This window comes from Tachypleus tridentatus, chromosome 10 (genome assembly GCF_004210375.1).
Source record: "Tachypleus tridentatus isolate NWPU-2018 chromosome 10, ASM421037v1, whole genome shotgun sequence".
Classification (NCBI taxonomy): Eukaryota; Metazoa; Arthropoda; class Merostomata; order Xiphosura; family Limulidae; genus Tachypleus; species Tachypleus tridentatus.
In genome coordinates this window covers 72,548,271-72,620,359 of record NC_134834.1, presented here as the reverse complement: position 1 = coordinate 72,620,359, position 72,089 = coordinate 72,548,271, and the positions used below count along the sequence as shown (strand labels likewise).

The window sequence follows — 72,089 nt, the reverse complement described above, 5'->3', positions numbered from 1 at the left end:
AAAGTTACCTCGTATCTCGTGAATCATCCTCGCCATTTTGGATCCACAGTGTATAAATATAGTTTGATACGAGAGCCTCGGTGTACATTATCATGTATAAAGTTTTTGTTTAATAAAATCTCAGTATTTTAAGTACTAAAAGTGTTTTTATTTCTTTTTATTATTTCTTCTATTTATCTTGATATTAGTTTTCTTCGTACTGGCACAGTTCCATTGTAAATCATTACATGCTTCAATGGTTTATAAACAGCAAGTCTAAAATATGGGAGTTTCTATCTGTGTAACTTATAATTACAATATCCCACTATAAACAGATAGGACGGGTTTTTGGTTTAAAAATGATTTTGAAGTTTCTTCATATTTTTCAGTATTTAATCTGAATCATTGTGGTTCATAGGGCGTTTTATGCTTTTTCTGTTAATAATCATTACTTAACCCAATTTTCGCTAAATCAGATTTGCAGCAGTATGTAACACCCGAGGTTACACGTGGTGTTATTTTGGGTTAACCAACATTTTTTCTTCAACAAGTTTATTCTGAAATGTTCGAAAATTTAAAATACTTTTGTGTTGGTGATGGAATCAAAGTAAGAAATGTTGAGATTATACTTATAATCGTACTTACTATTACAGAATACCTAAAAATTATTTAGAATTGATTTAGACTCTGTCATTTGAATTTCAGATCAAATTAGTTTTTACATATTTCAGCTGAATGATGAAGTAACAAAATAACGCGTCCATTTCTTGACACTTACAAATTGTACCAGAATAAAGATGTATTAGCTGAGACTCTAAGACCTTTTGACAACCAATTCTGCATATCGAACTATTTACAGTCGTTTTGACATAAGGTTTTTTTAGATAAAAAAACCCAAAAGTAATAAACTTGAATCCACATATTTCTTTGTGACACAGGAGAAAAATAACATTTTTGCTTCTAACTGCTATTTGTATTGTTTTTTTCATATTAAGACAGTTGAACAAAATGTTAGTACTTCAACCAGTTTTCTTGTGATATCAGTCTCTATTCGTTTTAAGTATATATGCAACAGCTATGTTACTGATCTATGTTTTAATTCTACTTGCTGCTATACTCATATCTTGATTGTTGCGATAATCAGTTATGACAAAAATTCTGTTGAAGTTACTTGAAATTCTCGTAAAAGAATTAGTGGACTATCTGCTCTAGTCGTTTCTAATCTAGTAGAGTAAGACAAGGAGGAAGGCAGATAGTCATCACCACCCACCGTCAACTTTTGGGCTACTTTTTTACCAACGAGTAGTGGGATTGATCGTAACATTATAACACCCCATAGCTGAAAGGGCGAGCATGTTTGTTGTGACAAGTATTTGAACCCGCCTTAACCACCAGGCCATGCCGGGCCAACCTAAAAGGAAAGAACTAATACAATCCGTTTTAAGGTTTTCAAGTTGTAGGCTCTTATGAATCTGCCCTATCAGCTATTTTGAATAAAATATAATAATTTTACTTTAAAAATACACACTGCACTCCGAGCGAACTTTTTTATTTGTAGCAGTGATTTATTTTGCTAAGAATCTTTTACAGTAATATGAATTAATGTTTAATGAGTAGATATACATTTAATTTTTTATTTATTTTACACTTACAATTAACTTGCAGTAATATAACATGCTAACTGACTTACGTAATTTATAGTGAAACAAAAGTTTGTTTGGGATTTTGCGCAAACTATACTAGGGATATCTGCGCTAGCCGTCCTTAATTTAGCACTGTAAGACTAGACGAAAAGCAGTTAGTCATCACAACCCACTGCCAACTCTTAGGATACTCTTTTAGGAACTAATAGTGAAATTGGCCATCATTATATAACGCTCCCAACGGCTAAAAAGGCATGCCTATTTAGTGTGGCGAGAATTCGAACCCACGATCCTCAGATGACGAGTTAAGCACTCTAACCAGCTGGCCATGCCGACTCTTAAGTGTGAAGCTACATAATGGACTAGCCATGCTATGCTCACCATGGATGTCAAAATCCAGTTTATAGCGTTAAGAGCCTTAAGACGTGTTGCTGAACCACTTAATGGGAATTCTTATTAGGGAATAAAACGTTAAAAAGCTATGTCACACTAATGAAGGATAAAAAATGAAAGACTGAGGATTGGGACATATACGTCTGAAACACACGAGCTTTGTCTATCACATTTTTTTTCTTGTTAACTTGAAAATTTTACATATTGCAAACGAGAGCCTTTTGACAGATGATCTATCTTTGATTCTACACAAGCCAGTTAATCTCTTCGTTCGAGCTTGTTTTTCTGCTGACAGTGACTACAGTAAGACTCGTATTTGGTTGTTTTTTAATTGTTCTTGGTTTGGTTTGTTTTGTATTTCGCTCAAAGCTACACAAGGGCTATTTGTGCTAGTCGTCCCTAATTTAGCAGTGTAAGGCAAGATGGAAAGCAGTTAGTCATCACCACCCACCGCCAACTCTTGGACCACTCTTTCAACTAATTGAACGTTACATTATAACGCCCCACAGCTGAAATAACGAGCATGTTTGGTGCGACCGGGATTCGAACCTGCGACTTTCAGATCACGAGTAGTGTGCCTTAAGCCCCTGGCCATGCTGGGCCTAATTGTTCTTGAAAGATGTAATTGGTTTAACCCTAAAGATGTTTCTATACACGAATAGACAATACGTATTAGGTAAAAAAACAAATTTATATATTGTTGTATATTTAGAAAAAAAGACTATTATTCTGTCTATTATAACATGAAAGCTGAACAACAAATCACGGTTTTATGTGTCAGCAGTACGTTTAACTGTACATCGAAAACTTGCACTTAAATGAGGTTCTATAGCAGCAAAATCATCGATTTGTCTTAAGACTGGCTTACTAAATGCTATACAAATAAATTTAGTGTATCAACTCGAGACGTGGGCTAATATGATTATATAATAAGTCTTTTCCAATGTCAGCTACATTCTCGTTGTCGATGTAACACAATTTAATATTGCATACATCTAACGAAACTGACCCGAGAAAGGTTAATAACAGTTGTTGCTCGTAAAGTATGCTGGTTCATGATCTACATGGTTCTTCTGATAACAGCATGATGCAATCCATTAGCAGAAATGGAAAGTTTTGGAAAGAGACAAATTAAGAAAATTAACTAAGAATCGCCTCAGTAATCGCTGTAGAACTCGAAACTTTACTACAAATTATATTCTTCAGTGTATAGCTCACGTTATCCATTTACTGGTTGTCAGAGTGATGTGCAAAACCATCTCTCTTTGCCACAGGCAGCGCTAGTCTACTCGTAAACAATCAGTCAGCTTAACAAATATTACGCCTGTTTTAGCACTGTTTAACATTCTAGGTTGGTTTGTTTAAATATTATCTATTTATCTATCTAATCTAGGTTTTAATTAATTAGCAGGATAAGAGATTCTATGAATAAGTTATTGTGCAAATTTTTGTATCATGAAATACTCAAGTGTCAATGAAAAAAGAAAATTAAAATACACAAGTGTATTTTTTATCCACTGCTCTTCATCAACTTTACTATATTTTGTTATATTTCTGCGATTCTTTATTTTTAAACAGTACAATACGCAGAGGTTTTCAGACATAATTTTAAGCTAGCTGAAAAGAAAAATAATGTAATGGAATATATTTTCTAATTTGTTAACAGTTTGGAGATCACCCTGCACCTGGTGTTAATAACGGGCTTCTAGTTTTACATTCACTTTCAACAGGAAATTTGTAATATCATAGTAAATGCTGATAAAAGGCTTGTAGCTCTTTATTTAAAGTTAACAAAGAACAAGCTTTACATTAATAATAGGTTTCTAACCCACTAATTATGTAAGAAATAACCTTCTCAATCTATGATTAATGCTAAAAGTATGCTTCTATAGATTTATTAACTGTTAAAAGCAGTTTTCTAATATTGTTACTGAAATTAACAGTTGACTTCCGATACATAAAAAATTCTAACAAAAGAGTTTTATGCTTAAATTCAGTGTTCGCAACTTTCTTTTACTCGATAACCAACGTTATAAGTATGATTATAACGCGATGCTAGCAGTATGGTTCTTACCCTAGGTTGTCAAAACAGTTTCTATATACCTGTAACTAATGCTAAAAATCAGGACTCTAAAGCAACATTAACAGCAGGATTCTAACCAACCCACTGATACAGAAACAAAACCCAGTGAAGAAGAAATGATCGTTTCTATCGAATTCAAATTAAGAAGATGCAAAGATACAAAAGATAGCATACGTAGTCACTGTGCAACCTTTTAATTAAACAATTATGACAGTTATTAATCGACTAGGAAAAACAACAGAAAAACCAACACTAAAAAATATACATAAGCGTCCTAAAAGAATTAAGTAAAAGCAAAGACATAAAAATACGTAAATCCGATAAAGATAATTTTAAGTGTAGTTGTAAACTTCAAGCATCATGAGGATGACATCTTAGAATTATTGACAGATAAAACACAATGAACTAAAGAAAGACACATCGCAATGTATACTAGAAAACGGTAAGTCCAACCCAATTTAACGTTTTCATCAGACCAGGGAAAAAAGGAATGTTAATCGTAGTAACTGCAATACAGCCAGGATGTATGCTGTACCTAAAGTACACAAACCTAATGTACCATAAGACTTAATGTAAGTAGTTTAAATTCTGCTACACACGCTTTAGCGAAGTTGTTAGTTAAAAAAACCGTCTGATTTAAATATCGACACACTGTTAGAAACTCTATTGACTTTGTGAAAGATGTTATTTCCTTGTTTATAGATAATCTAATAAGACAAAGCTGGAGGTACTGAAATATCACAAATACATAATTAATCTTACCAAACTTTGTGTGTAAAATCGCGTATTCTGAATTGATAACAAGATTTACCAACAAGCCAAAGGTTTCCCTTTATCCCCTGTTTTGAGTGACATATTTATGGTTAAGACAGCAAGTCAGAGGAAGCTGTGATAAAACCTATAAGGTAGAAGATATGTAGATGACACCTTCATGATATGAAGAAACAAAACTGAAACCCTGAAAACCTTTATGAACCACATGAACGACAATTACAGAGGAATTAAATTTACCATGGAGTCCAATCAACATGAACTATTTTTCAGAGATATTACAACAAATTAAAATGTAGTATATTTTGCAAGCAGCAAACACAACATTATACTCTAAACACCCTTTTAATCAGAAACCAAGTACAGTCTATACATATTTCCAGCGTGCCCTCAATATATGTTCCGACATCACTGAAATAAATAACGAAAAAAATGTACATAAGAGCAGTAATTGTAGATAGAGGTTACGACCCTATAATCATTAACAGAGTCACCTATAAACTGAAAGAAAAACGACTACAGGTGAAATACTTAAAACTAACTCAATTATAGCTGTCAGAAAATAAGTTTATTAGTATACTATTTTAAAGATTATTTCTGAAAAAATTGCGAAAGCATTCCGATTAAAGGATTATATTTCTCAAAATGAAATTGCTAACTAGTTACAAACACTCAAGGATACGTGAAAGACTGAAAATAAGGGTAGAATAAATCAACTTAGTTACAGTAAAATGTACATAGGACTAATAAGAAGGAAATAACACCTGTTTCATATAAAATAACATGATGTCTTCTGTTGTAGCCAAACACTTCTGGAACTGTGACGGTAATTATGACTGGAATAATGTAAAAATCTTAAGGTATGCACAAACTAACATAGAAAAACATCAATGGAAGTATTTGTAATAATTAAAACCAGACCCCTATGTATAAACTGAGATGATGGGCCAATCAGCACGTCCTATTGGAACATCTATTTATTTTTAATATTCTAGTACGTTTGACTTTCCTCCATCTTTGTTTTTCAAACATGAATTCTCTCAGTAACAGTTGGAACTAAATACTTACTTAATAGACACTGTAAATTTTGCCCTGATGACAGTAACATGTTTACCAAACTAATTAGCTGTAAGTTATAAAAAATAATTTTAGTTATTATTGCGCTAAAATACGTCGTATTCTATAATTGTTATTCTTAATGTAAACCAGTCTTTTACTATTTCTTTAAAAGTAACAAAAGTGTAATGATAGTCTGTAGTTTCTGGTACTACAGATCTTAATTTTCTCTAAAGTATAAAGATAACACTATGTAACACAAATGTTGTTCCTGGATAGTATGTGTTATTTCTTAACTGCTTATGTTGTAAAAGTACAGAAAATGGCCATTATTCCCTTCAAACTTAGGTCTTTTCCATTTACTTTAGGCATAAGCAGTTGGGAAACAACACTTTCTGCCCAGGAACAAGAAAAAATAAAAATTTTGTTACATAGTGTAATATAAGGGTTAAAGCTTTACTGATTTATACAAAAACAATTTTATATTAATACTTACAGAGCCCTTGATGAGTATATAGTTAGAAATAAAACCATTTAAAGAAAGGAATAATGATCGACTGTTTGTTCTTAAATACAGTAGCAATTTCAAAAACATTATTCGAGATTGTTAACAAGCGTTGGTAAAGGAAAAGAATATATTGTAGTCGAAAGCTTGTTATAAAATAGCATAAAGGTATGTACATGAACAAAGTTATTTTTAATTACTTTGTTGGACGTATTCTGTTTGTACCGTATTATTGAGAAAGTTAAGTAGTACTGTATATGAATCAGAAGTCTCTGTTCGTGTATAAGGTGCTTCAATGTCTTCGTAGGTGTTTAAAAGTATAAAGCAAGATGTAGCTATATTTACTGTAGCTATTTACGTTTAATTCTGCTAAATCTTTTGTAAGTTTCTTTTTTCAGTCATGATAAGATTATGTTCAAAACCCAAAAGTGATTATAGAGATTATCCAATAAAGCCAGTACTTAGATGTCCTCGTTCAGAAAGGCCAGACTACGAGGACAGTTTTAGTGTTGAGGCCACTAGACTGTATAAGAAGATAGTTCAAGATATCGAGATGACTTTGAGTGAACTTTTGTAACCTCGGTATTTCTAGTTCTCCTCGAAGGTGCCGAATTCTGATCCATGTTACTTGTAAACTCACCCACATATAGTGTTGGGACAAGCCTGACTGTTTAAATACGAAACGACTTGAAGCTATAGGGATTGTTGATGAGCCAGCTGCTGTCAGCCTAAAACCTCTTTGCTTTCGATTACACAAAATTAAATTCCAACGCTTTTTCTTGCAGACAACTTAAGACTAATTGGAAAGAGGATGTTTAGTCTCAGTCCTCCTGAACCAGTTCATCGGTCAACTTCTCTGAGCAATCCTTTTAATGGCTCGTCAACATTTTCGATGCCATAGGAAAAAGAAAAGAAAGAATAACTTTTTCGTACATTAATGGTTCTTTTATTTATTAATTTTCACACAAAGTACTTCCTTACTTTTATGTTATTCTTTCGGTTAAAGAATTTTGGGATTAGTTTAGGGATCTAACTAAAAAAAAAGAAGCTTTTGAAAACTAAATTCTTCACTATTTCAAAAACAAAATAAACATCATCCATATATCTCATATGAGAGTGATTCAATATTATAGTTTTTATCAGTATCCATTAAAAATTCAGGTTTCAATTTATTGTTCATCAGTTAGGAGTTGCAACCGTGTAAGTATGTAACTATAACAAAATTAAGTTCTTAAAGAAACTACAAATAATATGCTGATATGTTTTTGTCCTTTTGATAATGTTACTATCTTCACCTGAATGAATATCAACTTTGTGGTGTGCTTTCATCCTGGTCAAACTCATAAGTTGTACTCTTTGCACTAAGAAAAAAAAAAAAGTTTGAGCTGAAATCTGAACTCAAAACTTCTTTACTTCTCGATGTCACCAGTTTTAATACAAAAACCCATTAGCTGTTATTAGTTCCACCACAATCATATAATAATATACGAACACTAAATTTACTCCAAATAATATTTCACAACTGGAATAACGTAAGCTCAGTTGGGTGATTTAAGTTAAAGTTATCACTGGTTTAACTGGATTTATATCACTTGAATCTTCAGTTCTCATTACGTAACCTTGAGTAATACATTATATCTGCGATTGTATTAAGTTATTAAAGAGTACTTAAATACAGAGACGCAGCGTTCAGAATCATCTTGATCTTTGAAAAAGTGACAATAAAGGTTTTCATATGTCCTTTTTACCGTACTGCTGGTGGCACTTATTATTATGAGATTAAGAATTAAGTGCTTTAGAAATAGGTAAAAGTGTTGATACGCTTCCTTAACACTTAAAGAGTATTGAAGAACAAGGAATATTGGTGAAGATATTTTGATTATAATTAGGTAGATTTCTACCTGTAACGGTGAATGGTTTAATATCTTACATGTTTTATATTAGAATTATTTTTGCCATGTGGAACATTTCTTGTCTGTTGTTTTCCGTTTATTTCTCGTTCTTTTATGGACTTTTTATAAAGAATGACAATCACAGCTTAGAACACCTTAAAACACACCAATTAAACTATTTACGATTTCCTTTGTTGAGCAGGATTTATTTATATGTGGCGAATTGGAAAGTTTTTGTTCTACAGGTCCTAAATTTTCATCATTTGGCGACATTCAAAATCTTATTAGAGCTTCTTTTAGTTTAGTTTTATGTTTATTTTGTGTTTTAGCGAGTAACAGTGATAGGCTTACCAAGATGTCCTTTTGTTTAAATGGTTTCTTTTATATCAATTTTCATCATTATAGCTACCATTAAGTTTGTAGATAGATTAGCGTGTTCGTGGGAGTGATACAGCGCCTATTAATTTGATTTGAAAACCATGAAACTGACAAAGACTATTTAGGCTTAATATCCGTTAAGTTCTCAGGATAGTTCATTCAGAACAAACACGTGCCGTGAAAAATGTTGCCCATACCTGATTTTCTTTGCATAGAATAAATAGAGACAAATTGGTTATTCTTTAGGATTGATGGTTAAAAGCAGACGATTCGAGGGAAGAAAGGGACGCGTTTTGAATGTTGGATTTGGTGTAAGTGCATTAATTCAGTATAGAGTTCAGTCTTATTTTATTACAAAACTTCAGGATCCCTTACATACATGGTTCAGTGAAATGGGTTGGTTATTGTTTGAATAGGAGTGGGACCCAAACAAAGCATTACGTTGACGATTCTCCCACAGGTCTCCCATTCAAGCAATGGTCGAATGACTAAACTGACGCTTGCACGCTTACGTGATTTGCTTATGTTGAAGCGTTTATCTGTATATAGTGAAAAACTATTGGTTCGCTTATTTTGAAATGTGCTGTGTGTATGTATAGTGAAACTATTAGTTTGCTTATTTTGTTTGAAGTGTGTAGAAACTATTAGTTCGCTTATTTTGAAATGTGCTGTGTGTATGTATAGTGAAACTATTGGTTTGCTTATTTTGTTTGAAGTGTGTTGTTTGTGTGTAGTGAAAACTATTAGTTCGCTTATTTTGAAATGTGCTGTGTGTATGTATAGTGAAACTATTGGTTTGCTTATTTTGTTTGAAGTGTGTTGTCAAAATTGTCTTTAAAACTGAGATCAGCAAGTAAGGAAGGAGCTACTCTGTTTATAATGCATGATCTATGTAGCATATCAGTTGACACTAGAGGATATTAGGTAAACGATCTTATGCATTTAGATGCAACTTAAGAACTGTGATCAACAAAATATTTATTTTATGAAAACATGTAGCTATTATTTTGTGAACAGTAATACTAAATAATATATATCTTAAAACTCACTTTACATTTTAAGTTCATTCTTATTATTTTTGCAGCATGAAGAAAACAACAGAAAATAAAGTATAGAAAAAAAGACTACAAAACAGCTACCCTATCAGGTTGTTTTCTGGATAAACTCTATAGGAGGCTGTATCACTAACCACATCATGCCTCAGTCTGGCGACCCTTTTTAGGGTCCATAACGCTACCAGCAGGAGGCAAGTAGGCGAAGAAGTGGCTTTAGCAGAGGGGGACGTAATTTTAACATTCTCAACCTGTGCTGTGCTATTACACATAAATTCCCCACCGATTCAAATCTCATCATAACGCCATATGCACTACAACCTCGCTGACACTATGGTTAGTTAACATAAGTGTTTTCCTCCAGTGACTAAAACGAGCTGGATTTACAACCATCTGCCACGTTTTAGAAGTGACTTGCGCCAGATTGTATTGTTCAGGAAATATGTCATTTTATTAAACTCTTCCTATTTATAAAAAAAGATGGAGAAATGGTATCATATTAATACTATTTTTTAGTCTTTTAAACACACCTTATTCTCCTTAGTTTAATATCCGATTTTACCCATTTATTGAAGTTTCAAGTTATGATCAGTAATCAATCTCTCGACAACATTTATAATCTAGTTTATCATTTGACTCAAGCTTTCCGCTAACTGTTGGAGAAATGTGTTTTTTTTGTATTACCAATAGAACATAAATAGTTTTTAGACATTTACAAATATAATGTAATTGTTCATTACACACTTTAGTACAAAGAAAGGATATTTATCTTATCTCATTTTTCAGTTTGGACTAACCTAAAGAATACAATTATCTTATTTCGAAGCATTGTGTTCCGTACCTTTCTATTATAGTGTCATTTGATATATTATACGTTTACAATGAAATTTTACCCTTCAAAGCTTCAAAAATACTTCAAAAGAACCGATGTATAAAAGCTGATCCTTCTCTTCTGGTAATTTATACACTGTGCAAAAGCTGAAAGCTGATTACTAAACATCAGTTGTACTGAAGTCAACAGTACTCTTCATAGACTTTGGAGTTGTGTTTTACCTTAATATTATAATAGATGCAATCGCGTTTATTTGTGACAGTCAGTTGAACTACATAACTATATATCATAAATAATAAAATACATATTGTTATAAAAAGCATTAATCAGGCTACATAATTTTTATGTTTTAAAGACTTCGATGATTTGGGTAGCACATAGATATAGAAATACGATAGGACAATAAGCTAGATTTGGACGCAAACTATATCAAAATGTTCATAAACGTATTATATCAGGTCATCCCTTAAGTAATGTCCAGTTTTAGGTTCATAAAAAAGATAAAGTATTTTAAATGCTTTTTAATGTTATGTAATCAATAGTGTATGTTCCATTATTGTTAATTAGTTCCTTCCAACGATTCACAAGCTTCTGAATGCTACTTCTATAAAACTCTTGGGGCTTGGAGGAAAAGAATGTATAGAGATTAGTTTTGACATCTTCATGTGTTCCAAGCTCTTTTTCACCAAGATAGTTCTGCAAACTTCGGAATAAATTATAATCAGATGGGGCAAGGTCTGGAGAATAAGAAGGAAGATTTTCCCAGTTTAGCTCTTCAATCTTTGCAGAGGTGATTTTTGTTGTATGGGACCGTGCATTATCCTGTTGTAACACAACACCTTTATCACTGATCAAAACAGGCCTCTTTTCTTTCAGTGTAACATTCAAGCGCTCTAACTGCTGACAATAGAAGTCTGATGTAATCGTTGCATTGAGTGGTAGCAACTTAAAGTGGATCACACCAACAATATCCCACCAAACGCTTAACAAGACTTTCCAAGGGTAGAGGTCCATTTTGGGCTGTGCTTTAGTCAGTGTACCTGCACTGAGCCATTGTCTGCAGTGCTTAACATTTTTATAATATATCAATTTTTCATTTCCAGTCACAAACCTGTCCAGAAAAGGTGAATTACGTTCACGAGAGTGCAGAAAGTGCAAATGTTCACTTTTGTTCTAAGGTTGGCTTCTGTCAAATCATGTGGGACTCATTTTCCAAGTTTTGACACCTTTCATAACTGTTGCAGATAACGGTGAACTGTTGAATGGGTTGAATTAAGCTTCTGTCCCAGTTCTCCAACTGTTACAGCACAATCTTCATCAAGTACAGCCAGCAGCAAGTCATCATTAAACTCAACAGGACGACCTGAACGTGGCGCATCACTTAAGCTATAGTCACCTGATCTGAACTTTTGAAACCACCTTGGACATTTTCTTTCATTGAATGATTCCGCACCATAAATATCAATGTTTCGTGTAGTTTCTGTTGCACTATTGTTTTTTTAAAACTTATAAAGCATTACATGTCAAATATGCTCTTCAGACACATCCATCTTCATAAAGTTTTATTTGATTAATGATCTAAAAAAGTGGAGTTGGGTTAGTTACTTTTATTTGTCTGAACAGTTTTATACACGTTCGACTACATATTTTAATGGCCCGGTTAAGGCACTCGACTCGTAATCCGAGAGTCGCGCGTTCGAATTCTCGTTCCACCAAACAATCTCGCCTTTTTAGCCGTGAAGGCATTATTATGTGGAGGTCAATCCCACTAGTCATTGGTAAAGAGTAGCCCAAGAGTTGGCGATGGGTGAGGATAACTAGTTGCCTTCCCTCTAGTCTTACAGTGCTAAATTAGGGACGGCTAGCGCAGATAGCCCTTGTGTAGCTTTGCGCGAAATTTAAACCAAACCAAACCATTAGATTTTATATTTGTTAACAAGGGACCTCCGACTTATTGCAGCTGTTACATTTTACGACATGCTTGCCAAACTGTATGTAAGACAAAAGATAACCAAGCAAGACATTACAACCAAACGAGGATATGGATTGAAAACATTACTAACAACTTCAGAACCTTAGAAGACCCCTGGATCGAATATTTAAAGCTGACTTTTATTTTTTTTTTGTCAGTCATGGTCAGACTCAAGCATATTTGACTTTAAATAAAGTTGTGGTGCGTTTAGTAGAGCTGAATGTTTCGAGGCTTGTTACTATTACTTTTTGTATTTTTGTATCTGAAACTGCTCGTTGACAGTCCATCTGTCTTATAAACTGAAGATGAGTTGCAAGGCGAGAAACCAAATATGTCATAAAAATTGAAGATGATTTGTAAGACGAAAACCAACTGTGCTATAAAGCCTGAATACGACTTGCAATGTGAGAAACCAACTGTGTTATGAAAACTGAAGATCACTTGTTCACTCTGGTGTATTTTGTTTTGTTTCTAAAGTAATTTTACCAATCAGAAACATCAGTTACTCTGAAAAACTATGTAAGAAGTATGATATTATAATAGCTTTGAGTTATATTAAAGAAGAGTATACAACTAATCATATATCAATCACGTGATGTCTAGAGGCATCCTGATTCATTGGTTACGTGCTTTGGACTCATAGTCTGATGGTTGCGTCATGCTGTATGTGGAGATTAACCAGAGATTAATGTGTGTGTGTGTGTGGGAGGGGTTTCAACATTCTCATCTGCCTATGCAACTTGGAACTGAAGTTTGAAAGCACGCACTCTACGTTTCTTAAAAAATCACGGGCATTATCAGATTTGTTAACCTGATATCTACCTATATACTGTACCGATGAGACCTTTCATATAATACCATGAATCTTAAATTTGGCTGGAATACAGCAAAAGAGAGAGAGAGACAGTACTTGATAAATAAGTGCTTCGGTGTCAGTTGAAATAATTTGGTGAAGTGAATTGTAAATACTGTTTTTATTTAAGTTACTACACCTTAGAATTAGGGTAAGGACTTTTAAGACTATATTAGTTTGTTATTTAACATCAGTTGTTTACTGTCATTATTTTTTGTGACTTGTTGTTCATTGAGAAGAATTGACGAACAACCAAGATTATCTTCTTGGTCCCCGAGCGACTACAGCGTCAACGGGAAAAAGCTATAACAGTAATTATCAGATTTTTTTAACCAATAGTGTTAGTCTTATGTTGATGGCTAAATTGTGAGTATAGTTTTTATTTGGCAGGAAGTTTCGCTAGTGTTGCGAGTTGTACTCGAAAAGTCTCTGAGTGACATCGGCATATTCTATTCATGATGAATAAATGGCTGGCCAGGCATAGCCAGGTGGTTAAGGCACTCGACTCGTAATCTGAGGGTCGCGGGCTCGAATCTCCGTCACACCAAACATGCTCGCCCATTAAGCCGTGGGGGCGTTATTATGTAACGGTCAATCCCACTATTCGTCGGTAAAAGAATAACTCAAAAGTGGGCGGTAGGCGGTGATGACTATCTGCCTTCCCTCTAGTCTTACACTGCTAAATCAGGGACGGCTAGCGCAGATAGCCCTCGAGTAGTTTTGCGCGAAATTCAAAACAAACCAAATAAACCAACCAATAAATGACTACGCCAGAACATTTCATTAATAACAAAAGTACAATTACCCTAGAGTTACAAAAACGTATCTTATTTGTTTTAACTATAGAATTAAATCATAAAATAGAGTATTACATCTCGATGTTTAATTAGAAAAGTTGTATGTGTACTGAACGTTTAGAATAAAATTCAATAGTTTTAACCACATGAAATGAAAACGTAAGTCAAAAAATCAGGTTCATAAAGTGAATAAAACGTGTTAAAATAAGTGCTATTTGTCAAACGTTTCGGGTGATTAAGTGCCTTTCTTTTTAATGTAAAATTTGTTTTTCGTTACAATGTTACGTTGTTAGGTAAATAAGCATAAGTAAAACGTTCAATTGAAACGTGAAAAAACGAAGAATAGTGATAAATTCACAAGAAGACACTCATTTATTGTGACAATAGGTAAGTTAGAAGGAATAGCCATATTTTATAGTAAGTGAAATCGAATAAAGCATTTGCTCTTTATGATAGCAAAGGAAGTTAAGAGGAAACTTCTGGCTTCAAATTAAAAATACTTTTAGGAATGAAAAAATAAATTTCTACTTGATTGCCTTTCCTTGATTATATTTCAAGTAATATTCGTGAAAATTAATTTCACTTATGTACGAAATTACCCTTCAATCAGTAGGAATTGTTCAAATTTTGAAAATTAGTTTCACTTATCAATAGTATATATTTGGCCTATAGGAATTTTTCAGTTTTTGAAATTAGTTTGATTGCCATTGTTTTACCGGTAAGAGTTGTTCAGATTTTCAAAATTTGTTTGGCTTATCGTTTTGTGGTAGGTAGGAGTTATTCAGTGTTTGCAAGACTTCTTATTAGTTGATCTGTAGGAACTGTTTATATTTAAGAACTTTGTTTTTGAATTTCGCACAAAGCTACTCGAAGGCTATCTGTGCTAGTCGTCCATAATTTAGCAGTGTAAAACTAGAGGGAAGGCAGCTGGTCATCTCCGCCCACCGCCAACTCTAGGGCTACTCTTTTACCAACGAATAATGGGATTGACCGTCACATTATAACACCCCCACGGCTTAAAGGATGAGCAGGTTTGGTGCGACCGGGATTCAAACCCGCGCCCCTCAGATTACGAAACGAACGCCTTAACCCACTTGGCCATGTCTGGCCGGATTTAAAAACTAGTTTGACTTATAATTGCTGGGATTGTTTGGTCTTTTTAAAATAAATTTGATTATCATTATTTGGTATTTGTTTATTGCTACTTGTAAATACGTAGAATATCTGCTTTTCCTTCTTGTAAATACGTAAACCCGACAAAAACGTTCGATTCTTTCCTGCTTATAAACATGTAGAAGTGATGATACTTAAAGTATCTCAATCTTTTCTTCTTACAGATATATAGAACTGAACAAAATATTTTCGTTTACGTAATTAAGTATATATACATGTATAAGTGATTAGTTATTTCAAACTATCCTATGTCTACATAGAACTTGTGCAAATGTCTTATGCTCTTTTATTTTATATGTAAAAATACCTAAATCTGTCGTACTTATAATCGTATAGAATTGATAAAAATGTCGTAGTCATTTGTGCTTTTGATCATGTGGAACTGATAAGAGGTTCTCAGTCTTTTCTATATGTATATATATATATATGTAGAACTGATTAAAATATTTCAACCTTTTCTTCTTATAAGCAGATACACAACTGATAGAAATGTCTCAATCTTTAATACGTATAAATATGTAAAACTGATGGAAATGCTTTAATATTCCCTGCTTATGCACATGTGCAAATTATGTTAATATTAACGTTTTTCTTAATTAAAATCACATATAAAAATATTGAATGTCTTTCAGTTTTTCTTACCTATAAAATGTCAAAGAAATTAACTCTTAACACTTTGAAACGTTTAATTGATATTAAAGAAAAATCTGTAAAATACGTCATTTATTTGACCACGCATTCTTTTAAAGTTTTTAAAGGACAAAACTATTAAAACTGCTTTTTCTTTTGATAGTCAATGCTTATTATTAAGCACAAACATACACAAAGGGCTATATGGGCTCTGCAGACCACCGGTATCGAACCCAATTTCTAGCAGAATAAGTCTGCAGACATACCTCTGTGTCACAAGGGAAAGCCTTTCAGTAATTTTTTTGTATTTATTTAAAGTTGTGTTTGATATGCTTCAGTTTCGTTTTATGACATTTGCTGAAAGTTTTTGGTTTCTTTTAAGATCCATATGCTAAAATTAATGTCTGATTCCTACTGGGAGTCATGCTGACATGTGCTTGACATAGACGTGTTTTAACATGTAACAAATTGTACAGATTTTAAACAGAGTTTCTTCCTTAATTGAAAGTCACATGCAACGATTCGTTTTGTAAACACACGCTTCTAAAACGACAGATTTTCGCTTTGGGAATCGAGAAAGTCTGCAGTAATCAAACAATATAATACAGAAATCAAGAATATTTGTACACTTATCAAACTTCTGTTTATACCTCATTGTTGAACTGTCTTTTCTATGGACTCTGGAGGGCATTTGTTATAACTCAAGCAATGAAACAGTCTGTTAGGAGACATTAGAAATGTCATCTTTTCCCCAATATCTTTAATTTTTGTCTAGACTCTATGGTCGCTGTGGAATAACTCGATGCTGGAAGCTGAATGTTAGACGAGCATGGAAAAATGTTTTTCCTGTCATTTTCAAGTCTCTTGGCCCCTGATCAAATTAATCTCGCGTAAACAACAAACGCCTCCAGACAAATAGCAGCCAAGAGGACCGCAGTAGACAGATTATAGCTATCAGAAACTTTAGCCCGTTTGACTGCATCATCAAACTGATCTGTCCAAACTCGCCTATGACCGTCATTGTCATTACTATAGTTAAGAACTGCCATAGGAAGGAAAAATAGAAATAAATATTACACGCATACGCACACGCGCATTTAAGATTACATTGTTTTATTGATAGTGTTTGGAGAATTCAGTTTTACGTATTTATAATATCGAGACTCCAAAATGGAATGTTAATAACTAACTACCTTGTGTTGAGTGTAGAAATGGTCATTTATTAAGAACAACTAAATGAAAATAAACTTTTCTATAAACCTTAGACACATGCTTGTGTCTTATTGGATGAAATTATCTGATTTTAATATGAAGTGATAACTGAACGAAGAATGCATCAGAGCTCCATGTAGTATAAAGAAAGAAACATGATGACAGACCGCAAGAATAATCATCAAATGTTTGTTTTCTATGGTGAAAAGACTTTGCTGCTAGGATAGTCGTGGTCAGAATAAATATATTCTTCTTTGTCTTCTGGGGTCTAGAGATGAGTGGACACCATTTCATGATCACAGCGGATTCGTTACGCCTGGACTTGCAAGAGAGTTAAGTGTCATGATTTTAACATGACGCCTGTTATGATTCTTACTTGTCTTATTAAGCAACGGACGCTGGTCGTGATTCTTACATGTCTTATTAATCAATGTACAACAATTGTGATTCTTACCTGCCTTATTAATCAATTGACGTTTGTTAAGATTCTTACGTGTCTTATTAATCAATGGATGCTGATCAAGACTTTGGATAACGAAGAAAGTATGCTATCATAGGTACAACATATCACAAATTAATCATATGTTACTATAATACACAAAGCACATTGTTAGAACATACAGTAATAGAGGAATGTCCAAACTCAAGAGAGAATTTATGAGATAAGGAACATGTACTATTAGACGACAGAAGAATAGTAAAACAGAATCTTATGGAATGAGGATTGAAAGTTTTTCTAAGTTAGTGTATATGAATCCACGTATCTTACGTAACAAATGTATAAGTATCAACACAGACAACGGAAAAGATTTAAATTAGTGGGGAAACAGCGACTTTCCTTGATAATTATACAGAAGTTAATCCGCCTATGAAGATGAATAAATTATTGAAATAAGTCGGCTCTTTCAATTCATCAGGAAATAACAATTTCAAATATTGTATTGTTATGTAAAAAAAGAAAAAGCGTTGTTGTTAAAAGTTTGACCCGTTTTTGATTATATACACACAACGACAGACGGTGTGAGGATGTCCACATACGTTTTCTGGCATTTGATATAAAAAATATAAGTAGTAAGATCTCTTTCGTTGAAGCTTTACACAGGGCGTCAAGAAACGCCTGAAACCATAGGCACTTCAATGAATTTTACAGAATGTAATCCACGTTTAATTCGAAACAAGTCTAGAGACGGTATCTCCATTCTTTTTAAAAAGTACGAATCATATTCGTGTCATTATGAATGGTGCACACTGTCAGTTTCTTATATTTAACTCGCAACTTTCAATGAGCACTGTGTTTGATGTCTTTCTCTCTCTCTGGATAACGTGCTTTAAATTCGGCAGCAACCTACCCCTGTAATCAACCTTCTTTGCAGTACAGAAGGATCAACTCGACCTCATAATTTGACATGGCCATAATCAGTTATTAATTTGAAATTGAAAAACACTACAAATAACCTATGGTTCAAGAGTTTTCGGACATTCTGTATATACTCATCTAACTCTCATGTCTCAATCTTTAGTTGAAATGCTGAGGTAAAAATTCTAAAAACTGCAGTTTCTTTTCAGATGGTTCTGTAATACCTCCTGAACTTATGGCACGTTAAATGTCATACGGAAATTTTTCGTATGTTAAACATGAGCAAAGAATTGCACAAATGTTTGTTTTAGATAGTGTACAATATCTAGTTGCACGTTAAACACTAATGATTTAGCAATATCGTTAACTATTTAAAGCAACTATATTAAAAGTGCACATTTCACCAATTATGATAATAATATTTGGGATTTTCTTGAAGGTCACCGTATTTTCTTTAAAAATAAGTTTCAAGAAGAACTAGTCCTAACTTTTATGATAACAACTACGTAAAATGCAGTTTTCCTTCCACATTTCTCTTGATTTGTATATTTTGGATTCCACATACAACTGATTTAGAATATAATGTGTTACAAATAAGAGAAATGTGAAACAAATTGCACTTCACGTAATTTTTTATGAAAATATTAGGTCTATTGGTTTTAGTTGGTCAATATTAAGTCGCCTACGGCGAATGGAAACCCGTGTTCTTTAAAATACGCAACTTTTGTGAATTAGTTTTGAGGTAATGCAGTGGCTTAGCTTTTATGTATAATGTTTTCAACATTTGGTTATGATTATTTACATCTTGACAATAGATATGTCTGGTTCGCATGTCGCGCAAAGCTTCAGTGGGTTATCTGGGTTAGCCCTTCTTAATTTAATAGTGAAAAACTGCAAGGAAATCAGCTAGTCATCACCACCAACTGCTATCTCTTGGGCTTGCCCGTCACATGATAAAGCACCCATGGCTGAAAGGGCGAGCATGTCAGGTGGGAGGGGTATTCGAACCCGTGACTCAAATTACGAGTCAAGCGCCCTAACCACCTGGCCAATAGATAAATACAACACATTACTATAAAACAAATGAGTAAATAATAAAGATAAATAAGTCAACAAACAACTATTTTTTTTCATAGGTGATTCGACGTTAACCTTTTCTAATGTTTCATCAACTTTTGGTGTTTTAAACTTTAATTTCAAGAAGAAAATATAATTAGCTTTGAATTCTATTTTCGAAAAAATGAGGAAAAAAGATCATGCAATGAAATTTAGAAAAGTATTCAATTGAAAATTGCTGTTTAAATATTTATGTTGTTTAAAATAAAATCTAGAGTACTAGTTTTGACGATAATTTATTTGTAGCCAGGAGTGGTTTTTGTGGTCTTCACCAAAAGAAGTTATAATTAAACAATCGTAACATTCTTAGTTTTGCCAGGTCTTCCCAGAGAAAGAATATTTCTGCCTACAGAAGAGAACAACGCATGTGTAACAGAGATCAAAATGGCAGACAGCGAAGAAACATAAAAGAAACAGCGAAGACGTTCTTGTTCGTAGTTAAGTACAAAGAGATATTTGTGCTCTGCCCACCATGGGCATCTAGCAATACAATTAAACAGGCATCCCGTTGTAACACTAACAGAGAATTTTAGTGGATTATTTATTTCTTCGTAGCTGGGTCCCCCGCTGGTAGAGCGGTAAGTCTTTGGATTTACAACGCTAAAATCAGGGGTTCGATTCCCTTGGGTGGACTCAGCAGATAGTCCATTGTGGCTTTGCTAGAAGAAAACACACATACACACACTCTTCGCAGCTGGTAAATGTTACCCATTCTACTAAATTGTTGCAATAATCAACAAAGCTTCGTATTTGATTGACCACAGCAATACATAAAGGATCTAAGATCTTCCAGTTACATTTTTACTATTCAATCGATGTTTATTTAGGCATTATTTTGTCAACAATAATAGTTAGTACATAGTAAACATAGTAATTTTTCTTTCACATTTATCACATTGGTACGCGACAGTCACCACAATTCTTCTTTTACTTAAAGCTATGTTCATTCATTTGTTTATATACGGACTCACTTTACCTTTAACCCACTTTCACTGGGTTGGGATTTGCAACTCCATAAATATCTATGCTTATATATATAATAAGCTTTAGGACACTGCTACCACCTATCGGCCTATTTGAAAAGGACCTTACTAAAAATATTCTTTTATGTGATCAAGGAACATCTATTAACTGTTGGAAGAAATCCACACCAGAATGAATCACAATAGTTTTTTTCTTTTATTAAGACTTGTTACAATGCAACCATAAAAACACAAATATTTACATTACTTTCAAATAAAACAAAGTCCATGTAAAGTTTAGGATGCCTTAAACAATTAACAAAACGGCAACAGACTGTTAATAATGGTTTCTGATTTCCTTAAGAAAATCTTAATTTGAATTTTCAGCACTCTTAAATTAAAAATGTGAATGGTAATATACAGCTTCTCATTTATTATAAATTAAAGATAAACAAATACATTTGGTAAGCAACATGACTTAAAAACTTGTCTAAAATTCCAACTTCTGTAGTCATCAACTCTAAAACTACAGGCACAAAAATTAATTTCCAGTATAGGTGAGTAACACCTTTCAAGTTTAAATAAACCATTAATCCTTTCTTTAAGTTTTATCATTCTAGAAATAATACGCAACAGTTTCATACGGGTCGAGGTAGAGATACACAGTTTTGCATTTCTCAGAAATGAAGTTTTTTATATATATCAGTATGCGCGTTATGTTTCAAGTGTGGTAAGTGTCAGCTGAGATGATCATTCTCAGCGATATTGTTTTTTATTGGTTAAACATTGGACTTTAACTGTTCAAGTTTTGAATTACAGAGAAACCTAGCACGTGCCTTAATTGTAAAGCGCCATCTAGTTGCAAATTTACGCAACAGAGTGCAGCTAAACGTTTAAAAAATAATAACAACAAAAACATAAGATGAATCTTAGTAAAATTTTTTATTTTATTGGCGCTTGATCTAATCTGAAAACAGCATCAGTTTTGCGGAAACTTTAAAAAATTATGAACTCTAAACTTTTGATATTAAAGAACTGCAAATTTCAAGTAGTACTTCATGATCGGATTTAACATGAATAAATCAAGATTTATCAAATAAAACCAGATAGTAAATTCGAATAATCAAAGATTGCATGAATATTTTGACTTCTAGAGCGCTGATATTATCACAGTCACTACTTTAATAACACAAAAAGTTTTATTTTTAATATCATCAACTTAAGGCAAACTTATTAGTTGGCAATTTTTTGCAATAATGTTGGTAGAGGTAAAGAGATTGATAAACTGTATTAATAATGGCGACTAAGTTTCTGCCATGACGTTAACAACATGACTGCTTACCAAGCTTTATTAGAAATGTGACGTCGATAGTTCATAACACACTGTCTTAACAGTTTAAAATACTCTTACACAACTGGTGCTCAAAGTTACACTATAAATGTGACGTTAATAATCTACAGCCCTCTGCTTGAATTGTTACTTAAAATCTAAAATACTTTAACACTTTACAAAGCTCTATAATAATTGTGATCCCGACAGTGTAGAACACTGCTAGAAATGTTACTTTGACAATCTAAAATATTCTAATACAAATGTGACTTTAATAATCTACAAATTAATCCAAAAATACATACTAAGCTATCGAACATACCCTTGTCAAAGTATTATATCAAAATTTAAAGGATAGCGTGGAATTAGTATTTCAGCTACAGTGCTCTACTGGAAACACTACTCCAGTGATGTAAAACGAATTACTAGAATTTAAACGATTCACGTCGATCAAAGAAAGACTGGCGTCGCACAAGATGCAACGTTTTGCAATAAATACGTCTTCAACAGTCTACAAAGCTCTTCTTAAAATACGACTTAACTATTATTAATACTTTAATTTTCATAAGACTTCAGTATTACACCTGTTAAAGTATTCGCGTTACATGTCTTTAAACAAGTCCCTTAGGGTTTAGAGGTTTTGTTTTGTTTTTCAAAAAGAAAGAGTGGATAATAGTATTTCAACTACACTATCAGCCATAGCCGTTGCCAATGACGGATTTCACTAAAGACAGGATCATCAGGCCATTGGAATACAACAAACACAGTAATAGTCTAAACACTATTATATGAATCATTTGCTAAAACGACAGTTGGAACAGTGTGAATGTCTTTTCTAAGCTAGCGAATAATCATATGTCATTGGCTAGGAATAGGCGTTTACACCGCTCAATAATATTATTATCTTACTAATTCTTCAGAAATTAAAGGATAGAGTAGAAAATATCATGAGTCTGAAAGATTGCATATTCATCAGTGAATAGCAAACAATGATTCGGCTTTAACCTCTATTAACGTATAAAAACCAATAAGCCTGTTTTAGCCTTCATTAGTGTAGAGAAAACCTTAAACATGTTTTAAGACTCTGTTAGTGAATAGAAAACAATAACCCTACTTTAGTCTCTACTGGTGTAAAGAAACACAAAACGTAATTTAGACTTTGTTAATGTATGAAAAACAATAATTTTTTCTTTAGACTCCATTAGCGTAGATAAAGTAATAGGCTTATCATTAGAATCTGTTAGGGTTCAGAAGACGGTAAGCCTGCTTTACACTTTGTTAGTGTGCATAAAATAATAGGCTTAATTGTAAATTACGTTAGTGTATAAAAACAATAATGTAATTTCAAAACTCGGGAAAAAACACTTATGTTTTAGGTGGTATAGAGTATAACAAATTTTAGTTTTGGAAGTTGCTGTGTAGTTAATACATGTATATATTTATCAGTTTGTATTTCGGTACGCATTGTGAACAAATGGTATTCATGTTTAGGGAATCCTAGAAATAGATACTCATGAACTGTGCAGGTTAGTCAACGGTTTTTACATAAACACTGATATAAGTTAACCTTTCACTCTTGTAAGTTTTTCTATCTATTGAAGTTTGACTACAGCTTTCTGACCTTGTAGTAATTCTTTAATTTTTCTAAGAAAGTGGCGGAAATGAACAGCTGAAGGTACCTATGACAATATAAGAAAAAAAGCGTTATTAGTCTTAGCATGAGCTTACTCAAATCAGAACAGATGTAAATATAATAGATTCACATAAACGAGGTTCAAGAATTACGAACAACTGATTGATTAGTGTAGATTAATTACTCCTAGTAAGACGTAATTACATGAATCAGGATTCTAAGCACATTTCTATCGTTTAGTTGGGCGCAGCAATCGTATTTTCAATCCCATAGGAAATACTAGATAGTGTTCAATAAATTACATACAACGTATTATTAACATTGTTAAGTAGGCATTACCTTGGCATTGTTTAATTGGACTTTCAGCTAATATTGGGTATTGTCTTGTTGCATATGACATTGCTTATTAAAACTCTCAGCTAAGATTATCATTGATATTGTTGAGATAAAACTCTAAGTTAAGAATTACACATGATATTCGTCAGTAACAACTTGTAGTGAAATATTACGTGATATTGTTAAAACTCTCAGCTATTATTAAAAAAGTTGATATTGTTGAGATAAGCTCTTAATTGAGAATTATACACGATATTATTCAATAAGTACTCTTAGGTAAATATTGTATGCTAATGTTCATTTGGAATCTTTGTATATTGGCATGACATTGATCATTTGAAAAGTCAGGTGTTGTATGTGATAATGTTTAGTTAGGGCTTCAAGTAAATTATAAAAAGTCGTGATATATTTTAGTTAACACTCTTGCTAAATTTACATACGACAGTGTCCTGTTAGCTCTCTGAAGTAAGTACACATATAATAAATTATATCGACACAATATTTATAAACCTATACTATGTACTTCACATCAAAATATTGTGTGCCCACTTGATTATAAATATCTTTCTTAAACTCCATGCTGCCAAGGTTCAACAAAATTCATTTGAGTGATATACATTTTAGTATAGTCTTAAAGATAAACCTACTAATAACAAAAAAAATAAGACCACTGAAATCTTAAGACTTACTTGGAAGCACAACTGTATATTTACCCGGTTTGATTTCTAACCTAAACTTTGCATCTCTTTCTTTAGGGAAATGAAATAGTAGATATTTTATCCTATAATACATACACTGTGAACAATGTGCAAAACACTTGACATTCCAACAGATGACGCTACAATCAACGACAGGCACAATTTTGCACTGACATGTTCGGGTAGTTTTTTAACACTACATTGTCGTCTTCATCAAAGTAAAGAAGAGTGACTGAAGAAAGGGAGTCGGGGACACAACAGGGTGCAGGAACACCTGGATTCAGCCCGATAGCGTTCACAATACTCTGGATCGTAGCGTGATTTGACGGCCGAAATTCCTGGAAGAAATATTGAAAAGTATTTTCTATTTGATTCATTAGATAAACTTTGTATTGCTCTTCCTAGTGCCTTTATAATTTGTCTTCATTTAAGTTTTACTGTTATTTGGTTCATAATGCTAAAATTTATACGAATAATGCATCAAAAATGAACCCTCTTGATGACGAGAAACCCACTTGAAATACAAATGTATCTCGGAACGGCTGGTATTGGTATTAACTTTTTTATTGATAAGGAGAGAGCAAAGTTTCGACCTTCCTTAACCTGAAGATGACCTAGGAAGGTCGAAACGTTGTTCTTTCCTTATCAATAAAAGTGTTAATACCCATACCAACCGTTCTGAGATATAAAAAATGAAACTTGTGGCTCAGCTGCAAACTTGAAGGTTTAAAACGCTTCAAATCGATGCCCAATACCCATGCTGATCAGAGTACATATTTCCAATTGTACAGCTAGGCGTCTAAGAAACAACAAAAAGAAAGGAAAACAAAACATTAAAAATGATATAATGTATACCAGTTTGGGGAAAGGACAACAAAAGGTTATACAAAATTAAGATGTTAAAGAACAAAATTTTGTTATAAGTGTCACGAAATTTTGTTGTTGATGGAATACTTCGCATGCTATGAAATAATCTTTGTCACGTGTAGTAACTGTAAGAATACGGTGTTTGTAAACGTAAAGGTATTTTTCCTTCGTTCGATAGTTAAAAGCCGTTATGTTTTTTGAGCACTGTAAGAATTACCGTTAACTGTATGTGTCGGACAGTCATAGAATAGTTCATGTGATAACAACACGAAGAGAGGGATTGTGAAATTATGATTGGTTAGAAAGTAAACGGAATATGCGAATTTTGTAGAAAAGAGGGAGCTAGTGATGTTGGCGGGAAGAGAGAAAGATGAATTTTAAAGAAGATAGACTGTTTTAGTTTCCGTTATGTGTAGAAGAGAAGAGTCTAGTGATAGACCTAATGAGGTAATAGTAGGGCTAATTATTTGCAGGAAATTACAAATAACAGTTTTATAATTAACTGTGACGGGACGAAAAAGATAGAACCATTTTCCTTATAGCTACCATGTAACAACACCAGAAATTAAACATGGTGAATTTCCTTGCTAAGCTGATTATGTACCCTTTGTACTCGGAGCGTTTGAACAAGAACTGTGAAGTCGTTTTGCCATTTTTTTTTTATTCCTGGGTTGTGGCGAGTCTGTAGACGTCTCGCATTATTAAGAAGTAGGATATGGTCATGAATGAAGAGCGGAAAACAGGAATGTAACAAAAGGTACTTATTGTATGATGTTTCTAGCGTCGCTTTTTCGTGTGTCTAAAAACAAGATGAAACAAATAAATTTTAAGAAAATAAAGAAATAATTACTAATTTAATTTAGCTTTGTCATGTTTCAGCTGTTTTTATAAACTGACAGTGTACAACATTAAGAAAGATCATCAACTGATGCTGGTTGTAGAAAGGAAAGACGGATTAACCTGTCAGTGTTTCGGCGGATTAACTTGTCAGCGTTCTGGTACATTACTCTGTTAACGCGGGTGTTTCCATATAAAACTTAACGTTTTAATCACGACCATATGGTTGAAATTAATATTTATTAAATTGCTTAAGATACATTTTAGAAAGCAATGTCTAATCTTTCTCTTCTTTTTGCTTAGCTGTAGAACTAAATAATTTTACACGTATTTTGTTCTGTAGGTCATAACCTCCAAGAAGCTGATGACGTCATAGGATGGGAAAAGGAACCAACAGTAAGGAGTGAGCTTGTTATTAATTGGCGGATCTTAAGAGTGCCCCTTTTTAAGAAGCCACTAATTTAATTTCTATTATTAATCACAAAACACACAAGTTAAAAAAATTCTCTGTATGATAATTTCCTATTGTAACAATGTTTATTCAAGTTTAGCATACACCCAATGAACGTCAATATTCTGAATGTGTATATCATATTCATACTTCAGTAACAATAACAACAAAATAATTAAAGTCTATGGTATCTTAGGCAACTTCAAGAAATCTTTCTTTTTCTTACGTCACCTACTTTCTATTTCTTCACCTTAAAATGTTATGAAATCGCCAGTAAACTGCTAGACTGAACATTTTGAGCATCAGGATAAGACAAGAAACACAAGATTCATTTTACCAAGTTTAACAAAATCTCCAACGAACTTTCAACATCTTACCGAAACAAATAAAATTTAGCCGTTTTTTCAGTGTTTTATTTGAAAATAATATATAATTCTAATGTTTTGTTTTCAAACAAAGAAACACCATCCATGTAAGTAAGACATTCTCGAGTAATAATTCCATAGTACTTAAATTCTTTGATGCAATTCGTAATTCTAGTGAAAGGACTTATTACTTTGATAAATGTATTTGGAAAGCTACTGTAGAAGTACTGTATAACTTATGTAAAAAGCTAGTGTGTGTCACGTCAAGTCACACTTGATTTCTCAAAATAGAAAAAGTCATAAAGAAGTCAAAATTAATTTATCCAGATAGAATAGTTTAATTACTGTTTGCCCATTACGATTTTAGTGACGGGAGTGCAAGAGGGCCATGAGGGTGTGTGCCATGAAACCTTATATGTGTAGTGAGTGTTGTTGTAATAAGCCTAATGTAAAGGAATAGTGTGGGATCACCAAGCTTACATTTTGTTTGTTCATTATTAAGCACAAAGCTGCACATAGACTTATCTGTGCTCTGCCCACCACAGATATCGAAACCCGGTTTCTAGTAGCATAAGTCCGCAGAAATACCACTGTACCGTTTGGGGGTCTTAGTCTAGGGTCAAGTGCATAAAACTATCATGAAGTAATAATATCAATTCTGTTTCTGAATTAAGCTATTTTCTGTTAGATAACCAACGTGTTTTAACAAAAAACAAACCTCTGTAATCAACGGAGACCTGAAGATGACCTAAGAGGGTCGAAACGTTATTCTCTGCTATATTTTGGTATAAAGTGCCCATACCAGCCGCCCTGAGATACAAATACTTTCCAGTTTTACTGTGTATATATTTTATTTTACACTTTCAGCACATAGCTAAAAACAGTATTAAGTTATACTTTGCTGCTAGGCAATATGATATAAACGCCATTGTTGAAACGTAGTTTTACCAAAACGCATTGACTTTTCTATATATTCGAAGTTATTAATTTAACTGATTTTTGCCAATAATAATTTTATGAATGCGTCACGAATTCATTTTACGAACGATCTTAAGTTTGATTGGCTCATAAAGGAATTTAACGACTTTTGATTACCTCGACTGCTCTTTTCTGTGTCTTTGTTGGCCAAACTTTATTTTGTAAAATTTATTTATTTCAATGTGAGGTTAAGGTATATTAGGGATGGGGTAGTAGTAACTTGTTCGTCACTTTTAACAGGCTACACGCTAGTGTATTACTAACAAGAATAGATTACTTCTAACAAACAACTGACGATTTTTTTGAAGTACAAGATTACAATATGATGTTTTTCCCCATTTTATCTTAAAATAAATTAAGATTTGTTAATCACAAAGAATTAATAGCTTGATAGGGATAAACAGTGTCCTCTTTAAATATTTACAGTATTAGCACTTTCAATGATAAATTTAACAAATGAAAGACAATAACACTAAATAGTAAATACTATCATTACCAACTTACACTGAAGCAAACTAAGACTGCAAAACATAATTTTCAAACAAACTCTTTTGTTAAAAACTCAACGAAATTTAAATATTGCCATCAAAAACTGCACTAGTTCTTTCAGTGAAAAACTTTGTAATACCAGTCACTTGAACCAACATTTGTATTGACTGTGTGCTACGATAAAAGACAACATTTTTCTGTATTATGACAGTACATAACAGACAGAGTCAGACAAGTCTTCATTCTGTATGACGAACTTTTGTGACAATACATAATTAACAGAGTCAAACAAGTCCTCACTCTGTATAACAAACTCTTGTAACAATACGAAATTGAAAGAGTCAAGCACGTCTTCATTCTATATAACAAACTCTGTGACAGTACATGTTTGATACTCACCCGATTTACCCTAAGGCCAAATCTGCCTGCAATGTCCAAGCCTCATTAAACTCTTGATGGATGCAACAGCCAGTTAGATCAACTTAAGGACGATTATCGTAAAGTAATGGATGTATTAACCAATTAAGCGGCATAAGATTAATTACCTGGTCGTGAGAAAATCTTAAGATGAATACTTATCTAATAAATATCTTACCTTCGTTAGAGGAAATGGACAATGTCCAGAACAAAAGTGGACCTCCAGCGAGGTTGGGGCAATAATCCATCTACCCCAGCCAATATCAGCAAAGTTTACTCTTAGCTTTCTTCGTCGACATAAGTCTGTAAAAGTTCCATACTCGTTATGAATAGAAGCATCATTTTCATGAATTTGTTCACCTTTGGGATGGAGGAAATGGGGCAGTTTTCTATTTTTTCTTCTGCGTTTTTTCTGTTTCTTCGTTTGAAACCCTTCGATTTTCCAAATGACTTCCAGTAATTGGTTTCATCTGGGTAAGGGATAAGACTTGGGTCACGTTTTGGGGTTTCTGCGTGAGAATGAAAAACATTAACATTTGGGTCTGGAATTTGGTTTGTTTGTATTGGGTCAGTAGGAAGTTCATTGTTCCATGTAGATCGTTTTGAACGATTGAGCAACTGCTCTTTCGTTTCCTGGTAAGAAACAGACATCAGATTAGTTTTTTCCAAGCGTTTATAAAATAAAAATCTTTCCTCTAAGTCTTCAATTGTTTCGTTCCTTGTGTCATCCTCAGAAAATATTATTAGAAATGGTTTGGATGTTTTGCGTATAATCCTCCATATGCTCACAGTCTTGTATTTGCCACTATCTAGACGAACTTCCAGTTTCATAGCAAACAGATTCCCATACATTTTTTTCTCATGACACGCTGTTATTGCTTTTGTGACATCATAACTTTTCCAACCCTGTTCTTGATGATCCACAGCGAGCTTCTCGAGAACGGTAGCTGTTGTCTTGCTGTAATCTATTAGCACTAAATGGAACCCAATGGAATCTTGTGTTTGGTGTTTACCATATTTTATTTTCCGTCTTCTTGGTATATGAAGCTCTCCATTAAATATGCGTTCAGTGGGATAGATTCCACTTAAGTTGAATATGAGAATATGTTTTCCCTCCAACTTTCCTATCAGACAGAAGATGAAGTATTTAACTAACTGTATGAAAAGAAATATATAGATAAGGAAGAAATCTGGTAAAATTAAGCGTAGATATTTTATCAAAACATATAATTTAGTGTGAAATAACAGTTATTTTTCTCTCTATCCATCCATTACAAAACATAAGTAGAATGTCAAATTAATGGAAAATCTTAATTTTTAATGTGTACAACACAGAAAGGTCTCCTAGTGTTGCAGCGGTATGTTATGAACTTACAATGCTAGAAACCGGGTTTCGATACCCATGGTGAGAAGAACATAGATAACCCATTGTGTAGCTTGTACTTAACTATAAACAAACAAACAAGACAAAATCTAATCCCACTGTTGGTTCAATACGCTAAATAATAAGTCATTGAGGTTACTTTTAATAAAATATATATATAATATAACTGATTAAAATAAAATCAGAATAATGATAGAGAAAAAGCTATAGTAGTCACTGACCTTGAAAATACTGAGAGTTAAGCAAGTTATATCAAAATATTTTGAATATGTGGATCAGAAAGTCACGTGACAATCACAGCCGACTTAAATTTGCGGTAGAATGGGATGTATCAGAAATACATTTTGAATTTGGCGCGGCGCACTTTGTTACCACAGGAAGTCGATCGCTTTTTGGAAAAGTATGTAAGAGTTATTTCCGACACAAAATATTTATACATTTAGATCGTTTGTTTATTTGTTTGTTTTTTGAATTTTGCACAAAGCTACTCGAGGGCTATCTGTGCTAGCCATCCCTAATTTAGCAGTGTAAGACTAGAGGGAAGGCAGCTAGTCATCACCACCTACCGCTAACTCTTGGGCTACTCTTTTCCCAACGAATAGTGGGATTGACCGTCACATTATAACGCCCCCACGGCTGAAAGGGCGAGCATGTTTGGCGCGACGGGGATGCGAACCCGCGACCCTCAGATTACGAGTCGCACGCCTTAAAACGCTTGGCCATGCCGGGCCCATTTAGATCGTAAAGATGTGCTTAGTTCAGGATTCATGACCTTCAAGGTGAGAATATTCATTGAAGTTAATTTAAATGGAAAACAAAAAAATAAGGATCAATTTGGGGTACCAAGATCAATCATCCAGAAAGAGATTTACCACAAGCCAGACTCCAAGCGTGGTAAAAAAAAAAAAGTGAAGCGTCTACGAATACAAATGTTAGTGGCTAAAGTCGGCCGTACTTTGGTTTTGTTTCTATACATGCAGAAAGCTACTGTTTTAAGCCAGAAGATATTTATTGAGAAAGTTATTGTTTGCAGCGAAAAACATGCGTGGATATAAATATATATACTTGCGTAATGTTACAAAAACTAGAGATCTAACGATTAGTCATCTCTGACATAAAACTTTAAATATCATATTAACTTATATATTATGAATGACTGATATAAAGAGCGCTTCGATGCCTTGTGTGTTGCATACCCATCAGTCTTGATGAACTCTGGTAACAAGCGAAAGGCCTTGTTGGCAGAGACGTTCAGCACACGAGGTGTGTGATCGAGTTATCATGTTCTTTTTAGTAAAAATCTGTAATAAAGGACTAGTCCAAAAAGTTTTCTTAGACGATATTGTCAGATTTATTGTCATATAATATTATATCATACAGACCACCGATTTATATATCACGCTTCGTCTGCATGACAAAGAACTATTGGTAGGTGTTGAGTCCGGCTAAGCAAGCTTATTTTATGTCGAGATAAATATCGTGAGATTTGAAGATAATCGTTTTGTGACAAAATCTTTTTGTTATTCTCTTTGTCACAAACAATAATGATTAAACTGAACTTTTTGCGGACTTCAGTTGATGTCAAAGGGCTTTTAAAGAGGAGCCAATAATTTTACTGCTTGGAAGATAGCAGGCTACATATATGGTGAAAATAATATGAAAGTGCTTCACGAAATGTATGGACTTAGGAAATTATTATTATATATAAAAATGTTCATCATTTCTCATAATGCTCTTTTACCTTCTAGTATTCCGTTATCAGTTTTACTATACGTTTTAATTGCTTTAAAATAATTATCATACACATATAGATTGGATATTAGTTCTGCTGACACTATTATAACGACACAGATTGGTTAATACCTGAGCTGAATCTGTTATGACGACACAGACTGGTATACATCTGAAGAACTGAATATGTTATCGCAAGGATGGGTTAACTTTTTCTTTGCTCTGAAACTGTAATATAATTACAGTTTATATAATTCATTAAACGAAACTACTGCTTTGGATAAAAATGATATATTTATTGAAGTATAGCTGCTAGTATAGAACCGTATCAAGTTTTACTTTGAATTTAGAATAATTCTGGCTTGTAAATACGTATAAATATATTTGTTTATTCCGACTTGTTGCTAAAAATATCACAAAACCTGATTACACAGTGAAAAGATTCAAGTTAGGAAAATAAATAATCTTGAAGTATTTCTCGTGATTCTCAATAGTTTCAGATATTGTTAACAGGAGTTCATTATTGAAGGTTCTTCTAGCTTTTCTCATTCGTATTTTTGCTTACAACAACGGCTTATGATGGCCTCATCTCACACACAACACTGTAAACGCACATTCTTGTCCATATATGTTTGACAAAGTAATTTATTTTTGCATGTTTTAAACGCAATCTTGCACAATAGACTATCTGATTATGCCAACCGTGTGGATATAACCACAAATTTTAGCCTAATAAGCCTCCATGATTACTGTTGATATAACGGGTTTTTCGGCAGAGTAATATAGCTAATGAGGGTTTATATTCGGACGAAGAAAGTAACAATGAAAAGCTGTTCACACATAAACCGTACAGGAGATCCTCACTTCTCAGAATATGTTCACACTGGGTGATTTGAGGACTAATTTTATAAACTACTATTTACTGTCTATTAGGGATTTCAGGATATTTTTATGAGCTTGGAATAATTTGATGAAGTATTTTTTCAGGCTGCTCTATACTTACTGAGAGAGTAAGTTGAGGTTTGATTTTCAGGCGTTTGTTCACTGATTGTGAATGATATGAAGTCTGCTTTTATGAGGATGCTATTTCTTAACTCAAATATCTTGATGTAGGTTAGCGTTCTCAATGAAGTCGGAGATAAAAACAAACAAACCACAAACACGTTAAAAGACATTTCCGTTAGTTTCAGAGACTCTCTCTGCTAGATGCCAAAGCGTTTTAAGGATTACTTACTAATTTAGAATGAGATAATGTAATTTAGCCGTGGGGGCGTTATAATGTGACGGTCAATCCCACTATTCTTTGGTAAAAAAGAAGCCCAAGAGTTGGCGGTGGGTAGTGATGACTAGCTGCCTTCCCTCTAGTCTTACACTGCTAAATCAGGGACGGCTAGCGCAGATAGCTCTCGTGTAGCTTTGCGCGAAATTCTACATAAAAAGCGCCAAACAACGAGTGTCATTTAGAAATAATTATAAATAATGATAACCCTAATATAACGTATTTTTATACACAACAGTTTATATTCGTGGTATGATTCTACAAACGTACCAGCCAAATTTTCTGAAACGCTTTCGGGTATACATGGCGTACTCATAATTTGTCCCACATCAAACCATTCTTTACATTCTATGTACTATTTGTCTATATAACGTTTCTCAACAATTTTTATATTCTCATTACGAAAATGTTATTGTATGTACATACGCAGTTAGAAGACAACACAGTCACAATAATTAGTTCTAGCGTTGAGGGTTAAATGTTTGGGACTACTCGGAAAATTAAATCGAATGAACTATATTCTTAAACCTGTGAATGTTCCTCACATATTGATGTTATCTGAATACAATGACTTCCAGCTAAAAAAATCGTATAAAAGATCATAGAATTTTTGGCAAATCATTGTAATTATAGTGAAGAGCACGTGACTTTGCGAACCTGCAAATGGCAAAACCGTGTTTTTGTTGAATCCAGTTAGAAGTAAACTGTAGCAAAGGAGCAGAAAAAGACACACTAACTATAGGTTAGAAAATGATAAAAGAAACATTCGTGCGTGACGACGTAAAAGAACTAATAAACTAAGGTAAGGTAATGAGTTTCTAAGGTTTCTCTAGTGGCCAAATCTGATTAAAGAATGAGTGAAGTTTTTGAGTTATAATAAAAACTAACATTTATAACTTCAGAATAAACACGAACACACTATTAACCTATTCAGTTTTTCTTAAATGTCAGTTTCTAGAAGGGCTATGAAGGAACTAATTCATTGTTAGTGCCTTAGGGGTGTACAAGCGTCAAAACTGTACAAATAATCTGAGTATGATTATCACCAGTGATAATCCGTTCGTACCATTACAACTCTACACATCCAACTGACTTCAGTGAAATCTCAAAATGTATGTTGTAGCGAATTTACTATTATATATTTATTTTAATATCGATGTTTGTTTTGGTTAAATATATATATTGAAATGCGTGTAGTTTAAATATGTTAAATATGTGTTGCGAAAGTCCCGCCTTCTCTAAATTTGTAGAAGATTCTCGAGTTTAAGAATCAACTATGTACGATGTGTCTGTATAAAATACTAGATAGAGATTGCCAGTATTATTACCAATTCAACTTAGATAATATTGTCTTAAAGTTTATAAATCCCAATACGCGGAGAATTTGTTTGTTTTGAATTTTCGCGCAAAACTACATGAGGGCTATCTGCGAAAGCCGTTCCTAGTTTAGCAGTGTAAGACTAGAAGGAAGACAGCTTGTTATCACCACCCACCGCCAACTCTTAGGCTCCTCTTTTACCAACGAATAGTGGATTGATCGTCACATTATAACATCCCCAAGGCTGAAAGGTTAAACATGTTTGGTGTAACGGAAATTCGAACCAGCGACTCTCAGGTGACGAGTCGAGTACCTTAACCACCTGACCGTCTCGGGCCCACGTGGAGAGACAGTTATAATATTGTTTTAGGATATTATAAACCTTGGAACTATAACAGTGATAAACGCTTATTAATCGGGAAGCTATAGATATTTGACCACGAACGCTTAAATATTTCGAAAATTACAAACTGTTTAACTTCAGCGAATTATCTTCGAACGTTTGTATTTTTACAAGGACATTAATTCGTCAGATAAAAGTCAGCTTGTGCACGGTGTGAGGTTTGCCATTAAGGGAATTGTAGACTCATTATTGTTTGTTTACAAGTCTATAAAACATTTGTTTATAAATCAGTACATGTAATAGCTATTTGTAATAACCGTTATTATAAATTCTATCGCTGCTTGTATATTAAGCTATATTTGTGTTAAGAAAAAAATGTGTGTATCAATCTTGTGGGCAAATATCATAAATATGTTACATTTCAACATTCGATTAACTTCTAAATTAAAATTAAAATTTTCGCCTATTTGAAATTCTAATACGTAACATAATAAATCGAAGACTCGTTTGAGATAAATTATAATACGTAACAATGTATAACAAAAAATGAAGTTTAAACCGGAACATATCTCCTCTCGGATTCGCTTATTATTACAAAGAATACTGTTTCTAGTAAATCCACTTTTGTCGTTGCACGTGACACTAAAGACGTTCAAAACGGTAAACTTAGCTTCTATCGTATTATTCAAACTCAAAACGCTGACAATTAATACATCGTCTAATATTCGTACATACACAGTGGGGTCAATAACGTTACTTACAAAGGAGAACATAAGAAAAACACCTAACTTTTGATATATAACATTTGTGCAGTTAAACAATGCTGGCTAGAGCTACAATATACACAGGCTAAGGCTACTGGTTTAAGTTACAAGTAACTATGATTATTGGTGAAAACTATACACAACAGCCCTTTTCAGAAATACACTACCTTGACTAAGCTACTGTCAGCACTGCTATATGCATTAGTCAGGCCACTGATTACAGATCTCACATGAAACAGTCATGCTTTTGATAAGATCTCACTTTTCGTAATATGTGTGTTTAATCACAAAGTTACACAATGGACCACCTGAACTGTTTTTACTGCAAGTATCAAACTACATTTTATCTAAAATTAGACTTTTTAAGATACAACATTTGATAATAATTGCTTTGAAGCAAACTTACTGTGTTAAACAGATACAGTATCGTCTGCTTGAGTCCCCATTCTTCCTCCCTCTATTGTAAAATATAAGAATATTCGGAGTTTTTTTAGCAGTTCCAGCGAGCATTAAATATTTTCCTTTTGTAGCAGTGTCTACAGGAATATTTCGTCTGTAAAGGTCTTTATTACCTATGGTTAAGTGAGAGGCATAAGAATTCGTTTATGTATTACACAGACCTGCGATGGTTTTACTGTCTTGAAGTTGTTACATGCTTCACAGTAATTTATGTATACTGAATCCGGAAATGATATAAATCTTTATCCATCATGTATATGTATTCTTTTCACAAAATGTCACATAAACTTTTACAAAAATGAATCATTTCCATTGTCATCGGGCCACATTTTCTTATGCTAAATGTTGACAACCACTAGCCATAGACTTCTCTAGACCACTCGCGACGTGAGAGTCTTATCGATCGTTCTAGAACCTACACATAACAAACATTATAATAAGAAATGATCATTATGGTAAATGATATAATAATTTGACCTAAGTTGGGTTTCTTATTCCTGATTTGTAAAAAAAAAACCTTTCGCGATAGACAAAAAATGAATATTGTTTTAATTTTGAAAATTAAACTATTGTTTAGTTACTTTACAAATTTAACTTTTGATGTGTGGAGCTTATTTGGAAAGTAAGTATTGTTAAATGTTTTGACATGCTAGGGAAAAAAAAAGAAAATATATAGAAAACAAAACAACATTATAAACATTTTCGAACTCTAAACTATATGTTAAAACATAAATAAACAGCGATATCCACTATCTGGTGGCACCACAGTCGCATAGTTTTTAATAACAAGTTCTTGCACATTCCAATTAGTAAACAAATATTTTAAATAAAATCTGTTTCGAAAGATAAGAATCTGTGGAACTTGTGAAATGTTTTAGTTCTAAAATATAGAAATAAAAATCCATGAAAATATTTGCAAAATCTTGTCCATAAACATGAAACAAAAAGAAATTTCCATATAAACCGATCATAAAGTAATATGGTAAGACATCATGACTACTGAAGCGTAGAGACATGATAATAAAGCATATTTTAATCCTAAAATCTAGGTACAAACACGCACTGACATAACGTAAAGAATTTTCATAATTTGACAACGAGATTCCTGATACGTGTAGAAACAATTGTGAACCAGCATTCCAAATTTTAATCCTAGAATTGAATAACATTCTGACGATCCGTTAAGGAATTTTTATTTATAGCTAAACTGTTTCTTTAAGTATATCGTTTTACCGTGCCGAAAACAATGAAAAAAAACAGCCTTGCTGTCTATCAGAAAAAAAATGCATGTAGGGTCTTTGACATATCAAAACGTTCGTTACAGGAACCAACAGAATAACAATAACGTTCAAATGTTGAAATTGTATTTGAAAATTTTTACCTCACCTGTAGATTATGGGCACGTGGATTACGCAGCTAGCTCAGAAACTTTGGGTCCAGCATGGCCAAGCGTGTTAAAGCGTTCAACTCGTCATCCGAATGTCGTGGGTTCGAATCCCGGTCGCACCAAACATGCTCGTCCTTTCAGCCGTGGGGGGTTATAATGTGACGAGCATCCCACTCTTCGTTGGTAAAATAGTAGCCCAAGAGTTGGCGGTGGGTGGTGATGACTAGCCGTCTTTCCTCTAGTCTTACACTGCTAAGTTAAGAATGGTTAGCGCAGATAGCTCTCGAGTAGCTTTGCTCGAAATTCAAAACAAAAAAAAAGAAATCTCTAGCGTTCAATTACAGCAGCCCATAAATTTTAAACTACTTAATAGAAAAAGATAGCCAGCAGTACTCGCTGCCAGTGGAGTTTGTTTGGGTTTTTAAACCGAATAACGAGATCAGCTGTTACTTTTATAACATACCTACAGCGAAAGTATGGAAGGTGTTCAGCAACAGAGAACTTCGAACCGTAAAGTTTATACTTGCTGCCCAAACCTTTAAACACCAGACCTCTCTCTGAACAGCCTACAAATGTTGGAAACAAGTACATTTCAAATATATAGCACGTGATGATTCTAGTTATATAATTCACTTTCTTTACTAAACTTAAGTGATATTCGATTACTTATCGAGAACGTTAGCTGTTGTCTTGCTGTTGTCTGTTAGCACTTAATGGAACCCAATGGAGTCTTGATTTTGGTGTTTACCATATTTTATTTTCCGTCTTCTGGGTATATGAAGCTTTCCATTAAATATGCGTTCAGTGGGATGGATTCCACTTAAGTTGAATATGGAAATATGTTTTCCTTCCAACTTTCCTATCACACAGAAGATAAAGTATTTAACTAACTGTACGAATACATATATATATAGATAAGAGAGAAATTTAATAAAAATTAAGCGTGGATATTTTATCAAAACATATAATTTAGTGTGAAATAACAGTTATTGTTATCTCTCTACATCCATTACAAAACATAAGTAGAATGTCAAATTAATGGAAAATCTTAACTTTTAATGTGTACAAGACAGAAAGGTCTCCTAGTGTTACAGTGGTATCTCTGGGACTTACAATTCTAGAATCCGGGTATTCATACCCATGGTGAGCAGAGCACGGGTAACCCATTGTGTAGCTTTGTATTTAACTTCAAACAAACAAAATATTTGCTCTGTCCGGCGCTAGACAAAGCCTTTCACTCAGTAAGAGAATTCTATAGAACAGATGGGGTTTGATAAAAAAGAACTAAGTAAGTAAATAATTAATTCTTTATATCTCTCCAGTCAAGATACTGCTGGACCAGGAGAGGATTACTTGCTTTCAATGGCCAGGTAATGTGAAGTGTAGAATTGATGACTGACCCTAATGGATGTGTAGGAGATGAAATTCCATAAGCTATAAGAGTGGACAATTCAGATTTTTTTTTAACAGAGAAGAAAGAAGGTTTTTGAACCAACAGTAGAAAGATTATGTTAGGATGGGTGGAGGCAGTAAGAGTTTTATCGGATGGCAAACAGGTCGAAAAAGAAAATTTCTAAAGATAATTTTACACGTCTGGAAACAGTGGTTAATATACCGAAGTTGAAGATCCCTTAGATGTGACAGAATCTGTTGACAAAAGATACGGTCATGAAATTCTTGTACTAAACTGAATGGTTGCATGCCGAAAGATACATACTCTTCTGAATCTGTAATCTGTGATAAAACAGCAGAGACGAAGAGCTCCATGAAGTGCAGCTATCAGTCAGGATGACAGAACAATATAATACAAAATGTACCGGAAGCTTGGTAGGTTTTAAGAAGAGTAAAATAGATTGATATCTTCCAAGCAAAAGGCAAGAAAAAGTGTGTGTAGTTGTAAAACATCACTGGGAGAACAAGAAAACCTCACTGAGGCACGCCGAAGATGGAAGCATGTTTTACCATCTGGATTATGGGCAGTGTTGTTTTTCTTTTGCTGGGAGAAAGTTGAACGTTATGAACAGTAATGGGTATAGATAGATAACAATTGATCTTCCTTAGCTGGGTTGAATGCATGAAGAAATGGTTAAGTTTGACGAAGGGCGTTTGTGATATCTTTACGATCCAGCGGATGCTTATCTGGACCATGACAATGCAGGTCTAGAAGGAATGCAAAGGTATTTTGAGGAAACACGTACAACACCATCTATAAGAACGTGATATTATACTTGAGCTTGTTTGGCCTGTTAGCTTGATGTAATACTAATGCACGTTACTGATTATGGTAAAAAGTAGCATTCTAGAAAGTAGAGACAAATTATTGAACTCATGTAGTGCATATTAACAATCTTTAGGTTAAAAACTACATTAAGAAAGAACTACGACGAAGATAAGTGCATCTTCTAATTCCGCTGTTTATTTCATAAGGTTGATTGATTAATTGTTTAGAATTAAACAGGAAGTTATACAATGGACTGTCTGAGGTCTGCCAACCACAGGTACCGAAAGCCGGTTTGTAGCTTTCTGAGTCCGCAGACGTACCGCTGTGCCACTGGGAGGCGTTTCATGAGGAAGTTAAATATTGTGCTACAAAAGAAGATATACACTTAAATGATGAATTGTGATAGCTATAATAGCTCTCGTTCTGTTGGTTTCGCACAAATTTTTCAAGTTTAGAACTGTAGAGATATTTATTTTTACTGCAACGAAGTTAAAAATAAAGGTTTTTGATGCAAAGTAACAATTTCTTGCTTGAGGAAAAACATACTGAATTTTTGTTTCGGAACCAACATTTTTACTAGATGAACGAATATATGTTAGAGTGATACACACTCATGTATATATATATATAAGCTTCACTGCTCGAACGCAGTTACAAATTGACTACTATGTCTATAGAAGAATGAGGTTCAAAGAACCATGAAAATCGAGAAGAAGCACTGTGGATACAGTGTATGACAATTTCTGTAACGTAAAGTCAGGTAGAATGGCAGAGGTAATAAGAGGCTCGAATGCGACAACCAGTGTATTGGCATAATCAGAAAGTGAATAGACTTAAGTTTAAGAATGGAAGTTTCCAGGCAATGTAAGATTAAAAGGTGACCAATCAGCATTATGAAATTCCAATAAAAATCCATTTGTTTTAGAATATTCAGACCATAACGGCTATTGAATCGAACCTTTACAGTAGGGTTATCAGTTCTTACAAGATATAAGATGCTGCTGTAATGAAGAAAAGTGGAATTGGTCAAAGTTTAAACAACATCTAGAGTAGAACTAAAACATACGACCTCGGAATTAGAAAAAAAACATCATAACAAACACTTAACGTAACAAAAGTGAATAACTTTAGTTGGAAAGTAGAATAAACTAGAATATGTTCAAGATAAGTGTTTGAGGTAGGAAATGAAGACGACTGTATGTAGCCACCCTACCAAATGAATGATTCCAGCAATGAAATAAGTATCCAGACAAACTCACTGCTTGCAAGAGTTTGAGAAAAATCTTTAGCAATGTGCAGTCGTAGATAACTTGTCAAACAAATGGAACATACATGAAACATGATGGTCACAAAAGTTTAACACTCTTTCTCGGTACATTCCAGGTCTTGTGGTTTCTACAGACGACAAAATTAATCTGTGAACTAAGAGTGGAATAGTTGGCTTGCTATTGGAGCTTAAATACTGCCATATCAACGTAGTTAATACCTTCCTGGAAAAAACATTTTGATACAGATGGATATTCTGATGACACATTGGATGAAAACTTGATCTTCCAGGAATTTATTTTTCAGTAATATTTAGGCCACCTCTCGGAAAACCTAAGGAAGCAAAAGAAACTTCCTGATGAGTTGTTAAAAATTTGAAACCTTAAAAAATGTTACTTTTGCCATTTCTGAAAGGTGTTAAAACAAATGTTTACTTATTTCAGTTCTTTTATTTGTTTGTGTATAGTTAATCACAAAGTGACAAAATAAGCTATTTGTGGTGTGCCCACCCGGATATCTAATCAGCGTTTAAGCTTCGTGAGCCAACAGATTTATTGGTGAGTCACTGGGGGCTGTTTCGGTTCTACATCTTTTAAAAGGAAGTAGTGATTATTACCGGTAAATAAAACTGAAATGCACCAAAATCATTTAAGAATCTAAGAGTCAAAATGTTTATGTTTTGATAGTAGCTTAAACTGATTATATAAAATGAAATTTTCACCGGCTGCTTACGTCTTCATTTATCTTAGAGAAAAGATGACTTTCCATTGGACAAAATAGTAGCTAGGCTATTACTGTAGCCAATGACCATTCGAAGAAACACTGCCTGACTAATAGTAATAGACAGAAAACTTTCATGATTGCAACAAGTGGACTGAGAAAGTGAAATGATGTTCATAAAACATTGAAGGAAAGATACAGTTTCAGGAAGTGGCACAAAAATATTCATATCGCACGACACAAAATTTTAAAAACTGGTATTTCATCTCTACTACCATGTACTATCGACCCTACTTCTCTACATGTATGAAATATTTGATAATATGAACATATGCATGGTAAAAAGTTTCTGATTTAACTAAATATTATTCACGTCAATACAAAACCTTTTATTATGGAAACGAATTTTGATAGCGTAAAAATTAATTTCAAATTCATTGTCTTTAAATTGTTTAATTTAAGAAAGAATTGAAAAAAATTCTGTACATTTCAGTTCAGTAAGGGTGATTTATTAAAGAAGTATATTTTGAAAGATGTAGAGCATTTAGTACAAAGAGAAGAAAGAAAACAACGCAGCTGTTTTCAATTTATGAAGTACTGATAATGTACAAGTTATTATTTTGTCGGGTGAAACCATTTAAACCTCAAACACAGAAGATGAAAATCTTAGAAAATGTGATTTACAAGGAAGACTATCTTTTTCCATCACAACACAATCACGGCTCCCCCTACCTGTCAAGAACAGAGGCAATTAAAGGTAGAAGAGCTTGGGGAATTGTACCAGCAATAATAGGCTTGGTGTGTTAGACAAGTTAGGTTTGGGCATCTTCTGCCTATGATAGCTGTAATAACCTTCGTTCTGCAGTTTTCCCAGAGACGTTTCAAGTATAGAACCGTGGAGTTCTTTATTTTGTGGCATCGAAGTTACAAACTTATGGTGCAAAAGAGGAATTCTATGCTTGAGATAAAACGTACTGAATTTCTATTTCGGTATCAACATTTGTTGTTAGATGAATGAACATATGTTAGAGTGACACACACATACATACACATATATATGTATGTGTATTTGAGTAAAAATTAACTAGTTATTTAAAATATACAATATAAGACAGATATCTAGGAAGAGACTATATTGACAACTAGAATATATCCTACAGTATCTGCGGAGATTTTATCACTTGCGCCTTAGAATTTGTTTTCATGTTGTTGTTTTTTATTTTTCATATTTATAGCAAAGCTGCTAAGACTGTCTGCCACCATCATTAATTCCGAGGGAAGGCAGTCAGTCAGTGGCATCCTACCATCCACCAATGAAGCTAAAGAATTGACTGTCACTCTTATAACGTACCCACAACTTAAAGTGCAGAGCCAATTTTTCTGGTATAGTACAGATATGAATTTGGCTAGACAGTTTTGAAATATCAGCTCATCCCATAAGTAATGTCAGAATATTTAATACAGAAAGTACATCATCATTTCTGTCTTTGTAGAAGGCATTAATGACTAAAATATGTAGTAGGACATGTATAAAAATGTTCAGACAAATAAAAGAAACTAACCCAACTCTACTTTTTCAGATCATTAATCACATTAACCCTTGTGAAGCTGGATGTGTCTGAGGAGCACATTAGGCATATAATGCTTTATGAGTTTAAAAAAGGCAATAATGCAGCAGAAACTACACAAAATATTCAAGGTGTTTATGGTGCGGAGTCTCTCAATGAAAGAAAATGTCGAAGGTGGTTTCAAAAGTTCATATCAGGTGACTACAGCTGATTTGACAGAAGCCAACATTAGAACAAAAGTAAACATTTGCACTTCTCTGCACTCTCGTGAACGTAATTCACCTTTTCTGGACAGGTTAGTGGCTGGAGATGAAAAATTGATATATTATAAAAATGTTAAGTGCTGCAGACAATGGCTCAGTGGAGGTACACTGGCTAAAGCACAGCCCAAAATGTACCTCCACCATAGGAAAGTCTTGTTAAGCGTTTGGTGGGATATTGTTTGTATGATCCACTTTGAGTTGCTGCCACTCAATGTAACGATTACATCAGACTTCTATTGTCAATAGTTAGAGCGCTTGAATGTTACACTGAAAGAAAAGAGGCCTGCTTTGATCAGTGATAAAGGTGTTGTGTTACACCAGGATAATGCACGGCCCCATACAGCAAGGTTCATATCCACAAAGACCGAAGAGCTAAACCGGGAAAAACTTCCAGATCCTCCTTATTCTCCATACCTTGCCCCATCTGGTTATCATCTATTCTGAAGTTTGCAGAACTATCTACATTCTTTTCCTCCAAACCCCAAGAATTTTATAGAAGTGGAATTCAGAAGCTTGTGAATCGTTGGCTGGAAACAATTAATAACAATGTAACATAATGTTGACTAGATAACATTAAAAGCGTTTGAAATTATTCATATTTTTCTGAACCTAAAATTAGGCATTACTTAAAGGATGATCTGATACAAAAATCTGTCGTAGTTTCAACTTACACTCTGCAATTAAAGAAAGTTTGTAATTTCTTCTATTATAAGTTGGAATATAATGACAAGAAAACACAATTTGCACCTCAGGAATGTGTTCGAGTCAATCTGAGATCTCACACACAAATACAGATAAACCATAAGAAAACTGTAGGAAGAAATCTTCCATTCTCTTTAGTCAAATATCCTTTATATATGAATAACGTCACTTAAAGGAGACACTATTTTATTTTATAGTTTTTTTAGCCCCAATGAAAAGAGTAAAACAGTTTTTTTTCAAGTTGGAGGAACGAATCATTTAAACACAAATTTATTTATTGTTCATTTGCTCATATATATATATATACACACATTTTAAAGTCGCTATTTATAAAAAAATTAAATTACATGGTTAACCTTACTTTCATATTTACTGTTTGTATGTTTTTGAATTTCGTAAAAAGCTACACGAGGGTATCTGCGCTAGCCGCCTCTAATTTAGCAGTATAAGGCCAGAGAGAAGGCAGCTAGTCATCACCACCCACCGCCAACTCTTAGCCTACTCTTTTACCAACGAAGACTGGATTGACCGTCACATTATAACGCCCCCACGGCATATGTGGTGTGACGGGGATTCGAGCCCACGACCCTCAGATTACGAATTGAGCGCCTTAACCGACCGGTCATGCTTGGCCCATGTTTACTCCTACCTCAAGGGCCTGGCATGGCCTAGCGCATTAAGGCGTGCGCTTCGTAATCTGAGGGTCGCGGGTTCGCGCCCGAGTCGCGCTAAACATGCTCGCCCTCCCAGCCGTGGGGGCGTTATAATGTTACGGTCAATCCCACTTTTCGTTGGTAAAAGAGTAGCCCAAGAGTTGGCGGTGGATGGTGATGACTAGCTGCCTTCTCTCTAGTCTTACACTGCTAAATTAGGGACGGCTAGCACAGATAGCCCTTGAGTAGCTTTGTGCGAAATTTCAAAACAAACAAACAAACAAACTCCTACCTCAACTTAAAAATGTGCGTATACATGCCTATGCACTGTAGAAATTTGTACTATTTCAAATTTAAAAACTGGTAACAGAACGTGAATTAAACTATCCTCTTTTGTCGTTTATGTTTCTTTTTCTCATTTAGGATGTTTGTCAGCGTGTCAGCAGTAAGCTAAAATCCGAGGTTTGTTTCCTCTCGGTGGACAAAATGCAGATAATTTGTTGTACATTTTTACACTCAGAAAACAACATTCAGGATGTCTCATTAGGATATGTTTCCAATTTTTATTGCTGTTTCTTAGCAGAATATTATTTCTTAATATTTCTTAACCAAATATTATTCTTTTTCTTTATTTTTCTCAGTAGATTACTGTGTGGTACTTATTAACTTCTGTTCAATATTATTTTGAAAAACACTTGGAGGTGTGCGTGTGTTTGCGTTTTTTTTAGCAAAGCACATACAGTCATCTGCTGTGTCAACTAAGGAGAACCTAACCCCTGATTTTAGCGTTGCAAATCTGTAAACTTACCGCTGTCTCCCCGGGGGACAAAAAGAAGTAGAAAAACCTCTTTTGTTTTTTGTTGTTAAGCACAAAAGTATACAGTGAGATACGTATTCTGTGCTCACCACGCGTAATGAAACCGGTTTTTAGGTGAGACACTGGGAGTGGGGTTGGAAAGGGTTTGGTTTGTTTTGAATTTCGCGCAAAACTACTCGAGGGCTATCCGAGCTAGCCGTCCCTAATTTAGCAGTGTAAGACTAGAGGAAAAGCAGCTAGTCATCATGACTCACCGCCAACTCTTGGGCTGCTATTTTACCAACGAGTAGTTATAACGTCTCACATTATAACGTCTCCACAGATGGAAGGGCGAACGTGTTTGGTGTGACAGGGATTCGAGCCGGCGACCTTCGGATTATGAGTCGAGTGTCTTAACCACCTGGCTATGCCAGCAGTCGGAAAGGGAAGAAAAGATCATTCATTTACTATTTTCGTATTTAGCTCTTGCTTTAAAGCACGATTGAGATAGCAATTCCAAAACATGGAAATTTTATTTTTTCAACAAATCTTCAACACTAAATAAATAACCATTTATATAACGATCACATGATTTTGATCTATTAAATATCCATTCATATCCATGAGTTCCCTGCATTATTCTTTCATTTTGTGAAGAGTTTTTTTTGTTATTAAGAGAATGGTTAATCTAATTGTATTCACAATCACACCTTCTCTCTCTAATTTCTTCGACGTTAAAAGTACTTTGTTTAATCTTAAAAATTACACAGCTTTGAATCATTCCTAATATATAAACCATCGTGAAAGGTTGACTAAATTAATTGCTTGTAGATTTACGAGGTGGAACCCAAACTTATGTATCTTAATTCGTATCTCTGTCGTTGAGTTCACGTTCTAGCTGTTATTTGAAATTATATCTTTCGGAAGTTAATTATGGGCTAGTTAGGAAGCTGTTAGCATGACACAAGGTTTGTGGTCAACCAAACCAATAGTGATGTTTTATTTTTACAAGGCACATATATTTTTAAGCTATTAAACGAAAGGACTAAAACGTCAAACTTAAATCATTTAGATGATATTTAATATTTTGTTTTGTTGAAACAGAGTTCAGTGTTGTTTCTATTGTATTTCGTTTTGTTGAAACAGAGTTCAGTGTTGTTTCTATTGTATTTCGTTTTGTTGAAACAGAGTTCAGTGTTGTTTCTATTGTATTTTGTCCCCACTGGTGCGGCGGTAAATCTAAAGCTAGATTCCCCTCGGTGGACTCAGCAGATAGTCCAATATGGCTTTGTCGGCTCGATTCCCCTCGATGGACTCAGCAGATAGTCCAATATGGCTTTGTTATAAGAAATACACACACACACTTTCGCATTTCGGTGCTAGTTATTTGGTTTATTTAATAAAATTGTGTCCAGCTTTCTACTGGAAAGAGCTATGACTTAAATCATAATGCGCTACAGCGTGATAAAACATTAGTGTTTAGTATAAAACACAAACAGTTTTTGTTAACATTGGTTAATCTGTAAGAAATGGCTAACGCATTTTAAATTCCAGAGTTAACCACGCAATACAAAAAATCAAAAGTTACAGGTTTTATAACATGAAAAGTACTCAATGTTACTTTAATGCAAAGCGCACCTAATGTTTCATGGAATAATTCATTAACGTGTTTAATCTTCACGTCAATACTGTCGTTTAAATTCTCACTTATTCACATCACACTTCGCCTTATAATTTGGCTTTTTTTTATATTTAATGCTAAATCTAAATGTGGCTGAATATTTTGTGACGTACGAGAGGGCGACACTTTTATTTGGTAGAATTTATTTAATTTCGGTAGTGGTTCGAGTTTGTATATTTTTAACTAGGGTTTAAAACTGTCTTTCATTATAGAAATTCAAAGTCAGACATGAAGAGAACAGTTAAAAAATTAAGTTACATTGTCAATCTTACTTTCACATTTACTGTTTGTTTGCTTTTGAATTTCGTGCAAAGCTACACGAGGGCTACCTGCGCTAGCCGACCCTAATTTGGCAGTGTAAGACTAGAGGGAAGACAGCTAGTCATCACCACCCACCGCCAACTCTTGAGCTACTCTTTTATCAACGAATAATGGGATTGACCGTCACATTATAACGCCCCCACGCTTGAAAGGGCGAGCATATTTAGTGCGACGGGAACTCGAACCCGCCACCCTCAGTTTAGGAGTCGAGTACCTTAACCACCTGGTCATGCCGGGCCTTGAAGGGAGTGCCTCAAAGTTATTTATTTGCTTAAGAATTGCAAGACTGAAAATGAAGACGGAACAATTTTAAACTCTATGGAAGTTTACATCGCATCTTCATGTTTCATTGAAAATTGAGGAAAAATAACACATGAAGATAGGTTTCACAGAGCTAGTTGTGTCAAGCTGATAATGATAATTATAACCGAAAATAGCTCTGGTGGAAAGATTTGCTTTATAATAAAGATTTATTGAAAGTAAACTTCAACCGCTTGTTGAGTTGATAACTATCTGTATTTTAAACATATTTAAATAAATAAAAGAGCCTTTAGAAGAACAACATCAACAGATGGCTGCTGTAGAGAAAAACAAGAAAAGCAAACGAGGGATAGAGGTTTGCTTTGATGACATACAGGGTAGGGATTTCTTCAATAGCATATATTTTTGTCAACGCTGAGATACTTGTCTCATCTGTCTGTCACTTCTTTGTCGTGACTAGTTTGAATTCATGTGGTTGAGTGGCGTAACACAGCTGAAGGAACAAAAGACAGTGCACTCTGTGACGACCAGGAACTCTTTAAGTAAAAACGTGACAGTTTTGAATAAATAATATCAAAGATGAAACTGCTAGAAACGTAACGACTACATAAATGTAAAGGATATATACGAAGTGCAGAATAAAATTTTCAACACTCAGTAAACATACCACACAAACAGCTAAACATTTCCCCTATTATATATATATAAGGTGAACAAAAAAACATTTTAAACTCCGGAAAACTTATGACTTGCAATTTAAACACATATAAATGTGTAAACCATACAAATGTAAAATATATAGAGAATACATGATGAACATTTTAAAGTCTGGGCAAATCTTATCGACCATTCTCTTGAAGTCTAACCTTCTACTTAGGCTTAGAGACAAATATCAACAATAAATACGTAACTTCACATAGTTTTCCTCGATCATATAAAAACAAATATACTTGTTAAACTGAATACTAGCAACAAAGTATCTGATAGGTTGGTTTACACTGCGGAACTGAAACTCATTAAGAAATTTGGATCCTGAAGTTTCGTTACTAGGTTTAGACAAACGTAACCTGGTGACTAGAGCGCTTGTCTTGCAACCTGCGGGCTCGAATTCCCATCACTGAACATGCTCACACTTTCAGCTGGGAGCCGTTATAATGTAACGGTCAATCCTACTATTCGTTGGTAAAATAGTAGCTCAAGAGCTGTGGGTGGTGTTGAATAGATGCCTTCCCTCTAGTTTATAGCTCCTAAATTAGGGACGGCCAGTGCAAGTAGCCATCGTGTGGCTTTGAGCGAAAATCAAAACAAACAAACAAAAAATAAATGGTTAGTCGGTTATTTAAGTGTGAATTTCTTACACTAATGATGTATTCACTGTATTGTGGAGATTTGGACAACCTGAAAATCAACATCAAGTTATATTTAGTTATTCCTAGAGTATCTTTTCATAAATTCAAAAACAGTTTTGTGATAAAACAAGAAGAGTTTAGTGATAAAAATACAAAATAATTTTAAAGTATTAGAAAGAGCGAGATCAGTCCTACAATTTTCAGAAGTTATATAGCATTATCTTACTCCTTACTTTGACGTTCCATACTCCTAGTTTAAGACTTACTTTGAAAACTCATAATCTGAATTTTTGTCCTCACATTGATGTTGGTTCACAGTATCATTTTTGTTTCCTATTGTCGATGCAGAAGTACGTTTTCTTGTCTTCATTTTGATTACAGCAGTCTGATTTATATATTAAAGTGTCAGGAAGACATGACGAAACGAATACATAAATTCACACACACACACATACACTTTCTCATTACGAGTATTTCTAGGCAACATATGGCTTTATTTAATATAAACAGTATATGTCTTAATTAGAAATTCCCAAGTAACTAATTAAAAAAAACTTCCCACAAATTTTGAAATTTATTGATAATTTGTACAGAGAGGATATCGACAAGTGTTTCACATCATTTGAGGACTTCATTTTTTAAGCACCTTTAATCGACCAGGTCTCTAGGAACAGTTATTGAAAATATATGTTTCATAGTTTGATTATAGAATTTCCATTTAAAAGTGAAGTGTTGCTTTATCTTAGTGCAAGGCTACGCAATGAACTATCAGCATTTTGCTCTTTGCGGGTTACCAGAGCCCGAATGTTAGCATTTTCAGTTCGTAAATTTACTGCTGACTCACTAAGGAAATTATTCCAGAGAAACCTGAAACGTTTCCTGAGGCTTATTTTGTGAACAATTTTTGTTTTATATGAAGTAAAAACTGTTTTTGAGGAGTGAAAAAAGAAGAGAGAGAGTCGCTTATATTTGTTATGTTCAAAGTTTTTGCGTTTCGTTGTTCACACTTTCTTTCAACAGATTTATACCATAAAGTTCGTATTATCTTTTTATTTTGTCTTTAATATAAGATATATTGTTTGATAGATACAGCTGAGTACTGAAACTCCGAGCTGTTTGTTCTCACCAGCTCAGTTAGATTAATGATAGAAGAATGTTATCATTGTCTTTAGGTATGGAAAAGGATATTCCAGGAAATACGCTTTGTTATCTAATATGAGCAAATACGTTTCGAATGTTGAATTACAACTTCGCATAAAGAACAAAATCGGATTGTTAAAAATAATTGCAATGAGATAACCTAAAACTTCCTCTAGCAGCAACAACAAAAAAAAAAACAACCAAAAGTTTTCGTATACGTGAAATGCACCCAATTTCTTTTCTCATTCACAGAAAGAGATAAAAAATTAGTGGAAAACGTGTGGTAGTTTTTTCCTCAACTACCGGAATTGATAAATATAGCTGTCTAGTAGTCTTTCTGTTAAACTGTTATTTAAACTTGTGAAAACATCTCAAAAATATTGACGAACGAAAACCGGAAAAGTGAAAATGACTTTGCTACTAATAGCAAGCTTTCTTCTGTTTACATATCTTATACTCTACATGTCATATATGGTTTCACATTTGTTTTTGACGAAGTTATCTGGCGATCATACCAGCAATTTCGTGATCTAAGAGTGTGACCTTTAACATAAGGAAAACAGTGAATTGTTCATGAAATCAAAACGAAAGTTAATTACAGGGGAAGATCACGTAGCCACGTGACTTCTCCCTCGTTAGATTTTGTAGAACTAACAGTGGTTACTCAAGACATTAGTTTACTCTTAACCTATACCAGTGGCAGCCCAGTTTCCAGAAAGTGGCTGTTAAAAACAGAAAATCACTAGCCTAAAGCCAACTTATCTCCGGCAGGTTTTAGTAAAGGAAACTAAGTGATTCTACAAGGCTAATTCTTTGGTAGAAGCCACAAGCCCCTCCTTTCTTATGACCTTGCTATTAAGTTTTGTCTAGTACCAAGAATGTCATGTTGTATCATATTAAGACTGATAATAATTTAAACCACAATCCCTGTGCCAGTTTCTGTTAAGAACACCGTTACTCTAATATTATTTGTTGCATTGCCAAAATTTATCAGAATGATTGACTTGTACAGGCTTTTTGGCTGAAACGTTATTTATGAAACATACGTTGTCTCATAAGAGACTAACGTTGAGCTCAAGGCCTCGTTGTAATCACTTGTACCAAATGAGGAATAGCTGAAATGCTGTTATATACAGTTTTTACTAATAATCAATAACGAATAATGTCCTGTGAATTATAGAAAGGCTTATTGTGAGGTATTGTCACACACGTATTAACAAGCAGGTCTGACGGCAAGTTACCAGTTAAATGACAGATTAACTTAAAGTATGTTATCATGGAGACTTCTTTTATGAAACAGATGCTAACCCTAATTAAATCCTGGCAAACTAATTTCCAACCACCAAGGTTTAATACACGATTGAAATAGAATATGTTCTATGACATGAAAAATAAAGTTTTACAAATGTATCACATTTCTTACATTACTCACGAACTCCAAATCTATCATATTTCTTACATTACACACCAACTCCAAACTTATCACTTATCCAAACACTAATCATAACATTAACAATCATCTACTGAAATTTTATCGTGACGAGTTTTCAGTTATAATGTTACACAGTTAATAAACACAATGATCTGAATGAGTTATATGGTTTAGCTTTTTTATTGCCCACAACTGTAAGTTGTAACAGTATACTTTTGTTACTGTGATAACCAACTGTGCAAAATACTGTTTCACCAAAGTAACCTCTAGTGTATATGCTTCGCTCCCACCAGTATCCATAAAGATATTCATATCTCTTTTTGCGACATTTGTTTAAACTTGATGTTTATCAAATTACGTTTCATTTTCGTATGCCAAAAAAGTAGTTCATATACACTGCTTCAATAAGCCACGTAGGAAGATCTGTATACACGTATACATGAACTGAATAAACATAATGTACCCAGCTTTGTTTAACAAGTATTGAAGCTCTGATGATCTAGGTTCTGTGTTGCCCTTGGAATTACTTTCTCCATCGTGGATTATGCGAATTTTGATTACGACAGTTTATATTGTCACAATCCACTGCGCAGTACCGTGTGGTCTATGTTAGACTACACATCTTTAGAAACTTTCCATAAACTATTCACTTATTGCAAGTAGGCAGCGGATTTCAAGACCATGTTCAAGCAGACCAAAGACACAAAGTCCATTAGGCCTGCGGTGGAAAGCTTAACTAGTATGTCATCTCACGCGACTATTGTTAATTATGTTCTTCCGTCATTTTTTAAAAACGAAAACGGCTGTTGATTTCGAGGTGAGGTTGGATTTTTATGAAATTTTGTTTTTGAAGCTTTCGTTATTTCCAGATCTTTCGATATTAACGGAACCAGGAGATATAAAATTGTTATAGCATTGGTGTTTTAGTATAGATGATTTTCTTTTGTAACTTTTATTTTGCTAGTGAAAGCGTTTCTCTCTATTCGGTTGAGAGCTGCTCCTATTATAAATTTCTCTTACCCAAGATTGTCCACTTCTATGGAAAACATCTTTAAAATGTATGTAACTGTTGGCTGTAAATCGTTTAATAATCTCAGTAGAACAGGATACTTACTCGGAAGAACTGTGACATATTCATTTACGTATAAAACTAAGTGTGATGACATTCCTGTGTCAAATGGTGGGAAATTTGCCGTGATCCAAGATTGTGGGTATTAAGCGTGTTGACCGTGGCGCCACGACTCGCACCTTCAGTGATATGCCACTATATTAGTAGTCGTTTTAAAGCAATATTCTTCTTCTTTATGTATTTAGTATTATCTTTAATTTCATTTAAATGAGGTCTCAACAACAACAAAAAAAAGCAGAAAGAAATCCTCAATAGCCGTGGCACTTAAAATTATTTTAGGCAAGATTAGAGGAAAATGAAGATCTCAGTTTTTCTTTATATTACCTATATTTTTTACGCGTCAGCAATACCAGGTTTACTGCTCATCAGGATCTCTACCAATTTATCCGCCCGACATGGCCAGGTGGTTAGGGCGCTCGACCCTCTATGTGTGGTTTGCGGGTTCGAATCCCCGTGATACCAAACATGATCACTCTTTTAGCTACAAGGGCGTTATAATGTTGCGGTTATTCTCAGTATTTGTTGGTGAAACAGTAGCCCAAGAGCTGGTAGTGGATGGTGATGACAAGCTGCCTTCGCTCTAGTCCTACACTGCTAAATAAGAGACGGCTACCGCAGATAGTGCGCGTATAATGTTGCGCAACATTAATAACAAACAAGCAATCTTACCCTGACATTGAAATTATTTTAGGCAAGATTAGAGTCAAATGAGCTATGAGATCTTGGGCAAAAGGGTTAGACCTCCTGAATCCAAAACTGTAATCAGATCTGCTATTGGTCAAGAGATGACGGAGCTATTACCTAAAAGTTTATACTCAAAAATAACAACAACAACAACTCAGAGCCGTTTTACGAGTCGTTATGCCGCGGCTAAAAAGACAGATATGATTTTATATCTCTACTAACCTTATTTTGTTACTTGTGTGACCACAGCAAAGACAGCTCAGTGTGTAACTTTGTGATTTATAAAACAAACAGACAAACTATTGTTTTATCACCAGTAGACATGTTTAGTTCGTTCGTGTATGTATGGTGGGTTAAAGGGTTCGACTCGTAATCTGAGGGCCGCGGGTTCGAACCCCGGTAGCACCAAACATGCTCTCCCTTTCAGCCGTGGGGGCGTTATAAGTGACGGTTAATCCCACTATTCGTTGGTAAAAGAGTAGCCTAAGAGTTGGTGGTGGGTGGTGATGACTAGCTGCCTTTCATCTAGTCTTACACTGCAAAATTAGGGACGGCTAGCGCAGATAGTTCTCGTGTAGATTTGTGCGAAATTCCAAAAACAAAACAAACAAACATGTATGAGGAAATTCGAAGATTAATCAACAAGTTTATATAATTTGCGATTTCTGTTCCACAGAAGTTACTATCCTTGAAATTTCAAAATGCAGTTGTTTCAAATGTATGTGTTAAAAGTGAAGTTTTTTAAGGAGACTGAAAGTGACTTATCGGTGAGCTTGTGGGTTTATAACGCTAAAAATTTGAATACGATACCTGCGGTGGTCAGTACACGGATAACCCTTATTTGTAGCTTTTCTTCTAAAGGAAATAATTTTGATAGGTGGTCTTTTAATTTCCGTGGTAAAATGGGATGTCGAATTATGCGAAATCTCATTATGACAAGTTATTATATTTTAAATAAAGTCCGTGCAAAAATACATCATGTGTTATTGAGATGTAAATTCCTTACGTGATTTATTCAGTGTTTCTGATGATCAAACAACTTGCTTTGAGTCACTGTTCTACTGATTACAGAAATATAGGCTTTTTAGTCGTGAATGAATATATGTTCTATTAGTAGGGAACACAGATCACACACATTAAAAAATGAGTGATCCATGCGTGAAAGCAAAGAAGAGTTATATGTTATAGTATACCATCCTCCCTACAGCTACTGTATTCAGTTCCGACGAGGCCTTTTGCCTAATACTACGACTTATCAGGCTACGTGGAAAAGATAAACATGTATGTGCAGATAATACACGGTGTCATATATATGAAACACGAATCACACATACACCTAGCTAGTATACTATGTTACTACTACTGGTGCTAAATACTATATGACAGTTGTGATAATGCTAAGACTAAAAAGTGATGTTAACACTGCGAGTGACACAAGTCACATACATAGATACAAAAGAAAGATACTATATCCCTACACATAGAAAGAAAAGCCATAAACATATGCGTCTGTTTAATATTTGAAGTTACTTCTTTGAGGGCGCGAATTATATACACATAACCAGTATTCGGTATTCCCACTTCTGGGAACACATTTATCATTAGTGTCGAGAAAAAAGACACTTAAAAAAATCTATATGGTGTTTCTATTGGTCAGAGTGTCTTCTTCTTTTCGAGATTTCAATCCAAAGTTACGTTCATACTGCATAATGTCCTTCTTCAAATCCCACATACATACGATAGTAAATGATGAAATGAGTTGAGATGACTTCAAGAACAGTCGTAGTTTACACAGTCACGTACGTATCTCAGCTACATGTGTGTTTTTTTATAAGATCGTGATTACAAATGAATGGAAGAAGAGAGCTCGCATCACGTCGTTTCGGAACCTTTATATATTCAGGTGTTTACATGCACGTGCGTTATGGTTTACCGACGCACATAAAAAAAATTAGTAAAGTATGCTTTGCATATTTTATAATTAAAAGATACTTGTTAACAAACGGGAAATTTCAGCGTCCTATTTCAGTACGTGTCTTGTTTTCAGTACCTTAGATTTAGAGCGGAAACAGAATGCCATACATTCCACTTTTGTCATGTTCCTGGCACTAAGTGGTGCGGCTAATTAAATGCAAGAATGTTTTGTCTGTACAGAAAGGTAAACTAAAACTAGTCAAGTGTTAGGAAAACAAATATAAAGATTTGATCTTTAAGAGGCTGTTGGAAAATTATACACTTATTTGATGTCTTTTTTCTAAAAACTTTATTTTTTTTCTGAGGTGTAGAATACGAGTATTATTCACGTATAATTTATAAGAGAACTGGGTAAAAGCTGCTAATCGAAACGTTTGGAAAAAAAAAGCGTTGTATACCTAAAAGCAAATACAAACAAGAACTCATTACTGAAATATTAGAAGGTAAAAGCCTGAGAAAGAAACGCAAAGTCGAGCAGTTAGAATGTACAAAGTTAATGGCTTTTACACATATATAGAAAACAGTAATAAACGTACAATGTTAATAATTTTACACGTAAATACAAAGTAGAAATAAACGTATAAAGTTAATGAGCTTTATATGTGAATAGAAAATTATAATAAAAATACAACATTAATGACTTTTACTTGTGATTAATAAATAGTAATTAACGTACAACGTTAGTGTCTTCTACGTATGTGTAAAAAATAGTTATAAACGTAAAATTTTGATGAGTTTTACACTTGAATAGAAGATCGTAATAAAGACTTATGTGTAAATAAAAACTAGCAATAAAAATGAATTGTTAGTGACTTTTACACATGAATAGAAAATAGTAATAAACGTACAACGTTAATGACTTTTATTTATTGTTATGAAATGATTGCATGCTCGTAAATGTTAAAAAGCAAAACCCATATCTGCTATGAGTTCTAGTATAGTACAAAATGTTTACGAAAATATATCAAAGGTTGAAGTTTAATTGATGAAAGAGTCTAGATCTCACGAGGATGTTAAAATACAAGTTCTACGTTTGCTGTTTCAAGAAAAATCACAAGAACATTTCAATTGTTGACAAGCGATATCCTGAAGATATTTAAGTTTATAGCTCTCATAGCAACCAAATTGCAAGATTTTGTGTCCAAAGCATATTTTTCATTGTACCAAAAAAAATTCATGAAAAATTTGGATTATAAATGTTTCTTAAATTATTGGTTTTTAATGCCCAGTTTCCACCAATGAACTACATTTATCTCGTGAACTTTAACTGACTACCGTTTGACATACTTTGCATGTCTTTCCATACACTAAGATGCAGCTTCGTTGTCTTGATAGAGAACGTATCCTGCAGAAAGTTTTATTCAAAGTGGATTTTTTATACGTTGAGTTTGTTTCCTAGAAAGTGATCCTTTCATACAAGATACAGGTTCGTTGTATTGAAAACTAACTTCTCATGAAGGGAAATAGTACAGCAAGATATAGTTTTGTTGTCTCTGAAGTGAACTACTTAGTAAGGCAGAACTTCGATGTACTCGACTAAACTTTGGTGTATTATTCGAGTGTTCATGGTTATATCTCACTATCCCCCTAAAATAAAGATTGCGCTCAGTATTTTAAGGCTGTAGATGCATGATAAAAGTAGTAATGGTCAAATCCCATTATTTGATTAAAGTAACCCACTAGTTGGTCACTAACTGTCATTCCTCTAGTCTACCAATTCCAAATTAGTGTACGCTATCGCAAACATCTCTCGAGAGAAACCATTCACTCGTAAAAAGTCCGTCTCAGGACTTTGTAATTTTTTTTTTATTTTCTTAAAAGGAAAGATGATAAATATTAAATTAGGTTGCAAAGGAAAAAATTATTTGTCTTTGAGCTCCATAATTATACGTAATATCACGTATTAGTTACAACTAACCTTCAATAACAGCCTTTCACAGCTTTCTTAAGAATTTTCGTTTTTACGTTTGTGTGTTAAATATTACATTGAATTTTGTCACATTAGTTTGACTTCTTTTCATTAACCAATTCAAGAGGATTTTTACCAATTTCATATCATTTTGCAGTAAAAACAAAATTACTCAATTTTCAGTTTGCTCAATAAAATGCTGAAAAGTCTCATCGGAAATTCAACTATACCAAAATATTACCTTTCAGTTTATCGTAAGGTTTAAGAGCTTACAATCAACTAGGAAAAATTCAAAGTTATTCAATCTCCTAGCAACAGATTATCGAAGGATCTTGGACATAGTTGGACATATTGTCTTAAATGGATTTTCAGTTTTCTTTAAGGAAAAGCTTTTTTATATTTTTGTTACTCTAAGTTCCGTGAGAATGATACTAGGAGAAAGAGTTATTTATGCTAACGTGATTAATGTTGATACTTTACCCTTTTTTGGCAGAATGCTACGAACGGTGTCTCCACGATTCTCGGTGTTAAGGTACTGGCCAGACCGATAGCGGGCGTACAGATCCAACATGTACCGAGGAGGTAGGGGAGGCTGAGCTTCAGTCCGCTCGTGTTCCAAAGCACGGATTTTTACACCTCGCTGAGAGTGCATCGTATTCCTGCTAATAATTTCCGTTTTATCCTCACTTCCGGATGTCACGCTGCTGATTGGAATAGCCAGCAACTTCAAGATTAACACCATACAAATCATAACACCCTGCTCCTTTCTACGTAATCGTAAAGCCAACATGGTGTTTTTACGCTATATGGGATAAATTTTTCTGAACTGCTTTTCACTACGGTTGGTTTTCAAAAGTATTTTTAATATTTTGAAATTATAAAGCTTTTAAATACACGGCAAAATTCGCTACAAACAGACAGGATGAATATTACTGTATAGTTAAGCCTGATACCAACGTTATTGAAGTAGGCAGCAAAAGTTTAAAAAACAAATATCTATGTAACTAAGCAACCACCACCTTTGATGTATAGAAGTTGTTTCCGAGCAAAATTGAGGGGCAGCTACTAGTAGTTAGTACACAGACAATATAAGACCACGCACTGCACGAGAACCAACGACAACTAGCTGTTGTGAATGAACGTTAGCTCTACGAGACTCATCCCTTTCGGCTATTCTGTTTCCCTGGTTCCAAATAGGATGCAATAACTGAGCTCTTCTCATAAATGTCACCACTCCCCTGTTAGTTTAGATTAAGTGACAAACTCACTATTAATCCTAAGAAGTTATAATTTAAAATCTGATCTTATTGGAGGCCCATACTTAGTTTAACCATTCAATTGTTATTTCACACTAAATTTTGATTTCCTAATCAGGGGTAACAACTTATATTAGTAGGATTCAAATCTCATTTGACCCCCAGTGGCTCAGCGGCATGTCTGCGGACTTCCAACGCTAAAAACCGGCTTTCGATACCCGTGGTGGACAGAGCACCGATAGTCCATTGTGTAGCTTTGTGTTTAATTCAAAACAACATCAAATCTCCTTCATAAAAGATCAACATGAAGCAGAAATTGAATATTTTTAAAGTCTGAATTGCGGACCACATCGTCAGTTTACAAACATCGTTCAGGAGGAACTATGGGAAGCAGAAACAAAACTTACATAAAATACAGAGTGCACGAATTATACATATATACTTTTAAACTTACTAATTCAATTCTGAGTAAAATAGTTTTTGCATCCCATTGCTTGCAACAAGCTCTAGAAAAAAATGTCATGTTCAATTTTACGCTAAATTACTGAGAGTTTATTGTGACTTTTTAACAGAATTTGATTAAGGAAACAAGTATGTGTTTATGAATTTAATAGAAACACCTCCTTCAAAGATCGAGAAAAACAAATGTCAAAATTTAACTTGCAATGACCACAATTTGTTAGAGTTATTTGTAACACATCAGTATAACTCCCACTCTATTAAGATACTTTTTAACCATCAACACATCAACAATTTCTCACCGACCTTTGTAACACCTCATCACAACGCTCACTTTCTATTATGATCATGTTTTTGGTAAACCAACCAAACAACCACCTTGTCTCACGCTCTTTTTAATCTTGTCAGACCAATATCTGTTCTGTCTTACAGTTCTTTTACTGCAATGACATTAAACCACTTTCTATTACTGTTTTTTTTTTATAACACACAAACACAACGCCCACTTCATCTCTCAGTCTTTTGAAATCCACCAAATAATGATCACTTTGTCTGAAAATCCTTTGCAACTCAATAGCCTAAACACCATTTTGTCAGGCAGTTCTTTCTGAACCAATAGCACAATGAATATTTTGTCTCACAGTCCCAGTCCATTGTAACTACAACTAACTTCCATAAAATCCACTTTGACTCTCATTATTTTGTAACGTATCAATCCATTATCCAAACTATGTTACAATCTTTTCTACTCAATCGCTACAACGTCCACTATGTCTTATATTCCCTTGTAATTTCTCAGAATCCCTTGTAAGACATTAGCACAACACACATTAGGTTACAGTTCTTTTATTCCACCAATACAACAATTACTTTGTTTTAAGGTTCGTTGTAACCCATCATAATAAAGTCCATTATAATATAATAATTTCGAATCAATAATCACAACAACTACCTTTTCTAGTAATTCTTTACAATCTACTATCTCAATGCCCCCTAATTATTACTGCCCTGTTTATTCTATTAGTAGAATAATTACTTTTCTACCCTGATTTTTGTAACCAGTTAGCGAAATGACAAACCTGAATCAGGCCCATTTAAGTTCATAAATACAGCGTGCAATTAGTCTCAGTCTTTCATAACTCATTAGCAAAATGCTCACGCTATCTTACGATCCTTGTCACCTATGATATGGTTCTTTTTAATATGTTTTACACAATAAAAAGTATTTCTTTTTAACCCATTATCCCAACACCCACTTTATGATACAGTCATCTGTTAAGCCAGCAGCACAACATCCACTTTGTCTCACACTCACTTGTAACTCATCAGCAAAACGTTGACTCTTTATTATGGTACATCATTCAGTTAACACAATAAGCACAACATCCAATCTATGTTATAATCCTTTGTAACCTATTAGCACAATACCCATTGTTTGCTATGAAATCTTTTTGTTCATCAAAAAGATAAACGCTTTGCCTCACAGTCCTTTGGAACTTATAAACAAAACACTATTTATAAGTTGTAGTTCTTTCAATCCCTCAAAACACACTTTCTTTCACAATCCTTTGTAATCCAACAACACAACATTCTCACTATTTTATGTCCCTTTTCAGTTTATCAACACAACATCCATTTGTCTCACTGTCCTTTACAGCTATATTTTCTTTTTGTTTCTTGAAATCCATCAAAAATGTATTCTTTGTCTCTCTGACCTTTGCAACTCACAGGCATTACGAACATTTTTACTGCCCGTTGTAACTGATTATAAAAATTTTTACTCTACGTTATTGTCCTTTTTAGTCCTTTGACACAATGACAACTTCGTGGTCCTGTTTAGTTTTTTGCTATTTACCCATGTCTCAAAGTTCTTTGTAACCTATGATATGATTAATTTAGTCTACCTTTATAATAAAACGTGCCGTATAGCTCTCTTAATCCGTCACCACAATTCTCACTCTATGTTACAGTTCTTACACAACACCCACTTTGTATTATAATCCCTTATATCTTAAGTCCACTCAGTATGTGCTAAAAAGTCTCTATAGCGTTTGCTTGTTGTCTGTAAGTTCATGACAAATGGTGATAAAACTTCATCAAGATAACTGGAACTTTTCTCTGTAAGGCAAATGCATACAGATACAATGGGTCGCCCATATGTCCATCATTGTGGATTTTAGGGAAAAGATAGCATGTAAGGGCTCTAGGTTCCCTTACAAAGAAATTATTGGCTGTAATGGGTAATTCGCCAGTATCGACCATATCGCCAATCGTAGATGTTACTATACTATCGAAGTCAGAAATTTGATTGTCTTAAAGAGGGTTGTACAACGTACTGTTGCTGTGTTGAGTTAACGCATCACTTATACATAAATCCTTGCGTCAAACTGCTATGGTTTCACCTTTGTCTGCTAGTTTTATAACAATGTAGTATATTTGTTGCAGACTATTTAAAGTTAAGTGTTCATCGTGAGAGATATTTTTTGGTTTAGTCTTCAGATTTAAATCTAGCAGAACTTGTACTTACACTTTTCTATTACAAATAGATCTGCGGAGTTAAACCCACCGTTGTCAACCTTTTTGTTAGATACACTGAAAATCTTGAATGCAATTAGTAAAATGGATCAGTACCCATGATATATCGTCGCTAAACTGACGACATACTGTAGATTACATCCATGACTAAGTCTGATTTAGAAATTTGTTTCTTTTTTATTAGAGAAATACTGGACCCAACACTCCCCTTTCTCAACTTTAACATATACATACAAGACGACCATTTGACCACTTGTATACATTACAAAGAAACACCTTCGCACACGGACTTACATTTCGATTCTTCCCACTCGCATAGTAACAAAAAGTCAATAACTTGCTAACAGTTTCTATGATTACGCAAACTATGTGGTAATGATGACTATTATAAATCTAAATCTATGATACAGCTACTAAAGCTAGCTCATATACCCAGGAACAAACACTCAACCCTACCAAGAATAAACACACCGATCATATTCCCTTTGCGCTAACAGACAACCAGACCAACAAGAAGAACAAAGATACTATACTTAACAATTACGTAATACTTACTGAAAACTCTACCGCTAAATCTCTTCAAGGATCCACCAATTACTTCTTATACACATGTCAAAACCTGAAAGAAATTCTGGTGCGCAGCAACCTTAAACAAAAACAAGATTATATCCAGGCACTCACAGGTGTGTCACCTGCCAACATATAAACAATACTACACGGATACGAGGAAAGAATACAGACATAAGAATGTATCATTTACTGTATAATTTGCAAAATATCCAGTAGTTTATACATTGAACAAACAGGCCATTTACTCAGTTATCGAGCAAGAAAACATCTAAACCACATTAAACTATGGAATCAAGACACACTTATAGGCAAACATTTGCTCTTTAACAATCATACAGTTGAGGACTTTTAGATTCTTGGGCTTATAAGTGGTCCAACAGAATTCACAAAAGAAAACGACTCGAAACAAAATTAACCAACAATCTGTGAACTCTTCAAACATGAACGCTGTTTTTTCTTGTGGATTTCTGCTTTTCCATTTTTTGTTTATATTTTAATGATTTGTAATGTTTTTGTAATATATGTCATTTTAGCTAGAGCTTTCACGCTAAACATTCCATATACTACCGTGTAAGTTATTTGAATTCTGCGCATGCACCTTTGTTGTAATGTGTACGACCTGAAGAAAAGTGCTAGCTCGAAACGTCATCCTTTTAATTTATATATATATACACAAGCTTGGCGATTGTTCAACCTGTTATTTAATGTTGATAACACGTTGCCCAATAGTTGATGATGGGCGATTTTCAATATATTCCTTCCTTTCAGTGTATCACTTCTTAATTATAGAGAGTTAGTTCAGAGAGACTTTGAGTAGCTTTGCTCAATATCTAACAAACAACCAGGACTGCTGACAGACAAGTTTCCAGACAGCTCATTCGGAAAGATCATCCACATTATGACTATATTTGAATCAAGATCAGATGCTACTAAATTCGTTCTGCAAGAAGTAGCATTGGTAGTAAGTCAAGGCAGAAATTCTCACTTGTACTTAACTTTCATTAATAGCATTAAGTTGTTGTTTGGTTCAGCAAGGTACAGAACGTCACATCCTGTTCTGTACTCGCACTTCATTAAGACAATCCTATCTTAAGAATTTGTATTAATCACAGCAACGTAACTTACACATTAATCAGTGCCCTAGATTGATTCATCTAGGCTTAGCAGCTTGGTCGTGCTTTCACCTTTCAAGTATTCCACGAATCTGCCTGAAACTTTTCTTTGTAATACCCAATCGTAACGGTGGACGCTTCTGGCCCGAATTGCTATGAATGACTCATACAGGTAATTAAAGTTAAACACTCAGTTGCTTTTCTACGACACTTTTGGCCTTCCATTTCTTCCAGTAATCTGCCATCAGATACAAAACAAACACTGTGTTGCATGTTTTTATCCTTGTTGCCTTGATAATGTAATTAAAACGTTGTACCTGGCTGTTATAAGTGTCAGGATTTATTCCTAAAGTTCTTAGAGCATAGCAACACCATGCTACAACTTGTTGTTACAATAAGAACCAGGTTTAAGAATCGAGTCTTAGAAAGATTAGTAACACAAAACTGTAATTTGTGAATAACTGGTCAAACTAAGCGCAAGATTTTAACCTCGAAGCTTTTTCAGTGTAGTAATGCAACGTTGCACTCTCAAAACTTCGAGATGATGGTAACACAATGTTACCAATTATGACTGGCCACTATAATTGCTAGGTTTTAGTTTCACGATAAAGTTGTGTGAGTATATTAACATCCATAGCTAGCTGCAGTAAACTACATATTTTAATCTCGAGTCACTAAAAACACTATGCTACAAGAATAGCTACAGTGACTACCAGATAGTTAATACCGATATCTAGGGGTATACTAACATTATGCTGTAGTTTGGGGTTACCCACGATAAGGTATATATGATAGTGCCGATTCCTGAAGAGTGGTGGCGCTCTTTCAAACAAATGCAAAATTTGTATCCGGTTTACAGACGAAGTCCGACAGTAAAAGAAATCTGTAATGACTATTAGTGTTTTTGTATACTGAGAGTACTTCAACCTACTGATCATGAGTTGTGAATTGTTAGCTTTAAATAGATGTTCATTCGCTATGATCTTTTCCTCTTCCATATTTAGTATAATAATTAATTTCAATGCGTTGATGGATAAATGACCTTATTCTAGATTAAATGCACAAAAGGGCGTATGAGAAGTACATATATCTATAATTATGTATCATATTACGAAAAGCTCTTATATTACTATATCCAGCTTTAAGATATAATATTTTATGTGTTCGCTACGTGTACATACGTATAGTTTTATTTAATTAACTAAATATGTTAATCATAATCAGACTTAAAGTATCCATTCATTTCTTTTTTTTTTGATAAAATATTTTGTTAAAGTAAATATTCATTTGCATAAAAATAATAAGAAATTGGATTACTTTCTTCTGCACTATTTTGATATTGCTTCAAACCACACTTTTGAAGAGTGGAATCTTGCCGTTAGAATGACCCAAATACTTTTCCTTACACAGTTTCTATTAACGGGCAACATAAATGAGAATAAAAAAAATACTTGCCCTTTTCAATACTTGGACAGATGGCAATCACTACAATACCGGTAAAACTAGTTATTTTTCAATACTTGGGCAGATAGCAATCACTAAAATACCGGTAAAACTAGTTATTTTTTAAACATTTTTTATCACTTTTAGTAAAGTACTCCTCCCTGTTCCTCTAAATACAAAATTATCTTCACATTAGAAACTGCATGTAGTTTCAGATGTGCTAGAGCTAAAAAAACAAATTGCATTGCCACCAGAGATGCATCCAATTAACTAGTCCAGTAGCTTTGCCATTTACAAGGCGGAGAAGCGTCCATTAATCACAGTTCTCTTCACGAACACGATCAAACCTAGTTTTGAGTTAAGATTCACTGCACGAACATCATCGGCTATTCCATCACACGGAACAGAAAACAGTTGTGTAGAACGGGAGGAAAAATATTTAGTTAAAGAGAAGAATGTTATTATCCCGAATTCAGAGAATTCCTTCAACAATTAACACAACGTAAAATCGATCATATTAGTGTTATTTTACTTTTATTTACTGCGTTTATGGCTAAACTTCGTCTTTCTTTTCAGATATTTCCAGTGGAGTGAATAATACCAGTTAATGTCGATAGTAAAGTGAAGATGTTAGTAAGAAAACTAAAACACTATTTCAAGACACTGATAAAATCACCAATATAGAAGTGTTTCACAAAGTTATTACTTACATAGATTATTTTTTGTGAGAAGTATTTTGTTATTATATATTTTTGTGATTTCATGGTGCTTTATAGATGTTTCATGTTGTTCTTACCATTGGTGAGTCAACTAAGTTTCAGTTTTCAACATAATTAAATTCGTTGCCTATAGGTTAAAATTGTCTTTCACCAATCCAGTGCCATAATTAATAAGTTATAGGTTAAAAATTATCTTTCACCAATCCAGTGCCATAATTAATAAATTAACTTGATTATGTATATACTTTGAAACTATTACTAACCACAATTAAACTTGATTTTCATGAAACAGCTTAGCTGAACTATCGATGAGCTTTAAAAATCACTTATATCTGTACACTTTAGCAAAAATATATAAAAACATAGATAGCTTTCAAGTTCAGTTCTCACATTTCCTAGGTTAAAGCAAGTGTCATAATCTTTCTTTTCTCACGAGCTCTTGGCTTCTCGTAAATGTTTAGAACTACGTTATTTTTCACACTGTTTTCTTCAAAATAGTTAAACCACTTTGTACGTTAAGCAACTAAGGAACTTCAAGAAAGACAGATTGGAAAGCAATAAAGAAAAAATGGACCACCAACTAACATACTACCCGAGGTTTCGGACGCTTGATTTAAACTTCAAAGTGTTTATAGAAAATACGGTATTCGTATCCTCTTTAAAACAAACCTTTAATGGAAGGCAGTGCACTGGGTGAATCAGCTTGTCTCCTGGATTTTCATTAAAAACACAGAGGAACAGTTACTACCTTTTATGACAAAATCAGCTGTCGCTGAACATTATTCTAGCTGCAAGGAAGACATCCAATAGGATAAAATTGTTAAATTTTTTTTTAATAATAAACTAATAAGGGAAATAAAGGAAGCCATATATATTAAAACAAGAAAATTCGAATCAAAACACTTCTTATATCGCGACTATTGAAGACTACATATCAGTAGCTGGTGGAATAAACTTATTATGTCTTGGTACTGTTTCTTAATTAACAATAATAACTGTATATTTATCTACCGTAATGATTTGTTTATTTAACAGTGTTCTTGGTACTGTTTCTTAATTAACAATAATAACTGTATATTTACCTACCGTAGTGATTTGTTTATTTAACAGTGTTCTTGGTATTGTTTCTTGGTTAACAATAATAACTGTATATTTACCTGCCGTAGTGATTTGTTTATTTAACAGTGTTCTTGGTATTGTTTCTTAATTAACAATAGTAACTGTATATTTACCTACTGTAGTGATTTGTTTATTTGACAGTGTTAGATTTCGGTTTAAAGTCCTTTCTTTTAAATATTCGGTTTAATTGTACGTACATGTATAGATTACGCTATAATGGAACATATGTACATATATAATTATTTAATTGACATAATGCGCCATCTGTTTATGACACGTTAATTGTTGGATGTTACGTAATATTACACACTGTTGTGTTAAACGCACAGTTCCAAAGCAAATAGTTTCTCGTATAACAAAGAGCTCACGAATGAACTTGAAAGTGCGTGTGTCACTAAAAACATTGTGAAGTTAATTAGAAAGCTCATTTTGCTTAGTTTGACTCTTCAAATATTTCAAACTAATGGTAAACTCTGCAGTTTAGCTAGATTATCTTTAAACATTCGAAACTGTTGACAAACCCTGCAGTTTAGCTAAATTATCTTTGAAAATTCGAAACTGTTAGTAAACTCTGTTTAGATAGACTATCTTTTAACAATCGAAACTACTGGTAAACTCTGCAGTTTAACTGGACTATTTTTAAACATTCGAAACTATCGGTAATCTCTGTTTAACTGGACTATCTTAAAAAATTCGAAACTATTGATAAACTTTGCAGTCTAGCTCGAATTTTTTTAAACATTTGAAAACAGTAACAATTTCAAAAATTTATTTCAACTTTTTACACTTCCGAAACCACTAATAACATCTACAACTTAGCTTGATTCTCGTTAAACTATCGAAACTCCTTAGTTTTGAATCTCTCTTTTCATTTTCAAACAGTTGATAACCTTATCAGTTTAGTTTCAACTTCTTTAAATTTTAAAACGTTTTGCTTCTCTCTCGTTCAACTTATAAAAACTATCATGAGCTTGTCTTTCTTTGTACTTTGTGATCCAGTAACCTCCACAAGCTGCAACTGTTATTCACTGTATTAGTGATAATTTTAGTAAGTTAGTTTGATCATTATGTACCTTTCAAAACTAGAGACAACCACGATAATCTGTGATAATGTGATAAATTTTTTCAACTCTCGTTAAACTTTTGAAACTAGTAAATAACAATAACAGTTTAGCTTGAATATCATTAAACTTTCAAAATTAGGGATAACCACAACAATACAGATAACCACGACAATATACATAATCACAACAATATATTAGATAACCACAACAATATAGATAACCACAACAATATATTAGATAACCACAACAATATAGATAACCACGACAATATACATAACCACAACAATATAGATAACCACGAAAATATAGATAACCACAACAATATAGATAACCACGACAAATATATAACCACAACAATATATATAACCACAACAATATAGATAACCACGACTATATACATAACCACAACAATATAGATAACCACAACAGTATATATAACCACAACAATATAGTGGGGATACAACTGTCGGATTCACATCTACAGAACACACACTTAACTCTTTCTCGCTTCCTGTTAAGTTTCGAAACCAGTGATAACCGTAACTACAAAAATTTAACTTGACTCTAGTTAATAATATCAAATATTGAATTTGATTCTCGTTAAACATATAGTTTTACACCACATACATACTCTAATTCCGTTAATAATTATATAGACTAAATATTTGAAACGTAAAGTCTAAAATGAATGCACACATCGCCGCCAATCCCCAAAACATCCAAGTTTTCCACTTTTGGAAAATACAAATGATATAAATTGAAGAACAGTGTACTTATTTGCAAGTTTATCGTACGCTTTTTTGTGTTCGAAACGTCGTTCGTTTCAAATACAATGTTATAAGCAAGAAGTGTTTCATGGGTATAAATTTCTCGCCATCTTATTTTGCTAATGTTGTCCAACATACATCGTAGCTTTAAACACAACATCATACAAGGTTAAGCATGGATGTTAGAAAACTAAAGGTACCCTAAATTTAAAATAGCAGGTGGAAATGTATTGGCTAGGTTACACATATGCTGTCCAATTATAAGTGGAAATTTACTGGCTAAGTTACACATATGTTATCCAATCGTAATTCTTACAAGAATATTAAACCTAAGTGACGTTATACCGTTTTTAGTGTCTTATTAAGAGCCATATTTAAGTAAGCAATTAAATCTACCACCTATTGACACCAGAGGGTATTAGAATAATTCAAATACTGTATTAAATGATCAGATACTTGGAGTAACAAACGTGAAACAAGCCACTTTCTTTGTGTTCCAATCTTCTGTAACCGAAAATGTTCGCTAAATAGCATGGATTGTGAGTTATTACACGTCGTCAAGCTATTAAACAGCAAGTCAGTGGCGCCGGTTCCGCCGGACTTTTCTTTACCGTCTACTCTTTAGTCAGGTTTCCGTTGTTGTAGATATTGTGTAATTCCGTCTTGTTTATAACACAATCCATGCCTCAGGAGGAGACAGAAAACTAAACCAAACGACAGTAAACTAATTTCTTAATTGCTCGAGAATATTCATAATTAGATCAACACCGCCCGTTTTTGTTTTTATTGTATAACCCTGAAAGATATTACGATTGGTACGATAGAAAAATCTGTTTCCAGTGCTTTAAAACGGGCGCCTTTTTACATGTACTGCACACGTACATCGGAAATCATTTACCTTTATAAAAATAGTTTATTATATTTTAGAACTGCTATATTTATAACAATAGTTTAAAAATATTCTAACGTTTTGTTTACATTTGTGGGGAAACGCTAAGAACTAATTTTTATATATAGTGTGAACTGACTCTGTAAAAAGACCGTCAGAAAATTTAAATGTATAATCAGTTTAAATTGGTGGATAATAGAAGCTTGAGTTTAGTGTTTTTCTTAGTCACATTTTTCGACGGCTAATAAGAAATCGTAATCCATCTCACATACATTGAAAACATAGTTGATGATAGGTTTAGGAATTGTTACAGAAGATCACTTTACTCCCCGTTGTTAACACCTGCGATTTTGTCTATAAAAAAAAACCAAAAACACCTACACCCTAACATAGCTCACGTTCTGGCCCGGCATGACGAGGTGGTTAAGGCGCTCGACTCGTAATCTGAGGGTCGTGGATTCGAATCCCAGTCCCAACAAATATGCTCGCCCTTTCAGCCGTGGGAGCTCTACAATGTGTCGGAAATCCCACTATTCGTTGGTAAAAGAGTAGCTCAAGAGTTAGCGGTGGGTAATCTTTATACTTAATTAGCGACGCGGCTGGCACAAATAGCCCTAGTGTATCTTTGCGCGAAATTCAAAAACAAACATACAAGTTCACGTCCTTTACGTAACCTAAACTATGTTAACAAAGTTTGGTGAAGGAGTGATCCACAATACTTATAAATAAAGAATGAAATGATTAGTTAACCAATTCAATGTTTACGTAAATATAGAGTTTATCAAATGCAGACTATTAAAATAATATGAATGCATTAAATGGTACCATTAGGTAGTTACACTTACGTTGGTTGAAGAAAGGAAAAATATTCAGGATACTGTGCGTAATAACAGCTGCATCTATTGCGAACAGCAAAAACGAAGTTATTTTAATACACTAAACAGTAATGTCTTTGTAGTTTTGTTAGTTGTAGACGGCAAAAATAAAACTTTAGTGCACCAAACAGTTATAAAATTGTCATTTTCTTTATCGTAGACAACAAAAACAGAAGTTTCGATACACCAAACACTTATTTAATTGTAGTTTTGTTGATCGTAGACAGCAAAAAGACAACTTTTAACACTAAACAATTACGCAATTGTAGTTTTGGTCACTTGTAAACAGGCAAATAAAACTACCAATGAACTAAATTGTTACATAATATTAACATGGTCTGTTGCAGGCAGAAAAAATAGAAGTTTCAATACATTAATCAGTTGTGTAATTATAGTTCCTTTTTTGAGATGGAATCGAAATTCAGATATTTTTAAAGAAACTTTGAACAAGTCTCTATATCAATACTTAATATTAAAATCACCTTGTTCTTACTTAATCATTTTGGAATAGATTAAAAAAATAGAGAAAAGATACAACATACTTCAGGTTATATGAGGTTATATTTATGGAAGACACTTTTTGGGAGAGGAATTGTGAGCACATGATTGCATCTTCCCGAAATATTTTCGTTAATAATATTTGGGAAACATGATGAGCACTAATAAATTGAATAATGTTAGGATAAACTGTTTTGATTTATTAAGATTAGCGCATTGAATATATGAAAAATAATAATAAAAAAAAACATGAAGTGTTGGTATTCCGAACAGAATAACTAATGGAATGTAATATAGAGTTAGGGGTTTGGTTTGTTTCGAATTTCGCACAAAGCTACTCGAGGGCTATCTGTGCTAGCCGTCCCTAATTTACCAATGTAAGACTAGAGGGAAGGCAGCTACTCATCACCACCCATCGCCAACTCTTGGGCTACTCTTTTACCCAAAAAATAGTGGGATTGATCGTACATTATAACGCCCCCACGGCTGGGAGGTCGAGCATGTTTGGCGCTACGGGGATGCGAACCCACGACCCTCAGATTACGAGTCGCACGCCTTAACACTTTTGGCCATGCCGGGCCTAGAGTTAGGGGATACTTCATGTTTGGCTACATAATAAAATGAGTCTTCTTTTCCTTCAAACGCAAATTCGCAAAATCATTATAGTAATTTGATTTAAACATTTGATTCCAAACTCTCAAGTTTAAAATAAAATCCAAGAGTGCTCAAAAATATATTTCTCTTCCCCCACAAGATAAAAGATTATTCGGGAATTGCTTAACGAGGAAAACAAAATTAAAAACATATATACATATATGTAGGTCTGGCAAGCAAAAGAGCGAAAAGAACCGAATGCGGCTCGCGACTAAAGAGTACCATAAACCAATGGGTGGGGACCTGTAGATCCCAGGATTTTTATGTGGGAGGAGAACGGGAGTACCATGAGAAAAACCTTCTTTAGCCACCCGGACATTCAAACGCATAAAAAACGT

The 72,089-nt window shown here is 33.8% G+C and overlaps 1 protein-coding gene and 1 long non-coding RNA gene across 2 annotated transcripts; one reads left to right on the top strand and one right to left on the bottom strand.

Moving 5' to 3' along the window:
• Nucleotides 1-20,850: 20,850 nt before the first annotated feature.
• On the bottom strand, nucleotides 20,851-58,581 carry LOC143229553 (uncharacterized). Its single transcript, XM_076462047.1, has 4 exons — nucleotides 58,272-58,581; nucleotides 29,236-30,181; nucleotides 24,750-24,991; nucleotides 20,851-23,665 (listed from the first exon to the last, which is right to left on the bottom strand). Exons 1-2 carry the CDS (start codon nucleotides 58,579-58,581, stop codon nucleotides 29,337-29,339), a joined length of 1,155 nt encoding a protein of 384 aa, XP_076318162.1. The 3' UTR covers nucleotides 20,851-23,665; nucleotides 24,750-24,991; nucleotides 29,236-29,336.
• LOC143229554 (uncharacterized) lies at nucleotides 24,880-66,269 on the top strand. The gene is made up of 4 exons (XR_013015939.1): nucleotides 24,880-25,010; nucleotides 26,701-26,753; nucleotides 58,285-58,632; nucleotides 65,743-66,269. It is a non-coding gene; the product is annotated as an uncharacterized LOC143229554 (long non-coding RNA).
• The last annotated feature ends 5,820 nt before the right edge of the window (nucleotides 66,270-72,089 follow it).

What these genes read in the sequence shown, in the direction of transcription:
- LOC143229553 (XM_076462047.1), bottom strand. Translation starts at nt 58,581, where the DNA reads ATGTTGGCTTTACGATTACGTAGAAAGGAGCAGGGTGTTATGATTTGT. An exon ending in TAGCATTCTGCCAAAAAAGG is followed by an intron (nt 30,182 to 58,271) that starts GTAAAGTATCAA and finishes TCTGTCTGATAG; the next exon opens with GAAAGTTGGAGGGAAAACAT.